Below are 72089 nucleotides of genomic sequence, written 5' to 3'. Positions count from 1 at the left end.
TGGTGGCACTGTTTGGGAAGGATTAGGAGGTGTGACTTTGTTGGAGGAGGTGTGTTCCTGGGGCTTTGAGGTCTCAAAAGCCTCCTGTCATTCCTGGTGGGCTCTCTGCCTCTTCCTTGTGGTTCAGGATGTGAGTTCTCAGCTGTTCCTGCTGCCATGCCTTTTCTCTGCCATGGCGAACTCTAAAACCGTAAGCCCAATTAAATGCCCTTTTTTATGTGCTGTCTTGGTTGTGGTGTTTTGTCACCATAATAGAAAAGTAACTAAGACCCATGTCTAAGTGGCTTTAGCTCTGTCTTTGCTGCCTAGGCCTGCATTTTCTGCAGGGAACCTACCAGAACTCACCAGCAGGTGGCAGGGCTGTACAGCACCTGAAAGCAGAGCCAGACTTTCATTTTCCAGCTCAAGCGACAGGGCACTTGAGCCACAGGAGTCCTTCTGTGTGGAGTGAAGAGAGTCAAAGGGCAAAATGCTTCTGTCCCTGTGTCGGGACTCAGCCATGTCTTTACTGCCCCCTTGTAAGGACCATTGCCCTCTGCCCTGTCACCACTGTTGAGGGTCACAACATGAAATGGAATCTTCTCCACTGTCCTCCTCCTTCCATGACCTAGTGACCCTCCAGCAACATTGCTTCCCTGCTTCCTGTCCCTTCGGCCTGCTGCCCTGTCTGTCCTGCCAGGTTCTCTTCACCGCTGTCTCCTTAAGCAGCCTAGGAACACAAGGCCTCCAGGAAATTACTTTTGCAAATGTCTTCAACTCTCCCACACCAGGTCTCACTTGTAAGCGGTTAAGGATTTCCCACTGTCTTGTCCCTACCCTATACACAGCCTTCAGCCCATGCTTTGTTGTTGTGGAGGCAGGGCCTCATTTAGTGCAGGCTGGCCTTGAACTTGCTATGTAGCCAAGAATGACCTTGAACTCCTGGTGCTCCTGCCTCTATCTCCCAAGTGCTGGAATTATAGGCATGCTCACACCTAACCACTCCATTCCTTGGATTCTTCCCCCCTCCAGTAAATCACTTCCTCTAAGGCAGTGGTTCTCAACCTTCCTAATGCCTTGACCCTTTAATACAGTTCCTCATGCTGTGGTGACCCCAACCATGAAATTATTTTCATTGCTGCTTCATTACTGCAATTTTGCTACTGTTATAAACCCCAATGGCTAGTATAAGACCACCACCACCACAATTTGAACCAAATTTGAAGCTTGATTTTTTTTATTCGGGTGCACCCAAGAGCTGGCCAGCAATTGCCTCCTAAGTCATATTAAAGAGAACATCTCTGAACTCATCTCTTGGGCCCCTTTTAAGTAGTAAAATCACAACTAGTTTTAGAGAAGGGAGACAATGGGGGCAATGATGAAATACAAAACACCTTTTAAAAACATCATGTGACGCCGGGCGGTGGTGGCGCACGCCTTTAATCCCAGCACTGGGAGGCAGAGGCAGGTGGATCTCTGTGAGTTCAAGGCCAGCCTGGTCTCCAAAGTGAGTTCCAGGAAAGGCCCAAAGCTACACAAAGAAACCCTGTCTCGAAAAACCAAAAATAAATAAATAAATAAATAAATAAATAAATAAATAAATAAATAAAATATTTAAAAAAAAATCATGTGATCACCATGTGATTAACAAGGGGTCAAGGAGGGTCAGAGAGGGTCAGGGTATTCTCAAAAACAAATTAAGGTCATGGGTTGGGGTAGGTCAGGTTCCAGGAAACAGAGAGTAACTCCGCTCTCACAGTAATAGAAACTTATTTTTAAAAATACAGCATAATGGCTCCTGCCTTCAAAATGGAGTCAGGCTGGTTCCTCATCCCCCCTTGACTTACGTTTCCATGTCAGATCTTTGATAGGGGGAGGTCTTAATAATATCATCAAGCAGCAATGATTCTAGAATTGTTTATCTGACTGGTGATCAAGTCAGTGACACACAGGGCCTGATCATGATAACTAGTAGAAATGATATTAGAGGGCCAATGAAGGGGAGAACCATTTTAGCCATTTGGGCCTGTCTAAATTTGTTTGAGAGATTTTGTCTATTTCTTTACACATATTATCAAATTGGTTGTCAATAGTATTGGAGAAATCAGAGCTATTAAAATAGCATGTTCCAGTACATTGCTGACAACCAGGATTAGGTTTAACTGACAAGTAACCTACAGTAGCTCTACTTTGAAGAACAGTTGTTCTCAGCTCTCCCGTTTCTTATTTAATTTCTGCTAATGTTTTTGCTGCAATATTAGTAGTTTTTGAAACTAGACAGGCCATTTCAGAAACCTCTCTTTGTAGTCCAACAACAAGGTCTGGGACAGGTAACAGAAAGGCCGTGGTAGCAGCAACTACAGTAGGATCTACTAGATATAGGAAATCATCACAATTTCTAGGAAGAGCTCTTGTGATTCTATTAATAGACTATAAAGATTTGCTGAGTAAAATAGGTGTAAAATACCCCACATATATCCTGCTGGGAGTGCAGAGTAAGTATTATTTTCACAGAAAAAAAAAATCCATCCTAAGGGCAATTGTTTACCAAAGGGGAGGGTGTGATGTTGTGGGATATTATTTTAAGCAGACCAAGATGTGTTCCATTTGTCTATGCTGCAGAGTATTACTTTCACTGTGTGAAGGTGTATTACATTTGTTTCTGCTGCCTTTATTAAGGATGTAAAAATGTGTTACATTTGTTTCTGCTGCACACGTTTAATTGTGTAAAGATGTGTTCCACCTTGCCTGTCTAAGGCACCTAATAAAGAGCTGAACAGCCAATAGCTAGGCATAGAGAAGGATAGGTGGGGATGGCGGGCAGAGAGAATAAATAGGAGGAGAAAGCTAGGCTGGAGAAGAATGGGAGAGAGAAGAAGGAGAACAGAATGAGGAGAAAGAGAGGGACATGCCTGAGGCCCATCTTAAAGCCTGTGTCAGAGCAATTATTTCTGCTCCCTGGGCAGATGTGCCCCTGGGCAAGGCTTGTGCCCAAATGACATCCTGGCCTGTAATCACCACCACCCCTGCATATCTGGTTCCTTGCTGCCATTTGTATAGAGATCTGCAGGGAGATCTGTAGTGAGAGGAACGGGAGACCTGTAGTGAGAGGAACGTCTGTCAGGTCAGGTCGCATATCTTGGATGATGTCCAGCATCCCCAGGAAGTCATAGATGGGCTCCTCGGAGTCATCATCCGGGGCAGGGGGGTGGGATTAATGGCTAAGGATTTATCAAAATTTAGTCTGTCCTTATCTAAAAGTAGGGCTTGGTATTGCATCAGACAGGCATTAGACATCCACCGGTTGGTGGTGTTTCTCAGCAAGACTTCCACAGTGTGTGCAGCTGTTACAGTAGAATCTGTCCTAACGTGAGCTTGTCAGCTTCTTTTACAAGAATTGCAGGGGCGTCAGTGGCTCTTAAACAGGGGGCCATCCAGAGGCTACAGGACCCAGTCTCTTTGAGATGGAAGCTATTGGCCTTGTCCAGGAACCCAGGGTAGAACTCCCCTGACAACGCCCCTTCTTTCATGGACATAGGATGAAAGGGCTCGGAAATACCAGGTAGAGTTACCTCGGGGGCCTGTACAAGGGCCTCTTTTAAGTCCTTAAAGGCTTTTCATGTTCCTCAGTCCATTCCAAAGGGGTATTGCCCCAGTCGTAGCAGAGTACAAGAGTTTGGCTGTAGGGGTGGTTGTCTGTACCCTGAAGCACCAGCCCTAGTAGGCAGCAGGTAACCGCTTGGTACCTGACCCCTGCAGGGTGTGGCCGAGACGGGGACCCCTTAAGACCTGGCATGAGATGTGCTCGCTTTCTCTTGGCTACCTCATGGTCTTGGATGCCAGATGCTGGTGCTGCTGATCAAGCTCTCCAGAGAACTGCGTGGGACCATGCCCTACCCCTCCTGGATCCCGAGACCAACTCCTTTATGCTTGTTATGAGTTAACCCATAAATAAATGCCTTTGATTATCAAATAGACTCCACGGAATTTCCCCATTATTTGGCAATTTCAGCCTACCCAGGTATCCAAAGACGGCAATACCCAAGAGCTCCCAGAAATTCCCTAACTTGTTTCTTGGTTGTTGGAGTTGGGATTTGCAGTACGGCTGCTATGGGGGCCTGGGACAAGAGTCTTTTCCATTCTCTCAGCTCAAACCCCAAGTAAGTAACTTGGGGTGAGCAAGTTTGAGGTTTCGTTTTGTTTTTTGTTTTTTTGAAACTCTATAGCCTAACTGGGCTAGAGTTTCCAGAAGGCCTCTGGTGGCTCTCAGACAGTCCTCCTCATCTTCAGCAGCCAATAATAAACCATCTACATATTGAAGCAAGATTACCTCAGGGTACTTACTACAGAAGAGACTTCAATCCTGGGCGAGTGCTTCATCGAAGATGGTGGGAGAGTTTTCAAACCCTTGAGGCAGTCTGGTCCAGGTTAGTTGTCCTGATATCTCCAGTTCAAGGTCAGCCCATTAAAACGCAAAGATGGCTTAATTTTGACAGAGGGATGGAGAAGAATGCATCTTTTAAGTCCAATACAGTGAGTGTAAGCTTTATGCTTTGGTGGTAATAAACTGAGCAAAGTAGAGGGATTTGGAACAGTTGGGTAAATGAATCCCACTCTTGTTCACGTCCCTGAAGTCTTGTACTGGTCTACAGTCTTGAGTTCCAGGCTTTAGGACAGGCAGCAAAGGAGTATTCCAAGCTGACTAGCAAGCAAAAAGTATGCCTGCTTCAAGGAGGTGCCTGATGGGAATCTTAATCCCGTGCCTGGCTTCTGAACTGATGGGGTACTACTTGACTTGATGGGCATTGCCCGAGATGTTAGTTACACGTTTCTCCAAGCCAGGAGGATTGTCCTCTGCCCAAACTGTAGGAATTTCCTGGATCAGCAGCTTCTTCCATTCCTCTTCCAGGGAGTGGACTGGATTTTGGAGGAGCAGATATTCCTCACTTATTGGGCAGGTCATACTTAAAACCTTAGCAGGGCTTCCCAGTTGCAACCTAGGAGAGTCTCCTGCAAATGGTATTGTTGCCTGGAGCTTGTTCAAGAGGTCCACCCCAGTCAAGGGTAGGGACACTCAGTAAAAGAATGAGCCACAGTTCCTTATCCCAGGTTAACAGTCCAGTCAGTGGTCTATTTATATTCTTTGACATTCCTGTTGCCCCTGTACTTCCATTGTTCGGTTGGTAAGGGGTCCCAGGGGCTCCTGTAATACCGAAGGAGTAACCGCTGTGTCCACTAGAAATTTTACAGGTTGGCTCCCTATGGTGAAGGTTACCATAGGCTCCTGGGGGCTTAGTTCAGAGGAGCCTCAGCCTCCCTAATCCTTCTAGCTAGGATTGGCTTGGGTTTGGAGGGGCCTACCTGCCTGTTTCCAGCGTGGACACTCATTTTTCTGATGACCCATTTCTTTGCAGTAGGTACATTGGTCCTTCTGTAAAGCTCTCCTCTTTTTATCATGGTGTGCATGAGCAGAGTTGAGAGTGGCTGGGGCTTGTAGTGCAGCCATGGTAGAATACCCCATCTTATTAGAAGATCTTTGCTGTCTCTGCCATCAAATACTTTCTGGGCTATCTCTAATAATTCTGACTGTTCTTTCCTGAACACCATCCATCTTTTGTATCTTTCTACATATGTCAGGGGCTGACTGAGTAACAGAGGCCAAGTTAATCACCTTGAGATTTGCCAAGTCCTTTGGGTCTATAGGGGTGTATAACCAATAGGCATCCAGGAGGCGCTTAAGGAAAGATGAAGGTGAGTCTACTGGAATTCCTAGCCACTCCCCCAACTACATGACTGCACATGCGCTGTCCGTCCAGTAGCCGGGCAAGATGCTTAGTCATCCCAGGGCCTTGTGTCCTACATAATCCGTGAGCTGTGTGATCACATAATCTATGCACATGTGTGGCATAGTTACGTAAGCCGTATGCACATGTGCATGGGGGGAGCCTATGAAAGCGGGTTCCGCCTCTTCCTTCCCTCTCTTTCTGCACGGTCATTCCATAGGCCTATGTACACCCCTCTATTCCCTTAACACACTCTTATAGTGAATTTTGTTGTGCCTCGTGTCTTTTCTCGCACGGTAAACAGTACCGCTTAATAACTAACAGATTCATCTGGGCCCTGTTTCACATCTGTTACCTTAGGTAGCTTCCTGGCCCTCAGGCTGCCCATTTCATCCCATCTAGCAGAAGCTGGTGGTACTCACTGATGTCCTTCCTGTCTGTGTTGTAGTCCCACTGGGGTTTCCTCCTTGACAGAGCACGGTCAGTCGCCTCTGCCAGCCACTGAAGCTATTCCAGGGAGTGTTTCAGGTGCTTTCATGAGAATCTGTTCCCTTTCGTCAGCAGTGAAGAGAACAATGGAATCTGTGGACACTCATCCCATGTGGGGAGATGATTGAAAAAGATAGAATCAATTAGAGAAACTAAGGAATTGGGGTTAGTGCTTAAAGGGGGGTTCTGTTTCTTCCAGTTGTAGAGATCTGTGGTGGAGAAAGGGACAACCAGGTAACGATTGTCAGGAAATGACCACAGGGGAGCTAGGACTGAAGGGATGCTGCCCCAGAACCAGACTTGGAGAAGTCAGGAGGGCCATATGGGACTCCCTGGCAGGTGTGGGAGGGGAAAGACAGGGGGAGGTAGAGAAGACGGGGGTGGGGGGGTCAGAAGATAGGTGGAGGTAGGAAGAGCTAGATGGTGGGGTGGGGGGGTGCAGGGGGCAGAGTGAGGCCTTGGTGGTGGGGACTGGGGTGGCGGAGGCTGAGGTCAGGAGGGGAGAAGAGGTTATAAGGAGGGAGGAGGGGGTTTTCCTCCTGTGAGTCCTGCAGAACGGTGTTCAGAGGGGTCTCGATGGTCTCTGCTATAGGCCCTTGAAAGGCCCATCTGCCAACTTCCGGGGCTTGGCCACCTTGCCCATTGTGGACCATACAAACTTTCATCCAGGCTGGTGGATTGGAAGTTGCTTCAGCCCCAGGCAAGATGTATCCAATCTAATCTGGGTGGTCAGGCTTACTGAGGGTGACGTTAACCACTGCCCAGGCCACCTGAGAGTCACAGACTGTTTTGGAGGTGACCCTTGCTGATAGGATAATTACAATCCTTCTGAATTATAGGGAGGTAAAGTTTGTCAAAATTCTTTAGAACACAGGTTAGAGGCCTTTGGGCTTGCTAGTCTTATTACCCATATTGTCTGTCATTTTAGTGGCCCCAAGTCCAAAATAAACCACTTACCACAGAAAGTACATAAGGCAAAAAGAGGACCGTAAAAATGAAGCCAACAAGTCTCACCAAGACAAGACAAACAGGACACAAAACCAGACCAAGAACCTCAGGTGGGCAGCGCAACATCTTGCTTTTTGCCCTGGACGGAGAATATTGGGGTCCCCTCGAACTCCCTCCATGTCCCAGATAGGGACCCCATAAAACAGACTGAAACTCACCAGGAGGCCTCTGTAGATGCTTGTTGCTTTTCTCAGCACAAAAGTTCACCCCAATAGTCCGAGAATTGAAGGCAGCCTCAGAGCCTTGGAATGTCTTCAAGGCACCTGACTCCTGGGGCAGCCTCAGCCGGAATTAGAATTCGGGTGGGTGATCTGAATCTTGTTGGGGCCTCCAGGAAATGTTAATCACAATGGCAAGGATATGACCAGTACCACAGTTTGAGCCAAATTTGAAGCAAGCTTGATTTCTTTTATTGAGGTGCACCCAAGAGCTGGCCAGCAACTGTCTCCCAAGTTGAGTTAAAGAGAGCAGCCCCGAATCCATCTCTTGGGCCTTTTTTAAGTAGTAAAATCACCAGTAATTTTATAGAAGGGAGACAATGGGGCAATAAAAAAAATCTTTAAAAAAAAAGCATCATGTGGTCACCCACCATGTGATTAGGGAGGGACCAGGGAGGGACAAGGTATTTAAAAAAAAAAAAAAAAAAAGGCATGGGTTGGGAAGGTCAGGTTCCAGGAAACAGAGCAGCTCAACTCTCACAGTAAATGGAAACTTATTTAAAAAATACAGCATAATGGCTCCTGCCTTCAAAGTGGAGTCAGGCAGGTTCCTCACTGTCATGAATCATAATGTGAATATTTTTGGAGATAGAGGTGTGTTAAAAGGGATGAGACCCCCAGTTGAGACCCACTGCTCTAAGTCCACCGTCTTACCCTCCTTCTCTAAAGGACATTTTTTAGATGTAACCAAACATCTTATTAAATAAGAAACACAGAACCAATGCAAAGAAGAAAGCCAAGAGATCAGAGCTAAGAGCCTTACCTGCCTGCTGCAGTACCTTTTCAGCCAAGAGACCTCTCCGAAAGAGAGCTACTTCCTGTCTATCTTTATATAGACTTTCTGTTCTGCCTTCTCATTGGTTGTAAACCCAACCACATGATTGCCTTGTCACTGCCTGTATGTACAGCCCTCCAGGTCTTCTATGGTATTGAGATTAAAGGCGTGTGTCTCCAATGCTGGCTGTATCCTTGACCACACAGAGATCTACCTAGCTCTGCCTATCAAGTGCTGGGATTAAAGGCATGCGTCATGAACACCTAGCTCTGCTATGGCTTGCTATTAGCTCTGACCCCTGGGCAACTTTATTTATTAACATACAAATAAAATCGCATTTCAGTACAAATAAAATATCACCATAACACTTCTTTCCTTCAATGGATAATTTAAAATATTACCCATATTTGCCTACTTGCTTATTTAATATGTGTCTTCTACTTGGGACTGTGCATTTAATTAACACAAGCTGAGACAGTATCTGCTTATTCATTCTTCTTTTATGGGAGTAGTAACAAGCATTTGCTAGGTTTGTGGCAGATGTTCATGTTTGAATTAGCCTCTTAAATACCAACCTTGACCCCATCAAGACAAGAGACAAGCATGGTCTTTCTTTTGCTTTGGTTAAAAAAAAAAAAATCAAATGAGTTAAGAACTGACGCCCACATTTTAACCTTCTCTCTTTAACCTGCCTCTCACTAGAACATGTCTACCTCCTGTGTCTTCTCAAGCTTGCGGTGGACAGGACCCAAGAGGCAGGTGTTCCAGTTCCCAAACCAACTCTGCTAGCTGGCTCAGTGTGTGACCCTGAGCAAGTGAGGGTTTCTCTGTGTAGCCCTGGCTGTCCTGGAACTCACTCTGTAGACCAGGCTGGCCTTAAACCCACAGAGCTCTGCCTGCCTCTGCCTCCCGAGTGCTGGGATCAAAGGTGTGCACCACCCTGCTTGGCTGGCACATGGCTTTTCAGCTTTACCATCTCTGTCTTAAAATGTGAGAATAATAATACATAACTGAGGGGGCTGTACAAGATTTTAAAGATATGTGTGTGCACATTTATATACACTTGGTATCTCTAAATGCTTAAAAGATATGTCCTTAAAACTTCACTACTATATAGGAATCCATGCTTAAGTATAACTATACGTATTTTTAGTGTCACTCTGTCTGTTTGAAGCACACCCCATGACCGCTGATCATGAAGCTGGAAGCAGCCAATGAAAGCAAGTTTTTCTTTGTGGAAATCTCGAGATTGTTTCACAAGCTTCTGTAACTCTAGCAATTTGCACAATACCTTCTGGCAACAATGAAATTGTTATTTTCTTGAATTTATCCCTATTCATGAATACTGTTTCCCTTTTAGGAATGAAGAAGAAAAGAAAAGAAAGGTCCTGGAACATGTACTCTTGATGTGATATCCTTCCAGACCTGATTATTAGAAGCAGACTTCTAATCCAGGCATGGTGGTGCACACCTTTACTCCTAGTACTTGGGAGGCAGAGGCAGGCAGAGCTCTGGGAGTTTGAAGTCAGCTTGTTCTACACAGCAAGTTCTAGGCCAGCCAGGTTTATCTAGAAAGATCCTGTCTCAAAAAAACAAAACAAAACAAAACAAAACAAAAACAAACAACAATAAAACCAAAGACCAATTCCCAAATTGATAAAACTTTGGTACTCAAATGCCCTCTGCTCTGGTCTGGATTGCATTTGGTAGCCACGGCAGTTACTCCGGCATGCTCTGATGTGGCTGGCGTCAAGCTGTGTGCTAATATCCACTCCCACAGAGTAGCACTGGAGAGCAGAGAGTGGGTAGCTCAACTGTCTTTATGATGATGTTTATGGGAATTGAAAAAAAAAAGTCATTCGAAAATCTCTATGGCAGGATAAAGTGATAACTTAAACCCTCAAGAGAGAAGTAAGGGCCATACCATTTTATTCAATTTGCTTAATCCTTTAAAAAAATCTTATGTTGTAATATTTTCCTTTCCTGTTGTTACTCACATAAACACACAGAAATTAAACTTGTTAAACATGGAATTACAGATTTGAAGAGTCTTCCTGGAAAATTGATGTCAATGATTAATGGGTTCCAGTTGGTTAGAACGAACCAAAATCTTTGGATTCACTCTGTGTTTGTTGTCTTTTCATTTTTTTATTTATTTGGTTGTTTGCCTCTGCCTCCCGAGTGCTGGGATTAAAGGTGTGTGCCACCACCTGGCTGTTGTCATATTTTAACATCCATTAATGGCTGAAGTTATGAATCTGTAGGATTATGTTATTATTTTATTATTTATGTTGACTGTTGGATTATGTTATTATACATATTGAATCTGTTGTATTATGTTAGTATTTTATTATACATATTGAATCTATTAGATTAGGTTATTATTTCATTATATATATTGACTGTTGGATTATATTATTATTTTATTATATATTGACTGTTGGATTATGTTATTTTATTATACATATTGAATCTGTTGGATTGTGAATCTACAGAAAACTGTTGAAAGTATAAAAAGAGAACTCTCCTTTATTCCACTTTTTATTTTATTTTATTTGTATGAGTGATTTTCCTGCTTGTGTGTCTGTCACCACATGCACCCAAGGAAGCTAGAAGAGGACCCTGGTTGCCCTGGAACTGGAGTTACGGAAGGTTGTGAAGTCCTCTAGGAGAGCAACCAGTGCTCTTAACCACTGGACCATCTCTTCAGCTCCTATTCTCCTTATTTAACAGAGTTTAATGAACTGGTGTCTGTGGAGAACAGAATGGTTTCTGCTCCGATGCCTAAGGATCCAAAGCAACAAGGTCTAGCCTTCCAGCCTCATACCATAAACAACCAAGTTCCTGGTTTCAACAAGTGGATGACTGACTTTGGAGATCGCAGTAAGAAACATGGGCAGTGAGGTGACTTAGCCAACGAGGATGCTGGCCCAAGGCTGATTGATGACTGGGCTCCATCCCTAGAACCGTTGTGGTCATAGGAGCGACTCCTACATCCTCTGACCTCTGCACACATGCACACACACACTAAATAAATAAATGCAATAACGTTTTAAGAGAAAAACAACAGCTACTGTGCTTATGTTCTTTAAAAATCTTTTATTTTATACACTGTAGTTGTTGATGTTGACTGTGAACTTGACAGGATCTAGACTCACCCAGGAAACAAACCTCTGGGCATGTCTGTGATGTCTTGAGTGGGTTGAGGTGGGAAGACCCACTCTGGATGTGGGTGGCACTGTTCCATGAGCTGGGGTCCTGGAGAGAGAGAAGGGTGGGCATTGGCAGTAATGCCTCTGCTTCCTGACTCTGGATGTGGTGTGACCAGCTGCCTGGTCCCTGACACTCTGCTTTCCCCAGCATGACGGAGCCAATGTGAACTCTTCTTGCCTTACCTGGCTAGCATGGTGAGGGAATGAAGAAAAGAGACACACAGACACACAGACAGAAGGTGGGTTCGGGGTGACTGGACCCTGATGGAGAAGCTGCAGGACCCTGGAAACTCAATGTGTTTATTATATGGAGTTGAACAAGGTGGTGGAGCTATTACACACAGATACACAAGGGGGCAGGGTTATTCCACACAGCTGCGTGGAGGAGGCAGGTTTAGCTAACCTCAGAGGGAGCAGTGTCTAGAGAGGAGCAGCAGTCTTCTGGCTGGAAATATCAGGGGAAATAAAGCTATGGCATACACTTTCTGCACACACTATCAACATTTGCACATGGAACAGAGGAAGACCTTGTCGTCTGTCCCTCTGAGACTTGCCCACCCCTAGATGGGTTTACCGTTTTCTCCTGGGTCATGGGCATGTCAACAGCACACATTTGCTCAGGATTTCATTCCTTCGGGGATTCCTCCCTCTTCACATCATGTATTTTATCACAGGGGTGAGAAAAGTAACCAATACTTAGGGAAATAGATCGGCCACGAGTTGAGGATTTAAAACCAGATGGGTGGATAGGGCACATCCCGTTGTTTCCACGACTTGTGAGCCTATTTTCACAAACAATATTGTTCAGCTCACAAATAAATGGCATGAAAAAATGGAGGGAACCATGTAAAGCAATAGAGACGTTAAGAGCTGTGGGGCAGGCTTAAGATGGCTGGAGAGATGGCTTAGGGGTTAAGAGCACTGGCTGCTCTTCCAGAGGTCCTGAGTTCAATTCCCAGCAACCATATAGTGGCTCACAACCATCTGTAATGAGATCTGGTGCCCTCTTCTGGTCTGCAGGGATACATGCAGACAGAACATTGTATACACAATAAATAAATAAATCTTAGGGAAAAAAAAGATGGCAGGAGATTGGGCAGATATTGTTTTAGCTCTTGGGGTCAGTGGAGCTGTTGCCTTACACTTCTGCTTCTTGGGTTTTGTTTGTTTGTTTCGTTAGTTTCTTTGTGTAACAGTCCTGGCTGTCCTGGAACTTCGTTTGTAGATCAGGCTGACCTTGAACTCACTGAGATCCACCTGCCTCTGCCTCCCAAGTGTGCTTCGTGGTTTTAAGTCCACATCGGCTATTCAGAAGGTGGGGTACAGAGTGTACTCTTCAGAACTAGGTTTCTCAGCCTGACAAGGTGACTCGGTGAGTAAAGAAGTTTGCCCTTGCTGCTGTGGGATGTCTTTCTGTATGCTGTGAATATGTGTTGCTCTGACTGGTTGATAAATAAAGCTGTATTGGCCTATGGCAAGGCAGCTTAGAGGCAGGCAGGAAATACAAGTAGATAGACAGGAAGAAGAAAGGCAGCAGGGAAGAGAGGTGAACCAGTGGCCCAAGGAGCAACATGTAAAGGGACACAGGTAAAGCCACGGAACATGTGGTGATACATAGATTAATAGTTATGGGTTAATTTAAGATATAAGAGCTAGCTAGCAAGAGGCCTGCCATAGACTATATAGTTTGTAAATAATATAAGCTTCTATGTTTTTACTTGGGTCTGAGTGGTTGCAGGACCAGGCGGGACACAGGAAAACTTCCAGCTACACATTGCCAGGCACACTCTGGAGGTAGTAGTAAAATAAGGGCCGATGAGATGGTCCAGCCTGCACCCCCGATGACCTGAGTTCCATCACTAGAACTTTCATGGTTAAAGGAAGTAATCCCAGCACTCAGGAGGCAGAGGCAAGCAGACCTCTGTGAATTGAAGGCCAGCCTGGTCTGTATAGTGAGTTCCAGGACAGCCAGGACCACGCTGTGAAAACCTGTCTCAAGGGTGAGGAGGTTCCGCCAGGCCTCACTACCTGAGTTTGATCCCTGGGACCCAAAGATGGAAAGAGAAGACTGACTCCTGAAAGCTTCCCTCCATCCTCTGACATCTGCACATGAGCTGGTGTGTGTACACATGCACGTGTGCGCACACACACACACATAAATAAGTGTAGTAAAATGTTTTTTTAAAAGAATTGTACTTTTTGGGATGTTCCTGTTACTCCCTAGGGATGAGGGACCTGAGGAAGAGTGATAGAGTAGGAGAGAGGGGTACTGAGACGGGAGGGATACAACCAAGTTCAACTCCATAGTGACTGAAGGAGACATCCCAGTGCTAACCTCTGGTTCCTTGCTTGTTTGCAAAAATATGCACACATACATACATGCGCACACACGCGCACACACACACACACACACGCACGCGCGCGCGCACACACGCACGTGCACACACACGCACGCACGCGCACACACACACGCACCCACACACACGCACGCGCGCGCACACGCACGCACGCACGCGCGCGCACACACACGCACACACGCACGCACGCACGCACGCACACACACACACACACGCACACACACGCGCGTGCGCACACACACGCACGCGCGCGCGCACACACACACGCACACACACACACACACACACACGCACGCCCCCACTCACAGAGTTGAGCAGTGCTATTCTTTAAGCATAACAGCCGCCATCTTCATCAAAGCAGCCTATGACTATTTGTGAGAAACCTTTAGATTTGGACCTGTTGACCATTGCCAGCAGGAGTGGCATGGGGAGGGTAATGAGACCCTCATCTGGTCTCATCTCCCAGCCATCTATATATAATTTCACATCGTTAACTGCTCCCCACAGCCAAAGAAGGTTCTCCAACCACAGATGAGAGCAGCACTTATCTATGGTACAGATATAACTATCTAGAAGGCAGTTTGACGCCGTGTGTGTCCATCTGGAAGATGGGAAGCAGTGCGTGAAACCCGGTCTTCTGGATATGATATGGTTGCTGTGCTTCCTAACTCACAGCACCTGCAGTTACCTGTGCAAGACCTGCACAAAGACCAGGTCAGTCAAAACTCCAGCATGGCTTAGTATGTGGTGCACGGAGATCTCGGCAAATTTGAGGCCAGCCTGGTCTATATACTAACTTCCAGGCCATCTTGGGCTACATAGAAAGACCCTGTTTCAAAACAAGTAGATAGATAGATGGTAGATTAGATGATAGATATATAGATATATAGATAGTTGACAGAAAGATAGATAGATAGACAGACAGATGGATGATAGATGGATGGATGATAGATATCTAAGTGGCCAATAAATACAAGGAAGGATACTCAATTTCAATTTTTCCAGTTATTAGGGAGAGCATATTGAATTTACAGTGTGTTAGACTAGAAAATCAGGATGCAATGCATTCCACACTGACCAGAGTGAGCAAAGACAGGAAAGAGCCCGTGTTAGTGGGCCAATGAAACAGACAGAACACTGGTGCACTGTTGGTGTTGAGCAGAGGCACGGAGAAAGGGGCTTTGTAGTTATTTCATTAATATAAAGTACAAAAACAAATCAAAACTAATCTGTGAGTTTGAAATTAGCACAGAGGTTACTCTGTGGGAAAGAATAGTGACTCAAAGGGATAGTAAGGAAGTTTTGAGAGTAGAGTTAATGTACTGTTTCTAGATGGGGTACTCCTGACAGCTGTTCATTTCATGATAATCTACCAAACTCTGCACCTGAACATCGGTTCATGTACTTTCATGTGTGTATAATATACTAGGAAAAAAAACTTTTAGGGCTTGTCTTATGGTTTCTATTGCTGTGAAGAGACACCATGACCACAGCAACTCCTATTTTAAAGGAAACCATTTAATTGGGTGGCTTACAGTTTCAGAGGTTTAGTCCATTATCATCATGGTGGGACATGGTGGCATGCAGGCAGACAAGGTGCCGGAGAAGAAGCTGAGAGTCCTACATCTTGACCCACACACAACAGGAAGTGGTCTGAAACACTGGGCATGGCTTGAGCATATGAGCTCTCAAAGCCCGTCTCCACAGTGACACACTTCCTCCAACAAGGCCACACCTACTCCAACAAAACCACACCTCCTAATAGTGCCACTCCCCATAAGCTTATGGGAGCCAATTACATTCAGACTACCACAGGGCTAGAGACTTGGCTCAGCAGTTCAGAATGTGTACTGCTCTTGCTGAGGACCCACGTTCAGTTCTCAGCACCCACACTGGACAGCTCACAACTGCCAGTAATTCCAGCTTCAGGGGATCTGATCCCCTCCTCTGACTTCCAAGAATAGTGCACAAACCCACATACAGACACACATATACACAGACATAAAAACTAAAAAAATTGCCTGTCAGTGGTGGCATACATGTTTAATCTCAGCACTCAGGAGGCAGAGGCAAGAGGGTCTCCTAGTTCCAGGCCAGCCTGGTCTACAGACCAAGTTCTAGGACAACCAGGGCTACACAGAGAAATCCTGAAATCCTGTCTTGAAAAACCAATAAATAAACAAATAAATAAATAATAAAAATATCTTTTTAAAATAAGTTAAAAAAAAAAACCAGTGTAGTGGGCTATCTTTGGGCCACCAACCAGCTCCCAAATCAAGACACAGAGACTTATTAGTAGTTATGAATTTTTGACCTTATCTTATGCTTGTCCCACTAGCTCTTATAACTTAATTTAACCTATTTCTCTTCATCTACATTTTGCCTTGGGGTTTTTTACCTTTCTTTCATTCTGTATGTCCTACTTTTCCTACCTCTTCCACATCTGGCTGGCTGGTGGCTGCCTGGCTGGCTGCCCCTGGGCATCTCCCTCTCTTTCTCCCCTGTTCTCTTCTCTTTCTCTCAAGCCTAGATTCCTCTTCCTACTTATTCTCTCTACCCACCAGCCCTGCCTATCCCTCTTCTGCCTAGCTACTGGCCATTCAGCTTTTTATTAGACCAATCAGGTGCCTTAGGCAGGCAAAGTAAAACAGCAACACATCTTTACATAATTTAAGTAATGTTCCGCAACATATGTAACAACATCTTTATATAGTTTGTATTTTTTTTTTTTTTTGGTTTTTCAAGACAGGGTTTCTCTGTGTAGTTTTGTGCCTTTCCTGGAACTCACTTTGGAGACCAGGCTGGCCTCGAACTCACAGAGATCTGCCTGCCTCTCCCTCCCAAGTGCTGGGACTAAAGGCGTGCGCCACCACCGCCCGGCTTATATAGTTAAAGTATGTATTCCACAATAACCCAGGGCTGGAGAATTGGCTCAACAGTTAAGAGCACTTGTTCTTGCAGAGGACCTGGGTTCAATTCCCAGAGCCCACATGGCAGTTCAGAGCTGTCTGTAGCTCTAGTCCCAGGGGATCCCATCCCCTCTTTTAACCTCTGTGGGCAAACATGTGGTGCACACACATATATGCAGGCAAAACATTTATACACATAAAATAAAATAAGCAAAGCATGGTGACCCATGCCTTTCATTCCAGCATTTAGGAGACAGAGACAGACAGATCTCTGCGAGTTCAAGGCTAGCCTGGTCTATATAATGAGTTCCTTGACAGCCAAGGCTATGTAGAGAGACCCTATTTCAAACACACACACACACAAATAATAAAATAAATAAATCTTTAAAACTTCCTAAGTAAATAGCATTACATACAATGCTGATCTGGAACTGCAGCTCAGAGGCAAAGTGCCTCCCTAGCATATGATGAGGAGGAAGAGCAGGAGGAGGAAGAAATAATTAGGAGTGTGTGATGGGATGTGTCTGGAGACCAGTGAGGCAGTTCAGTTTCATGGTCTCTGAACATTAAGAATGTATACTTTTTAGAAACTCATCAAGCTGCTCGCTAATGATCTGGTGTGTGTTTGTTGGGGACATAGCCTTGTTCTGTAGCCCTGGCTGGCTCACTGGCTTAGAACTCACTGTTTTTGAATTTTTATTTTTGTTTTTGTTTTTTGAGACAGGGTCTCACTGTGTATCTCTGGCTGACATTCATTCTGTAGACCAGCCTGACCTTGAACTCACTGAGATCTACCTACATCTGCCTCCCAAGTGCTGGGATTAAATGCATGCCAGCACGCCCAAGCTATACTGTGTTCTTTTGAGTATCTACATACTTTGATAAAAATTCACTTTAAAATGCCCCAACCCAGTGCTTGCCTAGCATTTTTGAGGGCCTGGGTGCAATTCCAAGCCATGGGGGGGGGGGGAAGCCTACATGAAAATTCTTAGTTTTGAGATACATATAATCTGTTTCAAATACCACCCAAATGTGATCTTGTCTCTTTGGGTCCCTTTCTTCTTTTTTCTAGTCAGGTCTCTCAGAACGATCATAGTGTTATCCCCACAGCGGAGGTTATCTGCTACGGGAAGCTCTGTGAAGAACATTATGTTCTAGAATGATCTGGTGACACAGCACTGAGCTACCTTATCAGCATGGAACAACTAAGTCCTTCGCAAAAATAAAATAAGATGCATCATGGCAAAGGAACATGGATTTTACCCTGGTTAGATCAATTATTAACCTAGGGACTGTGTTGTACGAAGTATTTCCCTAACCTTGTAAGTGAGGCTACAAAGTAGAGAGGCTATGGCTGCCATGTTTCTGGAGGAGCAGAAATTATTTGATGATGAGTTCCAGTTGTCCTGTGTTCCCGGTCCGGTCATTAAAAAATCTGTACAAGAGCCGGGCGGTGGTGGCACACGCCTTCCACAAACGGGATGGGAGGAGGGGAGTCATTTCTTTTTCTTTCTCTGTAAGATTTTTCTTAATTTTGCGAATATGTGTATGTCTGTGTGTGGGTTTGTGTACATGTGTTTGCCTGCAGAAGCCAGAAGAGGATTGGAGTTAGAGACGGTGATGAGCGGCCTGATGTGGGTGCTGGGAACCAAACTCAGGTCCTTCAGAAGTGCATCAAGTGCTCACCTCCTGAGCCATCTCTCCAGCCCTTAAAATTCTTTCTTTGTTTCTTCCTTTGTTTGTTTGTTTCTTTCTTGTTTGTTTTGTTTGTGTTGGTTTTGGTTTTTCAAGACAGGGTTTCTCTGTGTAGCCTTGGCTGTCCTGGAACTTTCTCTGTAGACCAGACTGGCCTCAGACTCACAGAGATCTGCCTGCCTCTGCTTCCCAAGTGCTGAGATTAAAGGCATGCACCACCACTATCCAACTAAAATCCTTTTTTAAAGGTGTTTTTTTTCTTGTACAGATTTTTTTGTTGTTGTTGTTGTTGTTTTCGAGACAGGGTTTCTCTGTGTAGCTTTGTGCCTTCCACTGTTTGGGTCCCAGGAATCAAACTTGGGCCATCAGGCTTGGCAAGAGGTACCTTTCCCCATTGAACCATCTCACCAGACCTTTAAATTTATGTATTTATTTAGTTTTCTTTTTTTTGACAGGATCTCACTGTAGCTTGAGTTTTCCTGCCTGGCCCACAGTCAGGACAAATTTCTATCACCCGCCAGTCCCACAGCCACTCAGACCCAACCAAGCAAACACAGAGACTTATATTGCTTACAAACTGTATGGCAGTGGCAGGCTTCTTGCTAACTGCTCTTACAGCTTAAATTAATCCATTTCCATTAATCTATGCCTTGCCACATGGCTCATGGCTTACCGGCATCTTCACATGCTGTTTGTCATCGTGGTGGCTGGCAGTGTCTCTCTGACTCAGCCTTCCACTTCCCAGCTCCATTCTCCTCCTTGTCCCGCCTACACTTCCTGCCTAGCCAATGGCCAATCAGTGTTTTATTTATTGACTAATTAGCAACACATTTGCCATACAGAACATCCCACAGCATCTCACTGTGTAGCTCTGAATTCACAGAGAGCCTCCTGCCACTGCTGGAATTGAAGGAATGTGCCACCATGCCCAGTTTAAATTTATTTGTTTGTTTGTTTTGGTTTTTCGAGGCAGGGTTTTGCTGTGGATGGAGCTTTGGAGCCTGTCCTGGAACTCGCTCTATAGACCAGGCTGGCTTCGAACTCATTAAATTTATTTTATAATTGACAAAAGTTCTATTTATGGTATTGTGGCATGATGTTTTGAATATATATTTTAATTAAGCTAATATTTATTATTGTACATACAACTTTTGTGATGAGCACACTTAAAATCCAGTGCTTTTGCATATATAATATGTTTGAAATAGAATCTGTGTGTTATGTGCTGGGATTTCTATCTAATCAGAGTTGCATATCTTTTGGTCAACATCTTGAATCAGTCGCCAGTGCCTCATCCCTGGTAACCATCATTATACTCTCTGCTGCTGAATTCACATTTTCAGATTCTATATAAATAGGGCCATGCAGTATTTGCCTTTCTCTGCCTGACTTCATTTAGCATAATTTCTTCCAGGCCTACCTACATTGCTACAAATTACAAGGTTTCCTTTTTAAAGAGAGAATTACATTCCATTGTATATACCAAATGTCTTTTCATTCATTCACTTATAATAGTAATTTAGGCTGATTCCATGAACTGACCATTGTGAGTAGACTTGCATGAATGTAGGAGTACAGGCATCTCCTCAGCATACTGATTTTTAGTTTTTGAGATGTGTATTTACTGGTAGGTTGCTGAATCATTTGATAGTTCCATCTTTAGTTTTGGGGAGAGTTTCTATACTGTTTTCTGTAGTGGTGATTATAATTTAATTTATATTAGGGGTCTTTAAACTTTTCACTTATGATACACCCTCTGTTAGTCAGGGTTCTCTGTGGAGGCCCACAGAGACCCTGGCTTGTGGCTAGTTTCACTCTTGACTCAAGGTCAGAGAGTCCAAGCTTGTTACCCCCCACCCCAAGGCTGCATAATAGGATGTTTTGGCCAAAGGTGTGGTTAGCAGGTGTCTTTTACTTCAAGTCCTAATTACAGGATGCTTTGCCGTAAGGCGTGGTCACCTGATGCCTTGAGTACTAAGGAGATGTTTACACTTAATTGTGCTTTGTACTGTGATGTCCTTCAAAGGGGGAGGTCTTTTTGCCCCCCTTGCTTTGGATATTTAAAGGCTGTGAGTGATAAACTTGGGTCTGCAGTACTGACCCAGAACCCTCCTGAAGCTATCCTGTGTTTTGACTTTCTTCATCTAAGTCTATATTTTATAGTTGTCATTACCCAATTCTACACTCCCTCCTTCAGAACCGTTGGACAGGTCAAGCGGGCGGGACTCGACAGTTCTCTAGAGTAACAGAACTTAGAGAATGAATCTCTGTTTATAGAAGGGGGATTTGTTAGAATAAATTACAGGCTGTGTTATAGCTAATTCAACAATGGCTGCCTTCCAGTTCAAAAATCCAGTAGCTGTTCAGTCCATGAGGTTGGATGTATCAGCTAGAATCCTGAAGAAGTAGGCTCTAATGCCAGTGAAGGAATGAACTTGTTAGTGAGGGGAGAGCAAGAGGCAAAGAATAAAGCTTCCTTCTTCCACACCCTTGTTGTAGACCTTCCAGCAGAAGGTGTGGCCCAGATTAAAAATGTCTTTTCCCACCTCAAGATCGGGATTAGACCAGCACTTGGGAGTCAGAGGCAGGCGGATCTCTGTGAGTTCGAGGCCAGTCTGGTCTCCAAAGCGAGTTCCAGGAAAGGCACAAAGCTACACAGAGAAACCCTGTCTCGAAAACAACAACAACAACAACAAAAAAATCTGTACAAGAAAAAAAACACCTTTAAAAAAGGATTTTAGTTGGATAGTGGTGGTGCATGCCTTTAATCTCAGCACTTGGGAAGCAGAGGCAGGCAGATCTCTGTGAGTCTGAGGCCAGTCTGGTCTACAGAGAAAGTTCCAGGACAGCCAAGGCTACACAGAGAAACCCTGTCTTGAAAAACCAAAACCAACACAAACAAAACAAACAAGAAAGAAACAAACAAACAAAGGAAGAAACAAAGAAAGAATTTTAAGGGCTGGAGAGATGGCTCAGGAGGTGAGCACTTGATGCACTTCTGAAGGACCTGAGTTTGGTTCCCAGCACCCACATCAGGCCGCTCATCACCGTCTCTAACTCCAATCCTCTTCTGGCTTCTGCAGGCAAACACATGTACACAAACCCACACACAGACATACACATATTCGCAAAATTAAGAAAAATCTTACAGAGAAAGAAAAAGAAATGACTCCCCTCCTCCCATCCCGTTCCCTTAATAATGCCATAAGCACGTTTCAGGGCCGTTGAAATGAGCTATCGGCTCAGCTACCAAATGTTGAAAGATAGTCTAGTGAAAGTGCAGTCCTGAGCCAGGCGAGGTGGCAGAGGCCTTTGAACCCAGCACTGAGTCAGAGTATCTCCGAGTTCAAGGCCAGCCTGGTCTACAGAGTGAATTCCAGGATAGTCAGGGATACAGAAACGCTGTCTCATAACACAAACAAACACATAAAAAAAAACCAAAACAAAAAAAGTCTGGCCTCACCTTTCTTCAAAACGTGCCCCTACCTACCACCATCGCCATGGCCAGGGACAGAAATCTTTACCCGAGTCTGCTTTTTTGGGCAGCTGTGAGTAATTAAGTGGGTGATTTAGTCATAAGCGCTCTCCGCTGGAAACAGGCAAGCTGAACCAGAAACACAAGCTTTGTCTTGTTTCTAGTACATTTGTGGCTACATCTAACCTCAGCACGAACTCTGTTCAAGAACTTCAATTTAAGGTCTATGAGATGAAGTCTGTGGGTCCGTGTGCTTGCTGCCAAGCCTGAGTGCCCAGTCCCAGGACCAACATGGTAGGAGAAAACCATCACCTACAAGTTATCCTGTGACTTCCACACCTGTACCATGGCGTGTGCACCACACACACACACACACACACACACAAAAATTAATAAATTAGTTACTTTTTTTTTTAAAGTTTTTTTTGAGACAGAGTGTGTTAGCCCTGGCTGTCCTGGAACTCGCTCTGTAGACCAGGCTGGCCTTGAACTTACAGATCCACCTTGTTGTTTTTTAGCGGCGCTCTTACCCTGCAAGGAAAAGCCATGAAACACAACAGAATCCACTAACAAGAGTTTTATTAAGATGAGGAGAGAAGGATAGACCTGATCAGGCCTGCTGAAAGGACACGTGTGAAGGGGCCGGGGAACATGGGGGCTGGCTTTTAAAGGACAAGCCGCACCTGCGCACACAGGCCCATGTGCATATTCCACGCATGCACATAAATCATGTGGTTGCTCTGCTCTCTTTACAACCACGCAACCACGGGGTCATGGGTCACTCAGGACATATGACCAGGAAATGACTAGGCGGAAATGACTAAGTGTCCCGCAGGGCATGTGCTACCGTGGGGGCGTGGTGGGAATTCCTATCACACCTGCCTCTGAGTGCTGGGATTAAAGGTGTGTGCCACCACCGCCTGGTTTAAATTTTTTTCTTAACAAAAAAAGAATTCAAGCTTTGCTCGAAGGGACTTTCAGCTTAAGGATAATGGTGATGTTGGTCCTTGCTGGGAAGCGCTGAAATCAGGCTCGGCGTACTGCAGCAGTGGGACCTAGGAGCAGTGACAATATTTGTCCCCTTCTCCTCCAGATCCTGGCTGTAGTCAGAGTACATTGCACTGCCGGGCGATTGGGGGTGGGGAGGGGGACGGGGTGGGGGTCGGGAAGGGGGACAGGGAGGGGGCCGGGGTGGGGGACAGGAAGGGGGATGGGGTGGGGGACAGGGACTGGGAGGGGGTGGCGGACGGGGAGGGGGTGGGGGACGGGAAGGGGCCGGGGTGGGGGCCGGGAAGGGAGACGGGGTGGGGGACAGGAAGGGGGCCGGGGTGGGGGACAGGAAGGGGGATGGGGTGGGGGACAGGGACTGGGAGGGGGTGGGGGCCGGGGAGGGGGACGGGGTGGGGGCCGGGGTGGGGGCCGGGGAGGGGGCCCGGGGTGGGGGTCGGGAGCGGGCTAAGAGAACAAAGTAAGAAAGTTTAACACCAGGCACTATTTCTTTTGTGTTCTGTTGGATTCTGGGTCCTAAGGCCTCGACCTTGCTAGATGAAACAAAAACAAAGCAAAATAAAAAAACCTAACCACAGAACTACAGCCCTAGCCCCTGGTTTTTTGTTTATCTTGAGACAGCCTGGAACTTTTTATACAGCTCAGGCTAGCCTTGAACTTGTGATCGTCCTGCTTCAGACTCCTGTGTGGCGTCACAGGCTTGGGCCACTATGCCTGGCTGCTCTCAGCTAGTCTTCACACTAATTCCTAAGTCATGCATCACATGGAAAGATACAAGAATATTTTTTGAGGACTACATTGGAAAAAACAAATCATAGATTTAATTTTTTTTTTGTTCCTTTTTTTTGAGACAGGGTCTCATGTAGTCCAGGCTGGCTTCAAATTTGCCATGTGCCAGGATTTTCTTGAACTCATGATCTGTCTTCTTAGTGCTGGGTTGCACTCCTGTGCTACCACACCCAGCCTTAAATGTGTTTTGTACTGTTCATCCTGGGCTGGAGATTGAACCTAGGGTCTTATGTATACTTAGGCAAGTGCTATATCCCCAGCTCTAAACAAAACAAAAATAAACAAACAAAAAATCACTTCATCCTATTTTATATTTTAAAATAGCTTTTTAAAAAGTTGACTTCGCCGGGCGGTGGTGGCGCACGCCTTTAATCCCAGCACTAGGGAGGCAGAGCCAGGCGGATCTCTGTGAGTTCGAGGCCAGCCTGGACTACCAAGTGAGTCCCAGGAAAGGCGCAAAGCTACACAGAGAAACCCTGTCTCAAAAAACCAAAAAAAAAAAAAAAAAAAAAAAAAAAAGCTGACTTCTTGCGAATGGGCTTGCTGCTGCACTTGCCTTTATGAGTTAGTTGTATTATGTCAGCTTTTCCTGGGGAAACAAGAATAAACACCTATTCACTCCAGAGAGAACTAAGAAAGGATCCCACTCATGCCAAGCCGGTTGGACACCATGAGTTCCCTGCGGCTACTCATGGGAGCAGGAGTGAGTCCAAAGCAACCACATCACCAGGAAGCCCACCCTGGCATGGATGACAGCTCACGAAAGCTGTCCCCCTGGAGGTTCCCACACAGCCTGCAGCCAGCGCCACCCGGAGGCTGTCTTCTGCTTTCCATGGTTCTGCTTTCCATGGGTCTTTGGAAGCCTGGGACTCTCTGGGCTAGAGACTGAAGGTTTGTTAGCACCTCCCTCTCCGCCCAGGAAAGAGTGTGCTCATTGGAGGAAATAGCTACACAATGTGTATTTATGTTTCTTTCTCATCAACTGTACAGAGAAAGTTGGAAGTCCAAACAGCCTCCAACTGTAGATGTAACCAACCGTCTTATTAAATAAGAAACACAGAACCAATGCAAAGAAGAAAGCCAAGAGATCAGAGCTAAGAGCCTTACCCGCCTGCTGCAGCTAGCCTCTTAAGCCAAGAGACCTCTCCGAAAAAGAGAGCTACTTCCTGTCTGTTTGTCTTTATATAGACTTTTTGTTCTGCCTTCTCATTGGTTGTAAACCCAACCACGTGACTGCCTCGTCACATCCTGTCTGTACAGACCTCCAGACACACATTGGAGCGTGTGTCTCCAATGCTGGCTGTATCCTTGACCACACAGAGATCTACCTAGCTCTGCCTACCAAGTGCTGGGATTAAAGACATGCACCAGGAACGCCCAGCTCTGCTATGGCTTGCTATTAGCTCTGACCCCCGGGCAACTTTATTTATTAACATACAATTAAAATTACATTTCATTACAAATAAAATACCACCATATCCAACTTATCTTCCAATCTCGTCTAAATATGAAGGATAAAATGCTGAAAGAAAATATGCAACTGGGTGGTGGTGGCAGCGGTGAATGATGTTAATCCCAGCACTTGGGAGGCAGAGGCAGAGGCAGGTGGAGCACTGTGAGTTCAAGGCTGGCCTGGACTACAGAGTGAGTTCCAGGACAGCCAGAGCTGTTACACAGAGAAACCCTGTCTCAAAAGAGAGAGGGGGGAGGGAGAGAGAGAGAGAGAGAGAGAGAGAGAGAGAGAGAGAGAGAGAGAATATGCATAATTGTGAAGACAGGGAGATTCTACTCAAGACAGAAAACCCAAACAAGTTGTGAAGTATAAAGTATGAAAAATATTTTTTATTCTCTCTCTCTCTCTCTCTCTCTCTCTCTCTCTCTCTCTCTCTCTCTCTAAGTGAAAATCACCATGAAAGCCAAACACAGTGGAACACACCTGTGATTTTAGCACTTTGGAGACATGGGCAGGAGGATCAGAAGTCCCGGGCCAGCATGGGTCATGCAAGACTCTGTCTCAAAAACCAACCAACCAACCAACCAACCAACCAACCAATCGAACAAACAAACAGAGCATAGTAGCTGAGGGGACTAGGTGGTGAACAGGGGAGGGCAGTTAACGGGACGACAGGGATGCGAAGGCAAAAGGAGCTTCGAGCTTAATTTAATGCTCCATTTCTTTCTTTAAAACGGAGGGGGTAGGGCTGGAGAGATGGTTTAGTGTTAAGAGACTTCTTTTCTAGAGGACCCAGGTTCAGTTCCTAACACCCACATGGTTACTCACAGCAATTCGTGACTCTAGTTCCAGGGGATCTGATGCCTTCTTCTGACCTCCAAGGGTACCGGGTATGCACATAGTTCACAGACATACAGGGCAAGCGAAGCACCAGACATATATGTGGTGGTTTGAAATAAAAATGGCCCCATAGGCTCATATGGTTGACTGCTTAGTCATCAGAGAGTGGCACTACTTGGGAGGTATTAGGAGGTGTGGCTTTGTTGGAGGAAGTGTGTCACTAGGGGGTGGGCTTTGAGGTTTCAAAAAGCCCAGGACAGTCCCAGTGTTTCTCTCTTCCTGCTGCCTTTGGATCTGGATGTAGAACCCTCAGCTACTTCTCCAGACCACGTCTTCCTATGTGTGGTCATGCTCTCTGCCATGATGATAATGGACTAAACCTCTGAAATTGTAAGCCAGCCCCAATTAAATGCTTTCTTTTGTAAGAGTTTCAGTGGTCATGGTGTCTCTTCACAGCAATAGAACACTGACTAAGACAGAAGTTGGTACCAGGAGTGGGATTTTGCTGTGACAGGCCTGACCATGCTGCTTGTTGGCAGAATGTGGACTTTGGGACTTTGGACTAGAAAAGCAGTTGAACACTTTAAGTGGTGGCTTAATGGGCCACACTAGTAGGAGCATGGAAGACAGTGGTGCTGAGAGCAATGTAGATTATGATAGCTTGGCTCAAAAGATTTCAGAGGGGAAGAATATTAGTAAGTGGCCTAGAGACAGTCCTTGTAATATTTTGGCAAAGAATGTGGCTGCTTTCTGCCCTCATCTAAAAAAATCTACCTGAGGCTAAATTGAAGAGCTTTGGTTTAGTGGCATTGGCAGAGGAGATTGTGTCATGTGATTACGAGTAATCGCTCTTTTTTTTTTTTCAAAACTTATTTATTTATTTATTATGTATACAGTGCTCTGTCTACATGGCCAGAAGAGGGCACCAGATTTCATTACAGATGGTTGTGAACCACCATGTGGTTGCTGGGAATTGAACTCAGAACCTCTGGAAGAACAGCCAGTGCTCTTAACCTCTGAGCCATCTCTCCAGCCCCGAGAAATCACTCTTACGTAGATTGAAAATGAAAGGGAGCAAGCTGAGCAAGGAAAAGTACAAAATGTACAGTTTAAAGAGAAAAGGGGCCAGGCGGTGGTGGCACATGCCTTTAATCCCAACACTCTGGAGGCAGAGGCAGGTGGATCTCTGTGAGTTCGAGGCCAGCCTGGTCTGCAGAGCTAGTCCAGGACAGGCTCCAAAGCTACAGAGAAATCCTGTCTCGAAAAACCAAAGAGAGAGAGAGAGAGAGAGAGAGAGAGAGAGAGAGAGAGAGAGAGAGAGAGAAGGGGCACCAGGAAGTGTAATAGAGCTAAGTCCAGTGCTTAATGAGATTAAAAAGTTTAAAGAAAAACCTGATGCTAAATGGAACAAAGGGAGTGGTGACCTCAGAGCAAGACCCCAAACCCAGCCAAGCTTCCAAACTGTAAAAAGAAATTAAATAAAGCTTAGGAAGTGAATGAAACCATCATAAACAGAAAGCTAGTGAAAACTTACTTGAATGAGGGCTCCATGTTCAGCTCCAGTAAGCAGAAGAACCCGGCAGCTTCAGCCACGTGGTTCTGACTAGAGTCAAGGACACAGGAAAGGGGTTGTAGAATCTCCCTCTGTAGCTGAGGACAGCTGTTGAGGCCAGGTGTGTGTCAAGGCCTAGAGAGGCCATTGTGTGAACCTGTGACGTTGAAGCCTGGATTGTGTTGGAGATCCCAAGATGTTGGAGATTCCACAGTGGTAGGATACTTGCCAAGGAGAGCTGCTAACAGGGAGTGAAACCAGCCCAGTAGAGAAAAGTGTGCTGCAGTCAACAAAGCTAAAAGGAGTTGAAGATTCGAAGAGCATTTTGACATCAGACATGGAGATGCAGAGTTTAGAGTTTGCCCAGCTGGTCTTTGGTCTTGCTTTAGTCCAGTATTTGGAATGGTAATGCATATTCTGTGCCATTGTATGTTAGAAGTATGTGGTCTGCTTTTCTCTCTCTCTCTCTCTCTCTCTCTCTCTCTCTCTCTCTCTCTCTTTTTATTGAACAGTACAGAGAACATCCCATGGGGAAGGAAAGAATAAGGGACACTTTACAGAAATCTTTAATAGAGGTTTACAAGGGATTGTCAGTAATCCAGCTGGCCCAGGTAACAAAAATATTACAAATATTATTGTTTGTCAAGCAATGTCCATATATTGATTTCAACATTCATGGTGCATATTCCTACATTTGTTCTTTCCAGCAAATGATTATCATAACCAATATGTAAACATCCATGCATTATTTGTGGGTCAGGGGCATAGACCAGTACATAATTTGAGATTTCAGTTATGCATTAGCTTAGGTTGTAAAAATTGACATGGAAATACAAGCCAACTGAGGCTGAACTTCTATTTTTCTCTTAAAGACAGTTTAAACAGACAGGCTAAGTACACAGTAGGATAGCAGGCTTTTTATTTATTTTTTTTCTATCATCAGGTTAATACAGTATAAATTCTTATCCTAATAGTGAAATGTTTCACTGATGCTTGCCCAGTGATTGAGTAAAACCAAAACTTATTATGACCCACAGTCATCCTAGGGTTCCCTAGCCTCCCTGGATCTGTGGGTTGCAGTCTGATTGTTCTTTGCTTTATTTCTAGTATCCACTTATGAGTGAGTACATACCATATTTGTCCTTCTGGGTCTGGGTTACCTCACTCAGGATGATATTTTCTAGTTCCATCCGTTTACCTGCAAATTTCATGCTGTCATTGTTTTTCTCTGCTGAGTAGCACTCCACTGTGTATATGTACCATATTTTCTTAATTCATTCTTTAGTTGACGGGAATCTAGGTTGTTTCCAGTTTCTGGCTATTACGAATAATGCTGCTATGAACATAGTTGAGCATGTATCTTTGTAGTATGATTGAGCATTCCTTGGGTATATGCCCAAGAGTGGTATGGCTGGGTCTTGTGGTAGATTTCCAATTTTCTGAGAAACCACCATACTGATTTCCACAGTGGTTGTACAAGTTTGCACTCCCACCAACAGTGGAGGAGTGTTCCCCTTGCTCCACATCCTCTCCAACATAGACTGTCATTAGAGTTTTTGATCATAGCCATTCTGACAGGTGTAAGGTGGTATCTCAGAGTCATTTTGATTTGCATTTCTCTAACGACTAAGGATGTTGGGTATTTCCTGAAATGTCTTTCAGCCATTTGAGATTCTTCTTTTGAGAATTCTCTGTTTAGCTCTTTAGCCCATTTTTTAAATTGGATTGTTCAGTATTTTGATGTCTAGTTACTTGAGTTCTTTATATACTTTGGAGATCAGTCCTCTGTCATATGTGGGGTTGGTGAAGGTCTTTTCCCATTCCATAGGCTGGGTTTTTTTTTTTTCTTATTGACCATGTCTTTTGCCCTACAAAAGTTTCTCAGTTTCAAGAGGTCCCATTTATTAATTGTTGCTCTCAGTGTCTATGCCACTGGTGTTATATTTAGGAAGTGATCTCCTGTGTCAATGTGTTCAAGAGTACTTCCTACTTTCTCTTCTATCAAGTTCAGTGTAACAGGATTTATGTTGAGGTCTTTGATCCACTTGGACTTGAGTTTTGTGCATGGTGACAGATATGGATCTATTTGCAATCTTCTACATGTTGACATCCAGTTATTTCAGCACCATTTGTTGAAGATACTTTCTTTTTTCCATTGTATAGTTTTGGCTTCTTTGTCAAAAATTAGGTGTTCATATGTGTATGGATTAATGTCAGGGTCTTCAATTCGATTCTATTGGTCCGTATGTCGGTTTTTATGCCAGTACCAGGCTATTTTTATTACTATAGCTCTATAGTAGAGCTTGATGTCAGGGATGGTGATGCCTCCACAGGTTGCTTTATTATACAGGATTCTTTTAGCTATCCTGGGTTTTTTGTTTTTCCATACAAAGTTGAGTATTGTTTTTTTCCAGGTCTGTGAAGAATTGTGTTGGGATTTTGATGGGGATTGCATTGAATCTGTAGATTGCTTTTGGTAAGGTTGCCATTTTTACTATGTTAATCTTGCCTATCCATGAGCATGGGATGCTTTTTGCTTTTGACTTTACAAAGGTTACAGTTAAGAGATTGCCTTGAGTCTCAGAAGGAACTTTGAACTTTGGACTTCTAAACAGTTTTGAGTGAGACTGTGATGTAGCTTGAGTTTTCCTGCCTGGTCCACAGTCAGGACAAATCTCTCTTACCTGCCAGTCCCACAGCTGCTCAAACCCGACCAAGTAAACACAGAGACTTATATTGGTTACAAACTGTATGGCCGTGGCAGGCTTCTTGCTAACTGTTCTTACAGCTTAAATTAATCCATTTCTATTAATCTATTCCTTGCCACATGGCTCGTGGCTTACCAGGATCTTCACAGGCTGTTTCTCATCGTGGAGGCTGGCAGTGTCTCTCTGACTCAGCCTTCCACTTCCCAGCTTTATTCTCCTCCTTGTCCTGCCTAGACTTCCTGCCTAGCCAATGGCCAATCAGTGTTCTATTTATTGACTAATCAGCAACGCATTTGCCATACAGAACATCCCACAGCACTGTGATAGACTATGGGGACTTTGAAGTTGGATTAAATGCATTTTTTTTTGCATTATTATGTGGCTACAAGCCTATGGGGGCCATGGAATGTAATGTGGTGGTTTGAATAAGAATGGCCCCCATAGGCTCATATGTTTGAATATTTAGTCATCAGGGAGTGGCAGTACTTTGGAGAGATTAGGGGGTGTTTCCAGTTCCACCTAGGGTATGATTGCCAAGTCACAGGGTATGTATATGTTCTTGTAATGAACAAATACCCTAAACCTGTTAATCCAGAGAAATCAGAAACTCTTCAGTGATAGATTGAGATGCTCAGTCAGGAAATGCTGCCCAGGTTGATGGGGAAAGACCAGGAGGGTGGAGCCCATGCCATTCCCAGCATAGCACATGTCTTTGCAAGGATTCTCCTGAAGTGGATGTGTGGGTTTTTACAAGTCACAGGCATTTCCCATCTACGCTGTAAGCTTTGCTACCAGGGAAGAGCTTGAGAAAAAGGAACCGTCTCCATCGCAACCCCAACAAGGTGGCCTCACCAGAAGGCTAAAACCTACTCTGGGAAAGAACAGCACATATCACAGAGTTAGTCCTTATTCCAGCAGTCATCCAGAATAAGCACGTGCCTGTCAATACAGCACCTAAAGCTAGCCAGCTCCTGGGCCAGGTCCTCTTCTGGCTGGGTACCTCTGTTTCAGAGGAAGCATTAGGTTGAGGAGAGTGAGTACCTTCTGAGTCCACATGTTTTCTGTATGTTTTTGTGTGTGCGTGCATGCTCAAATGTATGTAGGCATATGTGGACATGTATAGAAGCCCACGGTTGACATCGGGTGTCTTCCTCAAAACCTTTCCACCTCATTTATTGAGGAAGAGTCTCTCATTGAACTTGGGGCTTGCTGTTTTGGCTAGTCTGGTTAGCCAACTTGATCTTAGGGCTTCCTGTCTCAGGTGCCCCTTGCCAAGATTAAAGGCAGGCTGCCACACCCACCACGTTTGTGGGTTTTGGAGATCCCGACTCTGCTGCTCACGCTTTACACACTGGGTCATGTCCTGAGTCAACTTTTTTATTTTATTTTATTCATTTATTTGGTGCTCCAGACTGAAGGCAGCCCTTGTACCGGCTAACAAAATGTTATGCCTTTGGGCTATATCCTCTGCCTGCTTTTCTGAGACAGGGCTGCAGCCTTGAGCTTTTGATTTTCCTACCTCAGTCTCCTAGAATCTGGATGACAGGCCTGAGGCGTCAAGTCTAGCTCGACACTGACGTGGTCTCCCTCTCCATCCTCTTCTGTTTTCAGAGTCACCCTCTCTGCCTTCTGCTCCCAGGTTCGTGAAAGGATGAATGGCACTGGTTGGTCGTCGGAAGAGTCACGGCAGAACCCAGTATTAGTTTTTAGAGCTTTAATGGAGGGAAAGGGGGCGGAAGGAGCGGGCCTGGCGGGGGAGGGGAGCAGAGAGCAGAGCAGAGAGGAAACAGAAAAGGGAGGGTGGGGGTCCGCGTCCAGCTTTTTAAGGCTGATACGTAGTCGCCCTCTGATGACGTAAGACGTTAAGCCCAGAAGAGTGAGAGCAGGATCCTAACCCTTCTCCCAGCTGCTTCTCTCACCGTCTATTGCCACACCTTCCTCCCAACTGTGAGGATAATTTTCCACCTCCATGCACGGAGGTAAATCCCTCTAACCCTAGTACTTGGGGGGCTGAGGCCAGAGGATTACAAGCTTGAGTCCAGCCTGAGCCACACAGTGAGCTGCATAGTCTCCAAAAGTCAAAGCAAGTAAATCAAAACAAATGAAACACAGCCATGCCAAGCAGTTGGCTTCTTCTAGGTTGAGTTTTTCCAGAGTCCAGATGGAGTTAGAGCAGGATTGGAAAAAAGCGAAGAGGTTCCTGGTGAACCTGGGCGGCGGTGGTGTTGGCGGTGGGTGTCCCTGAACAAAACACAACATACGCAGTCTCCCAAGACAGGCAGCAAAAGGAAGTTAGTGTCAAAAGCAGCAGCAACTCTGCAAAGGTTCGTCCCGCCTCTGAGGTCATGCCTCTCTACAGCTTCCTGCTTCTGCACAGGCTGTAGACCCCCCCCCCCTTACATAACTGAGCCCATCTGGCGTCCTTCCAGCAAGATGCATCCCTTGGCAGGCCTCCTGAAATAGAGGAAGCAGCTCACTTTAAAATCAGCCTTCCTTTCCTCCTGTCCTGAGACACTTAGGGTGCACTGTGCTAAGGGAAAACAGTCCTCGGAGTCAGTCCCCATTTTCCCTCTTCTCTCTGCTCCTTTCTTCTCTTTTTATTGTCTTTTCCTGCTCACTTATAAGATCCCTCCCTATTCGCTCAGAATGGAGCTGATCCTGTCCTGGACTTGACATTGGTCGAAAATAAGAAAAATCTGGGGTGGGGCGGAGTAATTTCTAGGGTGTGGGGTTAGTTTTGGTTTTGAACTCTATGTTTGGCTTCAAAGCAAGAAAGGAGATCCCCATGGGGCATGGAGCAAGGTGAAGGGCCAAGCTGACTGTAGGGAAGGCTTACAGACATTCACCATGCTAATTAGGTCTCTTACTGTGTTTTGTTTTCATTTTTCCGGTGAGAGTCTCATTGTGCGCCTGGCTTGCCTCCTGTCTCAGCCTCCCCAGCAATGGGATCATGGGAGCATGCGTAAGAAAGAACAGATTCTCTCCCAGAGCTGCCCCTATGCAGAAGTGGCTAGATTCAGCTTTTCTCAGACTCGAAGCAAAACCACACTCTACGTGAGCCAGACCCCCCTCCCTGGCCTTCTCTGGGGAGATTCTCACCTTTGGGTATCTGGCTGTAGCAAGGTGCCTGTCTGAGTTTGGTTCCACATATGTTTTGCTCTGTATGTTATTTCCTGAGTCATGAAGGGAGGTGTTCCTGTGTTCAGAAAGCTCAAGACTGGATGAGACTGGCTTGACTGCCTAGCAACCTCCAGTTTAAAAATTAATCCCAAACTGGGTATGCTGGAGCATGTCTGTAATCCGGCACTTGGCAGGTTGAGGCAGAAGGATGCGAAGTTCAAAAGTAGCTCAGTCTACCCAGTGAGATTCTTTTTCAACAATTAATCTTCCCGAGTTTGGTCCAAGGACTAGACACAGGGTGAGAACTTTCTCAGAAGCTGTAGATAACCAGTTTAGCTCAGTTAGACCAGAAAGAATATTTTTTTTTTTAATTTATTTATTTATTATGTATACAGTGTTCTGTTTGTATGTGTGTCTGCACACCAGAAGAGGGCACCAGATCTCATTACAGATGGTTGTGAGCCACCATGTGGGAGCTGGGAATTGAACTCGGGACCTCTAGAAGAGCAGTCAGTGCTCTTAACCTCTGAGCCATCTCTCCAGCCCGAATATTTCTTGATGCAGGAAATATTTTTAGTTTTTAATCACAGTTTATTTTGTGTAGGCAGTTACCACCTTTTTAAAAAGAGTCAGCTTTGCAATTGAAAAAAATCAAAATTGCCATTCAACTTTTTGATTTCCTCAATTAGCCTGGGAGCTTAGTGTTGTTTGTGAGTTGTTTGGAAAATGGAATTGATGTTATTCTCCCGCAATTCAGACAGTAATGCTGTGACTCACCCCCCACCCCCCTTCTTTACAGAATTCGTGGCTCTGCTCACTGGGTTAATCATCTCAAACAAAGGGCCCAGGTATGATGATGCCTATCTGTAATCACCGCACTCCAGAGGAGATGGGGAGGCAATGGAGTGGACATAGATCGGTGATAAACTACGTGTCTGCATGGACAGTACTAAAACCCAAAACAGGGATCGAGAGAGAGATAAGTTGTGTGGTCTACACAGCTGGTTCTAGGATGGCCGGGGCCACACAGAGAAATCCTGTCTCAAAAAAAGCAAGAGAGAGAGACAGAGAGACAGAGAGACAGAGAGACAGAGACAGAGAGAGACAGGGAGAGAGGTAAGTTGGTAAGTTGTTGGCCATGCAACCATAAGGACCTGGGTTCGATCCCCAGAACCATATAAAAATATGCCTTTAAAGCCAGGCGGTGGTGGCACATGCCTTTAATCCCAGCACTTGGGAGGCAGAGCCAGGTGGATCTCTGTGAGTTTGAGGCCAGCCTGGTCTACAGAGCGAGATCTAGGACAGCCTCCAAAGCTACACAGAGAAACCCTGTCTCGAAAAACAAAACAAAAAAAAAAACAAAAAAAAAATGCCTTTAATCCCAGGGCTGGGGAAGGGGAGATGGAGACAGGCAGATCTCTGGGGATCACTGGCCAGCCAGTCTAGACAAATCGGTTAGTACTAGGCCAAGTGAGAGACCTTGTCTCAAAAGCAGAAGGTGCACAGCGCACACACACAGCCTATACTCTAAACTAAACAACATACACCCTAAGCACCAGCTGTTCAAGGCAGTCTGTGCTACATAGTAAATTCTAGGCTAACCTAGACTGCAGTATGAGGCTCTGTTGGTTTATTTTACTTTTATTGATTGTTTGTGGATTTTACACCAGGCATTCTGACCCTACTCATCTCCCTGTCTCCTCCTGTCCTACCTCTGCCCTTGCAACCCCCACCTAAACAAAACCAAATTTAAAAGAAAAACCAAAAACCAAACAAATAAACAAAACAAAACAAAAAGAAAAAAAAAAGATGAATCTTGTCATGGAGGCTGTAGTGTGGCCCATTGAGACACATAGTTTACCTTTTACTCCGTTCATCTTTACTTTCCAGTGTTCATTGGCTCCAGGCCTCTGCTTTCTGCTACACCACAGATAATGGGCTCTCATGGGGCTCCTCTTGGATATCCTGTTGTTCTGTATCGTGGAGATCCTGCAGTTTTGGATCTGTAGGTTCGTCCCCTTCACCTGCTCCAACAGTTCACAGCTGAGGTGGATGTTGGGGTGGCCAACTCATGGTCCTGGGTGGTAGCTGGGTTGGTCAGCTTGCTGGCTTTCCCTCATCGTCACTGTCTTGGCTAGCTCACCCATTGAAGCCTACAGCAAGGGTAGGGGCAGTGGTCCTGCTCTCGGGCCCTCAGATCCAGGTTCCCCTCACTCATATCGCCAGGGCCAGCTCTCCTGTTTTGCCCAGGCAAGGTGCAGGGCCCTCTCTCCCAGTTGCTGTAGGGAGCATATGAGTTGGGGGTGGGGGTTCAGCTCTCCTGCTCTCATGTCCTCAGGGCTGGCTCACCTAGGACCCTGACAATAGGGTCTAGCGTGCTGCCCAGAAGGAGTGCAGAGCCTGCTCTCCTGCATGCTGTAGCTAGTGTAGAGCAGGGCTGGTACTCTCAGTGTCATGACCCCAGGGCCAGCTCTCTCTCTCACCAGCCACAAGTAGCAAGGGGTGGAGAGAGGAGGGCGTCTTTCCCTCACCCATGGCAGACAGAGAGGGGTGGGAGACCCTGTTTTAAAAAACAAAGCAGCAAGCCAAGTGTGGTGGCACATGCCTTTAATTCCAGTACTCAGGAGGCAGAAACAGGAGGATCTCTGTGAGTTCAAGGCCAGCCTGGTCAACACGGAGAGTTCTGGACCAGTCAAGGCTACATAGTGAGATCCTGCCTCAGAAACAAACAAAAACTAACAAAAACAAAACAATCAAAGGAGGAAGTCTTCGTTTATAAAATTACCCATGTTTTCTCTTTTCTATTTAAACCCAGGGCCTTGGACACTTAGGCAAGCACTATATGCCAAGCTACTGTCCCAGTTCTTGTGTCCTAGCCTCAAGAACAAAGAAAAAGCTAAATAATCTGTTCTGTAAGTGTGAAGGAGAAACTTTGAAGTCAGAAGGACAATTTGCATAACTACCTTGTATCTGTCTCTTCATATTTTGATCAAGTTAAGCAATCAACACTATCATGTTGGCGTTACTAAACCCGCCCTCTTGGTCCCCCGCCCCACTAATGCTTGCTCCTCTTGTGACTTTAGATTCCATTCAGGAATTTTGGAGTAGTCAAGAATGACTAACAAGGCCCATTGAGATGCTTCAGTGGGTAAAATGCTTGCCACCCACGCTGATGGCCTGAGTTTGATCCTCCAAACTCGAGGTGTAAAGAGAGAGCTGACTCCCGAAAGCTGTTCCCTGCCCTCTGTGATATTCACACACCCACACTCCCAGACACATCACACACACACCTACAAAAATAATAGACAAAGTAAGAGCAAAAGAAGGGCATTCAAGGTGGCTCAGAGGCTAGTGTGATAACTAAAGAAATGCCACTTTGTGTGAGGCAACCATCTCAGTACCTGATAGCCATTTGTCTCTGACTTCAAGTTCCTGGAAGATAAATTCCCAGAAACCCTGACTCTTCGACTCCCGCCCAGAAATGTGCGGCTGTGACCACGGCTTGCTATGCTATGACTAACTGCTGATTTTGGCTTCTGTAACTTGCTTATGCAGACATTCAAGGACTATGTTGAGGTCACCTTGCCCATCTAATCTTGGCAGAGCAGATTGTGGGTTTTGCCTTTAAAAGCCTTTTCTTCACCTGCCTCTGAGTGACAGATCTCTCACTCAGGTTAGAGACTGTGAGCCTGCTAGCAGCTTTAATAAATATGGCTAATTTTAATCTGAATTGAGTCTGAGGAGTTTTTCCCAGTGGTCTTGAACTCCGTAATAATTAAGAGTGCTTGCTGCTCTTACAGAGGATATAGATTTGGTTTCCAGCATGTACATGGTGTCTCACAACCACCTGTAACTCTACTTCCAAGGGATCTTCTGGCTTTAGTGGGCACTAGCCATGCACATGGTGAATGTACATACATCAGGCAAAGTACTCATGTTAGGGTTTGGAGGCAGAAAGAAGAGTACCTTGGCAGATTGGTCCATCAGGAGGGTAGGGAATGCTGCAAAAATCACCCCACCCAAAAGATCTCTTGCAAGATATTTATGGGGTGGGGGCAGGCCTGTCCTGGAACCAGGACAAGGGTGACAAAGACAGACAGAGAAACAGAGAGAGACAGAATGTCAGAGAGGAGAAGGCGGGGACCTTTTAAAGGGGTATAGCAAATGTGCATAGGCAGACTATGAGATTCCTGGTGACAGTGGAAATGTGTCCCATTTGGTGGTGGTGATAATGTGTCTATTGGTGCTGCGTCTCTGAAGGCTGCTGGGGGGAGCACATAGTCTCTAACAACTCCTATGCATAAAATAAAAATATATGAAAAGTAATAAATGAATAAATAAAAGAAGACAGGTCAGGAGACACGGTTTGGAAGTTTTGAGTATATGGATAATATTAATTTATTTTAATTAATTTTTTTTTTTGAGACAGGGTTTCTCTGTGTAGCTTTGCTCCTTTCCTGGATCTCGCTCTGTAGACCAGGCTGGCCTCGAACTCACAAAGATCTGCCTGGCTCTGCCTCCCGAGTGCTGGGATTAAAGGTGTGCGCCACTACCGCCCGGCTATTTTTTTTTTTTAAAGTCATTGCTCTGCATGGAGCTACACGGTCTTACTCAGTTACCTAGGCTGCTGTTGAAGCTCAGACAAACTTTGAATTTACAGTCTTCCTGCCTCAGCTTCCTGAGCAGTTGGGATTACAAGCTGTGTCACAGACCTGGCTCCTGTTTCTATTCTTACGGTCAGATCCCAAAGAAACCCTGGGATGATAGCTAACTGTGGTGCCTCTCGGCATCCATCTCAGCCCAAGGGCTTCGATTCCCCTCCCCCAGCTTTTGATTGCTCTATACACCTGCCGTTCGGGGCTCCCGTTCTCTGGGCTCCCATTCTCTGGGCTCCCATTCTCTGGGCTCCTCTCCTGGAGTGTGGCAGTGATCTCTCCTCCCCACCGGTCTTCCTGTGTTTCCTTTCTGTGTTGTGCCCTTCTGTTTATTCTCAGTAAAGAAGCAAGAGAGACTCTTAATGTGTAAAATGAAATGGGGTGCCAGCTCCCGGGACGCAGAGGCAGGCGGATCTCTGTGAGTCGACGCCAGCTTGGTCTACAGAGTGAGTTCCTACAGCCAGGGCTACGTAGAGAAACCCTGTCTCAAAAACACAAAACAACAACAACAACAACAATAAAAAAAAAAGGTAAAATAAATTCCTTCTCTGTCCCAAAACAAGGCTGTCAAGTTAGAGGGAAAAGAAGAAGAAACCCTTCTACAGCCACTCCCCCCCACTCCCCCCACTCCCCCCACTCCCCCCACTCCTCTCACTCCTCTCACTCCCCCCACTCCCCCCACTCTCCTCACTCCCCCCCTCCATTCCTCCTCCTACCCGCCCCCTCCACACTCTGTCCCAATCCCTCTTCCTTTCCGGCCTGGCGCTCTGTGCCATTCACTCTGGCCCCTCTGTATTTCTGGAATCAGCAAAGCTGTTCCTGTTTTCTTGGGACTCGGTACCAGTTGCTACCCCTTCCTGGAATGCTCTTCTCACAAACATTTGCTTTTTTTTTTAAGATACTGTCCAGCTTGGTATGTAGCCAGAGAAGACCGTGAATTCCTCATCCTCCCGCACCACCTCGGGGGTGCTGGTATGACAGCCGTGTGTCTTCATGTATACCTAAATATTCATATATTTTTTCAAATCTCCTCTCAGTCTCTTTCCAGAATTTTAAAAAATTAATTAACTTATTTTAAAATTTTTAGGCTTATTTTTTTCCTATTATGTGTATGAGTGTTCTGCCTGCATGTACATACGGGCACCTCATGGGTGCCCGGTGCTCATGGCAGTTGGAAGAGGGTGCCAGATCATTTAGAACTGGAGTCACAGATGGCTGTGAGCCACCATGGTGGTGTTGGGAATTGAACCTGGGTCCTCTGCGAGAGCCAGCAGGTTCTCTAACCTGCAGAGCCAGCTCTCTGGCCCCTAATTATTTGTTTTTGAGATGGGGGTCTTGCTGTGTTGCTTCGGCCGGTCTCAAATGACTATACTCAAGTGATCTTCCCGCCTTCAGCCGAGGCATCAGAATGTGTCGGAGTGCCTGGCTTCAAGTTCCTTCACAATGAAGCCTGCCCTAGAGACTGCAGCCTTCTTCACGGGTCTGCTCCCCCTAACCTCCCCTTTCTTCCCACTGTTCCTGCCACCTTCTAACACAGGACCTAACTTCCTTCACATGAGTTCATATCTGTCTTCCTTCCTTGAGCATCAGCAAAGACGATGGGATGCTCTACTTCCTGTTACGTGCTCTGTGCTTGCCTGTGTGCCTCGCTGGGGCAGTAAATATTTGTGGAATGAATTGAATGGTGACACTAGTTCCACACAACCCCCCCCCCCATCTTTTTGTTGCAGTACTGAGGATTGAATGTACAACCTCACACACCAAGCAAGTGCTCTATCCCTGAACTATGCCCTCAGCATGGTTATTTTTTTTTTTAATTACTGACTTATTTAGTACATGCCAGTGAGCATGTGGGATGTTAGCAACAGAACTGACTGCTTGTAGCATGAATCTTAGAGAGTCTTATTAATAAACTCAAACCCGAGGCCAGTTATTGGGGTCAATGCTGGTAGATCAGAGAGACAGAACAAGCCACAGCTATCTCACCTTGCCAGTTCCTCAGCTGGTCCTGTTTCCTCAGACTGGAAGCCTCTGAGTCCTCATCCAGAATGAATCTCAGCTGAACTGCTGCTAGAAGACTGAAAGCTTAACCAGCCAAATGCTTATAACCAGCTAAATGCTTAACCAGCCAAATGCTTCTAGTTTCTGGTCCTCATGCCTTATATATCTTTCTGCTTTCTGCCTCACTCCCTGGGATTAAAGACTCACTTTCTGGGATTAAAGGTGAGTCACCATGCTTGGCTGTATTCTTGAACACATGGATTTCTGCCTCTGGAATGCCAGGATTAAAGGCGTGTGCTACCACTGCCTAACTTCTATGTTTAATATTGTGGTTGTTCTGTCTCTGACCCCAGATAAGTTTATTAGGGTTCACAATATTTTGGGGAACACAATACCACCACAACTGCTTACTTATTTTGAGACAAGATTTTATAAAGTTGCCCAGGCTGGCTTTGAACTTACTTGGTAGCCAAGATGAAAAGAACTTGCTATCCTCCTGCCTCAACCTCCTAAGTAGCTGACATTCCAGGCTTCCAAACCAGGTCTGACTGAATGGTGTTTCTTTAGCAAAATAATCTACAATGTGAACCTTTTTTTTTTTTTTTTTGGTTTTTCGAGACAGGGTTTCTCTGTGTAGCTTTGCGCCTTTCCTGGAACTCACTTGGTAGCCTAGGCTGGCCTCAAACTCACAGAGATCCGCCTGGCTCTGCCTCCCGAGTGCTGGGATTAAAGGCGTGCGCCACCACCGCCTGGCTGATCTTGAATTCTTAATCCCCCTGCCTCTACTTCCTGAATGATGAGTTTCCAAGGGTATACTACCTTGCCTGGTTTAAGCAGTGCTGGGGAAGTGTAGCTACCACCCATTCACCATGTCTGAGCCAGGGGCTGAGGATTAAAACAGAGACAAGACAGCGGGTCATTCCTCTCAGTAGAATGCCCAGCAGGGAATTAGCATAGGGAGGACGGAGGACATCTGATCAAGGTCAGCAAGCAAGGCAACAGCTACCCAAAGAATGGAGGTCAGGGCCGAACAGGGAAGAAATTCAGGATTTATGCATGTTGGGCAAGTTCTCTACCAGCTGACCCGTAGCCCGGTCCTATAGTGTGATTGTGACAGACCATAAACTGAACTTAATTTTTAAAAAAAATTTTGAGGCAGGTCTCATTATGCAGCCTTGATTGGCTTAGTTAGAAATTGTTACACATAGCCGGGCATGGTGATGCAGGCCTTTAATCCCAGCACACGGGAGGCAGAGGCAGGTGGATCTTTGTGAGTTCTAGGACAGCCTGGTCTACAGAGTGTATTCCAAGACAGTCAGAGCTACATAGTGAGACCCTGTATGGGAAAAACAAACAAACAAACAAACGAAACAAAACAAAAAATTAAAAAGAAAGAAATTGTTACATAGACCACACTGGCCTTGAATTTCTAGGCATCCTCCTGCCTCTGAATGCCTCTTCCTGAGTATGAGACACAGGCACATGACACCTTGCCGGGCTCCAAAACTCTTTTTAAATGTGAAGTCCATGGTGGCTTGCTGCTGGGGGATGTCTTTCTGTACACTGTGAATATATGTTTTTCCTGTTGGTTAATGAATAACCTGCTTTGGCCTATGGCAAGGCAGCTTAGAGGCAGATGGGAAATGCAAGGAGAGAGACAGGAAAGAGAAAGGCGGAGTCTGGAGAGACGCCAGCCTGCCGGTCAAGGAGCAACATGCCAGCAGACTGGTGATGCCACAGCCATAGATAATAGAAATGGGTTGATTTAAGATGATAGAGCTGGCTAGGAAGAAAGTTAAGCCATGGGCCATACAGTTTGTAATTAATAAAAGCCTCTGAGTAATTATTTCATAAGTGGCTGTGAGACCGAGGGGCTGGGTGGGACTGGAGAAACTTTCAACTGCAGTCTGCTACGCGCTTCAAGCGATGTTTGCTAATTTTAGGTGTGTAATGTGCCAGTGTGGAAACTGCCTGCTGTGTCTGTCCAACGTGACAGCCTGTGCCATAGATTCGACGTTTTAGCACATAGAAAACCCAGAGCTGTCCTCCCTCACTCCAGGTTTTGATTTCTTACTGAGCAGCACTGGACTGTGGAGAGCCTCTTCTGTGAATGATTGCACTGTGCTTTTCTCTCTCCACTTCGTATGTTGCAACTCTCAGACTTCGTATCAATTCTGCTGCTTCGGTGATTTCACTTACCACTTCCTCAGCGGGAAAGAATATGACAAAGTTTATGAGAATCAGCGTGGGTTAACGTTAATCATCTCCTTTTCAACTGTCCGGTGGTGGGGGTCAGGGCCACCATTTGTGAGAGTTGCTCACACTTCAGTGTATAACCCCACACTGATTTGCATATGGGCAGTGCTCATTGGGAGGGAGATATGCTGGATGACCCTGGGGGACCTGGAGGGAGGGAGTGGGAGGCAGTTTTAACCAATATACTTTGTATACAAGTTTGAAATTTTCGAAGAATTTTTTTTTTTAGGTCTAATCCAGCCAGGTATGGTGGTGTGTGCCTATAATCCCAGCACTTGGGAAGTGAGGGTATTCTTGGAAACTCTGGGGAGCCCTACATTAGGAACCAGGTTACCAGAGGAAAATGGGGCTCGTAATTTTGAATTATTAATCTCCTTAATCAAATAATTTAAAAACTGACTGAAGAGAAAGCTTAAAAGCAGTTTTATTACAATTTAAGAGAAAAGAGCACAGGCAGGCTCGAGGCAACAAGACAAAAGGAGAGCTGTAGAGAGGATGCCAGACATCCACGCCTGGCCTCTCTGTGCTCACTCACAGACTTGCACACTCACGTGCATACACACACACACACACACACACACACACACACACACACACACTTGCTCTGGTAGAGGATTCAATTCAATTCCCAGAAACCACATGGTGGCTCACAATCATCCTTAACTCCAGTTCCAGGGGATCTGACACCCTCTTTCGGCCTCCATAGGCACCGAGATGTGCATTTGGTACACAAACACATGGAAGCGAAACATTCATGTCTACGTAAAAGAAGGAAATCTTTTAAAAATTGCCAGATATTGGCCAGGTTGTGGTGGTGCATGCCCTTAATCCCAGCACTCAGGAGGCAGAGACAGACGGATCTCTGGGTTCAAGGCCAGCCTGGTCTATATTGCAAGATCCAGGCCAGCCAGGGCTGCATAGTAAAACCTTATCTCAAAAATAAAAATTAAAAATAGATTTAAAAAAAATAATTGGTGAGGGGGCTGGAGAGATGGCTCAGTGGTTACGAGCACTTGTTGCTCTTGCAGAGGACCTGGGTTTGGTTTCCAGTGCCCACAAGGTGGTTCAAAACTATAGGTAACTCCAGGTCTAGGGGATCAGATATTCTCTTCTGACCTCAAAGACAGTAAGCATACACATGGTGCATATACATTCATGCAGTCAAAACACTCATAAAATAAAATGAAAAAATGTAACCAAAAAACTTAAATAAATGAATTAGCCATAAAATTGTGCTGCCAAAGTAGGAAAGATTGCAGAACCTGGGATATAATTCTGTTTGCAGTACAGTTCCCCCAAGTCTACTGTGGGGTAGGATGCAGGTTCCCATTCAATATGATGACAGTGTTTGTGGACCAGGGACGTCACCAGAGGGTCAACAAGAGGCATGCCAACCTGTGTCTAAATCACCCAGCAAGCCTCCCAGTTAATGTGACCATCCTCTTCCCTCAGGCGCTCTGAAGAACTTCTGTGAGGATGTGGAGGACCCCACAGTAGGTTTCTGATTGAAGAGAGCTCATCCCTAGGTCAGTGATGACAGGATTTAGAGAATCATGGTAATTAGCTAGGTTAATGAAAACAGGAGTCTGCATTAAGTCTGGGCCAGACTCCAAAGGCAGGACCTGTAACGGCCAGAGGGCCTATGTAGGATCTTTAATTCCATTTTGTATGTGTCCGTGTGGTGGTTTGAATGAAAATGGCCCCCATAGACTCATAAGGAGTAGCATTGTTGGAGGTGTGGCCTTGTTGGAGTAGGCGTGGCCTTGTCAGAGGAAGTGTGTCACTGGTGGTGCACTTTGAGGTTTCAGAAGCTCAAGCCAGGCCCAGTGTCACTCTCTCTTCCTGCTGCCTGCTGACCCAGATGAAGAACTCTTGGCTCCTTCTCCAGCACCATGTCTGCCTACACTCCACCATGTTTTCTGACTCAATGATAATGGACTAATGTAGGGGTGTAGGGAAGGTTGTCTGTGTTTTATTCCTGAAGGACCTCCCCTAGTAGGCAGCAGGTAACTGCTAGATACTCCCCTCCTCCCAGATGGGGACCCCTTAAGGCTTGGGATGAATGCATGCTCATTCTCTCTTGGCAACCTTGTGGTCTTGGATGCTGGTGTTGTGGATCAAGGCAGAGTTCTCCAGAGAACCATGTTAGACTGAATCCCATCCCTCCTGGATCCTATAGCCAACTCCTTTATGCTTGTTATGAGTTAACCCAGAATAAATCCCTTTGATTATCAGATAGACTTTATGGAATTTCCTCATTATCTGGTGCCCAAAGTCTGGGGCCTCTGCCCTTAGTCTCCATGGCTACTGTGGCACACTTTCCACGCTTCTGTCTCTTTTAAAATTCCTGCCCCTCCTGGGGACCCAGCGCTTACCTGTTCAGCTCACAACTCCTCAGATACTGCCCCCTCCCCGCCTCCCAGCTCATCCATATCAGTTCCCTATTTGAGCTATAGCCCTGCTGGGTCTGGTATAGCTGCTGACTGGAGGGGTGGTCAAGCGACCGGTAGGCACAGGGCCCAGCCGGGAGCCTCAGCCCCGGCCTCTCGCTGGGACTGGGCAGGGCATGGGTGCAGCCTCCGGTGGGCCCTTGAGGAGACAGGGACACAGGGCCAGGCCGATGACTGTGGCGCCCCTACAATAGATGCCCTAGAAGGAGAGAGCTTTGCGCTGTCCTTCTCTTCTGCCTCTGATGCAGAATTTGATGCTGTGGTTGGATGTTTAGAGAACGTTATTATGGATGACGAGTTCCAGTTACTGCAGAGGAACTTCATGGACAAGTACTACCAGGAGTTTGAAGACACAGAAGAGAATAAACTCATATATACCCTCATTTTTAATGAATATGTTTCCCTGGTAGAGAAGTACATTGAAGAACAGCTGCTGGAACGTATCCCAGGCTTCAACATGGCGGTTTTCACAACAACGTTGCAGCACCAGCATCCAAGACCATGAGGTAGCCAAGAGAGACCATGAAGTAGCCAAGAGAGAGCGAGCACATACCCATCTCAAGTCTTAAGGGGTCCCCGTCTCTGCCACACCCTGGGGTGGGGGCAGGTAAGTTACCTGCTGCTTACTAGGGGTGGTGCTTCAGGGGTAAAACACAGACACCACCCCTGCATCTCCCCCTTTTGTCTAAGGAAGAAAGTTCTAACCTAACATAAAACTATATACAATAGGAATAATTATCAAGGAGAAATAAAGGGTGATGACATAAACAAATGGAACTACAACCAACAAGAGCAATATCAACAGAAGACACATACTAACATCCAGAGAAGTCTGGAGCATAGGTAAATGGCACGTTACAGAGATCATTCCAAACAAGGTTCTATCCTGAAGAACCTGAATCTAATACTTAATATGTTCTACCTAAGATATGAGAAGATTGTTAAGTGTAACCGTTAGTCTTCAATCCTATCAAACACCTGAGAAGAAAATATAATAATACCTGAGAAAATGGGAGATGGATGCAAGCAATTTTTAGGAGTTGACAGAGAGTAGAACAGCCTGAACAGTCACCTAAAGTTTCTCAGCATCATTGGTGCATTCAAATTGGTTACAGGCCTAGTGTATCTGACAGATCATTTTCAGAAGCAGAAATTTTGAAAGACCATCTTACCCTGTTTTGGCAGAGTTCAGTAGTCGCTTTTCCTTGTGTCCTGCTTATCCAGAAGGGGCAGCAGACTGAATCTCTGAACTGTAAGCCAGCCCCAATTAAGTGTTTCCCTTTATAAGAGTTGCTGTGGTCTTGGTGTCTCTTCACAACAGTGGAAAACCTAACTAAGATAGTACAGAATACCTCTTTCCATTTGTATAATCTGGTATGAAAAGACAAAATAACAACAAATGTGGTTTTCAGATCTTATTAGTGATTCTGGAACAAGGCAGCCAATGTAGACACAGTATTTAGACTGTTTCACCCCATCATAGGGGCAGGTGGTGTTAACAGCCAGAAGAAAAAAAATGTGACATAGCAGAAGAGATATGAGGGGCTAAGAGATAGCTCAGTTGTGATAGGGATTATCATAGGAGTCAAAGTAACAAGTTCTTCAGTGTAAGGGTCTATCATCATCATTAACTTGACCAGATTTAGAGTCACCTAGGAGACAAAGGAGGTGTCTTTGGGAGTATCTGTGAAGCTTTTCCAAAGGACTAATTGGGGTGGAGAAGGTAGGGTTGGAGGGACTGACCCTGAGTGTTGATGGCACCACCCTGTGGACTGAGCGTCTAGGTGGATTAAAAGAGGCAAAAAGAGCAAAGTAAGAGAGAGCAGGTGCGTTCCTTGCCTCCCCCTCCTCCCGCCATGGCCCCATCCACCCCTTTACCTCTATCATGCATTTTGGTTGCAACCACCAATAAGTAATGCATACTTATTGGTTTTTGTGAAACCACTGTACTCTCATAAAAAAGAGTCACTTACCCACTTCTTCCAGAGTGAGCCTGTGTCACTATCAGGAGCAACAAAAGGCAAAGTGTCACAAGTGCCCATCATGATACCACATTGCATCCTCTCCAGATTGCTCCCTTTGGAACACATCCCGGGCTCCCCCCCCCCAGCTGTAAGGCTCTCCAGCTGTGGTCTCTGAGTACTCCCATTGATTCCAGGGCTCACAGGAACAGAAGCCTCTAACTCATGCGATGAGCTCAAACAGTTCAATGAATGAGGAGAGCATTGGGGTCCCTTCCACCTCCTCCATTCTCCAAGTCCTTACTCAGCCCCAACTAATTCTCTTTTCCCCAGATATTCTCTCTCCCATCTCGGTTGCAATATAAGTGCTGCTTCTGCACAGATGAGTCCATGCTGACTCACTCTGGTCTGGTTTAGCTTGCATGGTGCCAGACGGGTTTCTGAACTGTCCACAGCAATCAGACAGCAAATGCTCTTGTTCATTTTTATTGCTAATATTTCATATCACCCAGGACAATTCCTTTTCAACTTTTAATTTAGTTGCATAGTATAATTGTCCAATGCACTTTACGAGGGACAGGTGTTGCTTTTACCTTGCATTCCCAGGGATGAGAAACATTAATTCCTAGGTGTTTGTGATGGCACATACTTGTAGTTCCAGCACTTGGAAGGTGGTGGCAGAAGGATCAGAGGTCATCCTCCACCACACAGCAAGTGTAAGACTGTATTAGTTTGCTTTTTACTTAGGAGATAAACACCTTGACCCAAAGCAACTCAGAGAGAAAGGTATTTATTTCACCTTACAGCTTACAGTCCATCATCCAGAGAATCAGGGCAGGAACTGAAGCACAGGCCATGGAGGGGAGCTGCTCACTGGCTTGCTCCTGGTGGCTTGCTCAGCCTGCTTTCTTATAGAACCAGGACCTGCCCAGGGGTGCCTCCATCCACAGTGGGCTGGGCCCTCCCCCATCAACCATTAATCAAGGTTTGCCCACAGGCAGTCTGATGGAGGCAGTTCCTCAGTTAAGGTCCCCTTCCCCAGATGACTCTAACTTGCGTCAAGTTGAGGAAACAAAAACAAACAAACAAACCAGTATATAAGACAACCTGAGACACATGAAAACCTGTCTCCAAAAATAAACAAAGACTTGAATAAACGCCTTGTCTATGATCTGGGTGATTTAAAGTTTTAACTATTTGTGGTATGTCTGATGATGATGCCTATGTGAGTGTGGGTGTGCCCATTCCACTCGGTGGGTGTGGAAACCAAAGGACAACTTTAGGAAGTCAGTTTTCTCATGGGTCCCCAGTCTTACCAATGAGCCATCTTATTAGTGGACCTGAGTGAGCTTTGAGGCTAATGAACTGAATTCAAGGTTGGGACTCTGAGAAGAAAATAGTAGAGAGAGCCAAGCTGTTTTATGAACAATGTGAGAGTGAGCTCAGTGAGTGCATACAGGACCTGTTGACCTCAGCAGTACGAGCACAGGGAAGTGGTTTCATTGGCCACATTGCAGTCCAGGAAGGCATCTGTGAACTACTCAACCGAATTCCTAGGAGCTGTAGGTGTGTCCAGGAATATCACAGAGTCAGAGGAAAGAGAGTGTGTATTTATTTTTTGTTTCTGAGACAAGGTTTCACTGTGTATAGCTCTGGCTGGCCTGGAACTCACTACGTAGATCGGGCTGGCTTTGAACTCACGATGATCTGTTTGCCTCTAATTAAATGCAGGTCCCACAATGCCCAGCAAAAGAGGTTTTGTGTTGCTGTCATTGCTGTGGCCTAAACTGAGAAACGTGCTAGATGAACACTGAAGTTCTGAATGTTTTTTCATGCTGGGAGTAGAGGTGTGTGCAGCCTTGACTGGTAAGGGTACATTTTTGATTCATAGAGTGCTTCCCAGTTATCTAAACACTTTGAATTAACTTTTATTTTGTGTGTGTTCTGCTTTCATGTATATCCACGCACCTCATTCTTGCTTGGTGCCCTCAGAGGCCAAAAGAGGGCATTAGATCCAGTGGAAATGGAGTTACAGATGGTTGTAAGCCTCAGGTGGGTGCTGAGGATTGAACCTGAGTCCTCTGGAAGGGCAACCAGTGCTCTTAACCACTGAGCCATCTCTTGAGCCCCTGAAATTAACTTTTGCATTAATTCAAAGAAAATTCAAAATAACTTGAATAAAATTTCTAAAATAATATATAGTGATTATAAATAAAGAAAAATAAATTTGAACATTATAATCATAAAATAAATACAAGAAGCCAGGTATAATACATACCTATAAAATCCCAGTACTCAGAAGCAGACCAAGGGAGCTTGCTGTAAGTTTGAGGCTAGCCTGGTCTACATAGTGAGTTCCAGACTAAGCTAGAGTTACGTAACAAGACCCTGTCTCAAAAAGCTAAGAAACTCAGCACTTTGGAGGTAGAAGCAGGTGGATCTCTTCAAGTTCAAGGCCAGCCTAGTTTACATAGTGAATTCCAAGCCAGCTAGAGCTACACAGTGAGACCCTGTCTAAAGTTTTTTTTAAATATATATATTTTTTGAGACAGGGTTTCTTTGTGTAGCTTTGCGCCTTTCCTGGAACTCACTCTGTAGTCCAGGTGGGCCTCGAACTCACTCTCGAGTGCTGGGATTAAAGGCGTGCGACACCACCGCCCAGCTTAATCTATATTATTTTAAAACATAATTTTTTATTGGTTCTTTGGGAATATCACACCATATACTCCAATCCTGTCACCTCCCTGTCCCTCTATATCCACTGCTCACCACTGCAGCATTCCCCCAAAGGAAAGCTCCTCCAAAATTAATTAAAATTAAAACAAAGCAAACAAACAAACAAACAAAAAACAGCTCACTCCTCCGTCTTTCCTCTCGTTCCAGCACCTCTTCATTCATCCTAGTGGCATCGGGAGCTGCGGTGTGTCACCCAGAATACACTTTTGTCCAATCAGCGCCCCACAAATATTCATTGCAATGAGTCATTGGTCTGGTTCAAGGCCTCTGGCACTCCATCACCTCTGGACCCTCATGGAAACTCCTCTCAGGTGTCCTGCTGTTGCCCCCAGCCATGGAGATCCTGCAGCTGTTGTTCCACAGGACCAGTCCCTTCATGAGCTCCAACAGGTCCTAGAAGGGGCAGATGTTAGGGTGGGCCACCCAAGGCCCAGGATGTGGATCTGGGTGGCAGCTGCTGAGCTGGTCAGTCCGGGCCACGGAGACTGCCCCTCCTCAGATAAGGTGTGGAGGTAGCTCTCGTAGGCCCATGCCCTGGGGCCACATCTCCCATGCCTGAGGTGAGAGGTGGGTGCAGCTCTCCTGTTGCAGTGTCCAGTGAGGGGCAGGGCCAGCTATCCCAAGGCCAGTGAAGAGTGGGGCCAGCTCAGCACAGCCCTTGGATTTTAACACACATGGTTCCTATTATTATTATTCCAACACTTTTGGAGTCACATGACCACAAATGCACTGTCAGCAGTCAGGCAAAATGCTTAGTCCCTCCAGGGCCTTATGTCCTATGTAATCCGTGCACAGCGTGGTCACGTAATCTATTAGCATGTGTGGAATTGCTATGTAAACCCATATACACGTGCTCAAGGTGACCTACAAAAGCAGGCTCTCCCCACTCCTTGCTCTCTCTCCCTCTCTCCAAAGGTAGAATGCACCTCTCTCTCTCTCCCCCTCTCCCTCCCTCCCCCGGCACCTTTCTTTTTGATATGTCTACCCACCTCCACCATTTCCCTTCCCTAATGAAAACTGTTATAGTGGATTCCGTCGTACCTTGTGTTTTCTCGAACCCGGTAAATAACATGGCCAAATAAATAACATCAGCACCATGATCAAACAGGCTCTCCTGGCCCCCTGCACAGGGATCCTGAACTGAGGCTGGTTCGTCCGCAACTACTCACTTTCCATCTGCCTGGCTGCCGGATCACTTCACACAACACCGGCTACTTCAGTGGTAAGTTTTCCCTTAACCAGACAGCGTAAACACTTCCCTGGACCCGTGGGAATGACTGTTGATCGTCTGGTGTCCCTCTGGTGTCCTTGGAACTGGGGGTACCCCCATCCACAGTCTTAGCGGGTATGGTCGGCCCTCACCACTGACTGTCACCCCCAGCCATTCCCCACGACTTTGGTCTGAGGCCTCATTTTCTTCATTTCTCATCTCTGGGACCCTCGTCCTCGGGCTACTACCCCGGCCCCCGCTCTTTGCTTGACAGAACACCGAGTGACTTGTGCCATTAATCAATCCTCGCTTAATCTCTGGGACGCCTGAGATATTAAAGCTGTTAGTTCTCGTTTATTTTTTTTTTTTATTTTATTTTTTGTCTTTTTTCTCTCTGTCGCAGCCATGGGAAACAAGGGCTCCAATCCCATAAGCCCCACATTTCCTCCCGGATGCCTTTTGGAAATCTTCAGATCTCTAAACTTAATGCCCTACTCACAGACTTCTGAGCTTCTCCACCTCTGCACTAAAAAATGGTCTAAATATCCTTCAGATAACAATAAAAAATGGTCACCTAATGGCTCGCTGGACCCCGATATTTTACGGGAGTGATCTAACGTCTACCAGCAAACGGGCAAATGGAAAGAGTTACTTTATATCCAAACTTTTCTCTGTCTCAGCTCCAAACCTTGATTCCTACTCACCTGCCCACGTGCTCCTAGTTATGCGACCTGACCCAGAGGAACCTCTCACCACTACTCTAGACCTGCTAATAAACCCTCGTCTTTCTGACCTCCTGCTCCTTCTCTTCCAGCAACTGTTCCTTCGGCTCCTCCAGCCCCTTCCTCCTCTCTGCTACCAGGCCACTCCAACCACCTGACTCTGGCTCCCACCCTTACTCCTCCTGTCATGTGTCCTCAAGCTGCTAAGGAACCCCACCCCAGTCAAACCAACCTGGCACCCATCCTCCCTTTGTGAGAGGTAGCAGGGTGGATGGACTGGTTAAGGTACATGTCCCTTTCTCACTGGCAGAACTCTCTCAGATAGAAAAGAAACTGGGTTTTGTAGTGGGTAGCCATTCCAGCTTTGATCTGGAAGTTCCAACCCCCACTGAGGCTTCGGTAACTGTCACGCCTACAAGGTGGGGCCGAGAGAGGACCCTGAAGACCCGAGATCCGGATGTGCTGTCTCTTGGTTCCTGGACCCTGGACGCTGGAGGTAGACCGTCCAGAGAACACCACCAGACTGCGCCACACCTTTCCCAGACCTTGTTACCTATCCCTTCACTTGTAAGTTACCCCACAAAGTAAACCTCCCTTTTAACTACTGGCCTTAATAATTTCGCCAATAGGTTCTTATATGTCCAACTCTACCTCTTTTATTAAACAATTCCAATATATCACCCAATCCTATAGTCTCATCTTTCAGGATATATACATGACCTTTGCTAACAACCTACTTCCTGAGGAGCACAGACGAGTCTGGGAACACGCTAGGAGACATGCAGATGAGGTCCACCAGACTAATGCAGCACATCCTCCCAGAGCTGAGGCAGTTCCCAATCAGGATCCATGGTGCGATTATAACACCCCAGGTGGCTCTCTAGCTAAGGTTCAGTTTACGGCCCGCCTCCTAGCAGGTCTTCATAAGGCTGCCCTCAAACCAGTAAACTATGAAAGCTTCAAGACATAGTTCAGGACAAGAAAATCTGTCTCAGTCTCTAGAAGGATTTACAAAGGCCCTCTTACAGTTTACTAATCTAGATCCCGAGAGCCCAGAGGGCAGACAGCTCCTCATGACCCATTTCTTTTTGCAGAGCTTCCCCAACATTAGGGCCAAACTTAAATATCTGGAGAGAGGGCCCCTGACCCCACAAGCAGAAGTCTAAGTGCTGGCATTTCAGGTGTACCATGGAGAGATGAGAAAGTCTGTAAACAGGAATACCAAATGCTGGCCAAGGCCATCTGACCAGCCGCCTGAGGGCCCCCAGGTCTTTGTTTTAAATGTGGTTGAGAAGGCCACTGGGCTCATGCTTGCCCTGCACCACATGGGCTACTGGGGTCATGTCCAAAGTGCCACCAAGAGGGACAGCTGACTGCCCCTGTGTACCCGCTGGCATGGGGACATCAAACGCCGAACACCCTCCAGCCAGCCTTCTAGGATTGGCCATGGATGACTGAAGATGCCCAGGCTCTGGCCCGACTATCATCCCTCACAGGGAGCCTCGGGTAGCCGTTACAGTATCAAGGTGGTCCATTTCCTTCCTCGTGGACACCAGGGCCACTTACTTGGTCCTGAAGGAGTTTTGGGGACCCACCTCTCCTTCTCATCTCCTTATTATTGGGGTAGGAGGACAGCCTTATCTACCTTATCAGACCCCACCACTTAATTGTATTTTCAGGGGTATTCCTCTTATTTTTTAGCCAAGGTAGGAGCTTCCATTTCATTTTTCTCCCCCCATTTGCCTGACCCCAGACTCGCTAGCAGCAGCTCTCCTCCTCCTCCTAGCCTTTTACCCCACCGCCAATCCAGAGGAATTCCTCCTCATACATGGTAACACAAACAGGTTCCTGCTTTCTTAAGTTCCAGAGGACACTGAGATCAACTGCTTTGTCTCCAGTTCCAGAAGAATGAGGTTTCATCCCACAACCGTACACAATCCCACTGGATTGGGAACACCATATATTTTTTTTCTTGATTCCCCCTCCACATTCTCCTGTCTCTACCAACCACATTCTGCTTCATCAGTTTCCCTCTGTGTCTCTAATAACATACTCAAATTTCTAATTAACTACTCAGCTAACTGTTACAGGACCACCATCAGCCATAGAGCTGGAGGCACAAGGACCATCAAATATACCCAGGCAGTAAGAAACAGTAACACTCCAGAGGTATTCATACCCCTAGACTCAAAAGGGTCTGGACTCTGCAAAAACAGACTTTAATATAACAGTTTATTACTATTAAATGCCCTCAGCAATCAATCACCTGTGTCTCCTGGATGTTGAAGTGATACCGAGACAATGAAAGGAAACAGGCACCTTAACGTTTGTCTCACGTGAAGATAGGAAGCCTAATTGATAATTGTGGTGATATTGTGTTCCCCAAAATATTGTGCACCCTAATAAACTTATCTGGGGTCAGAGAACAGAACAGCCACTAGATACAGAGGCCAGAAAATGGTGGCACACACGCCTTTAATCCTAGCATTCCAGAGGCAGAGATCTGTCTGAATCTCTGTGAGTTCAAAGCCACACTGGAAACAGCCAGGCATGGTGACACACACCTTTAATCCCAGAAAGTGATGACAGAAAGCAGAAAGGTATATAAGGCATGAGGACCAGGAACTAGAGCCTGGTTAAGCTTTTAGGCTTCTGAGCAGCAGTTCAGCTGAGATCCATTCTAGATGAGGACACAGAGGCTCCCAGTTTGAGGAAACGAGATCAGCTGAGGAATTGACAAGGCGAGATGGCTGTGGCTTGTTCTGCTTCTCTGATCTTTCAGCATTCACCCCAATACCTGGCTCCAGGTTTGTTTTTAATTAATAAGACCTTTTAAGATTCTTGTTACAGATAATAACAGAAAAAAAAGAAAGCATGTTTCTGATTTCTCTCTCTCTGTCTCTTGCTATATGACTCCATAACTTTAACACTAGCCAACAAAATTCTGATAGCAGAGTACTAAACATTATAATATCATAGCTACCAGCGCAGGATTTTAAATTCCCTATGGTTGCTTCTTAATATGTCTAAAATCTGTCTCCTTTGTAACTTAAAAATTCTTCTGAGCTCCAGGGAGTCGGCTTGGGCCTACCCGGACAGGTCAGATCCACTTCAGCTTGTCAGGTCCAACCTGTCAGATCCAAGCAGTGCTGGACAATTCCACAGGGCTCAAAACATTGGAGATAATCAGCTACCTCAGAACATCTGGCTACCTCAAGAAAAGCCCCTCCCCACCCTCCAAAAAAATTAATCAGTGCCCACCAATTCAGCTGGAAGCAGTTCCAAAAGACATGGTGCCCCATTCCCATTTACCCCATACCCCTAAACCCTTACTTTTCATAATAACAAAAAGGGTGGAATGTTATTATTCCTAGCCACTTCTGGAGTCACACGACCATGTGTGCACTGTCAGCAGTCAGACAAAATGCTTAGTCCCTCCAGGGCCTTATTATCCCATTATTGCATGCAGTGTGATCAGGTAACCTATGTGCATGTGTGGTATAGCTATGTAAGCCCATATACACATGTGTGAGGTGACCTCTAAAAGCAGGCTCTACCCGCTACCCACTCTCTCTCCCTCTCGCCAGAGGTAGCTTGCACCTCTCCCTCTTCCTCTCTCTCCCCCCACATCTTTCTTTTCGGTAGGCCTACCCACCTCCACCCCTTCCCTTCCCTAATAAAAACTCTTATAGTGGGTTCTGCTGTACCTCGTGTTTTCTTGCGCCTGGTAAATAATGTTGCCAAATAAATAACATCTATGACCCCCTGTTGTAACACAGGCCATGGACTTGAACATAGACCCCAGCTGCAGCAAGACCACAGACCCAGACATGGCCTTTGGCCAAAGCCCTGGCCTGGACAACCCCCTGGCCCTCAGTGATAGTGCAGGCCTCCCAGATCAGTATGGCTCTGGTCACAGCAAGGCCCTTGAACACCAGCATTGTCTCAGATGGCTCACCAGACCCTGGGCATCTGCACACCCCTCAGTGCTAACAGGACCACGGACATCAACTCAGACCCTGGCTGTGGTAGAGCCATGAAAAGATTTTTTTTTAATAAAAAAAAAAAAAAAAAAAAATCAAGACAGGCAGTGGTGGCACATACCTTTAATCCAAGCCCTTGAAGTCAGAGGCAGGCAGATCTTTGTGAGTTCAAGGCCATCCTGGTCTACAGAGTGAGTTCCAGGACAGCCAGGGCTACACAGAGAAACCCTGTTTCAAAAAACCAAAACAACAACAGAAAGATCAGTGTTGGGCTTGGTTGTGTACACTGGCAGTCACAGGATGCTGGGGGTGGAAGCAGGCAAATCAGATCAACCTTTATCCTTCACGGTAATATCAAATTTGAAGCCAGCCTGGGTTGAATGAAATGCTGTCTCAAAAAAAAAAAAAAAAACAAAAAGCAAACCAAAAAATCAGTCCAAGAAGCCCTGAACTGAAAGAACAAATCAGAATGTATTCAACTCAGAACAAAGTTGGTATTTCAATTTTTATTTATTTATTTTTTGAGACAGGATTTCTCTGTGTATTCCTAGCTATCCTGGTTCTCGACACATAGATCAGGCTGGCCTTGAACTCACAGAAATCCACCTGCTTCTGCCTAAGAGTTCTTGGCATTTGAAGCCATGCCTGTACTTCCAGCACCTTGAAGCTGAGGCGGGATTGCCCTGAGTTCAAAGCCCTGTCTGGAACAGATAAACACAACATAACCAGAACTGGAGTGTGAAAACAGTTGGCAACAGTGATGCTAACAATGCCCTTGTTCCGGGGACTGGAGGATGGCTCAGCAGTTAGGAGCACTGGCTGCTCTCCCAGAGGACGTGGGTTCGATTCCCTATGCCTACATTGTGGCTCACAACTGTCTATGACCCCAGTCACAGGATATCTAATGTCCTCTTCTGGCTTTCAGGGGGCACTGCACACACTTGGTGCACAGATACACGTGCAGGCAAACACCCATACATAAAATAAAAGTAAATAAAACCTCAATGTCCTTGTTCCTGGACTTCATCCCTTACATCCCCCTTTCTCTTCTTCCTGTTTTAATAGGAAAGAAACTTCCCTACTCATTTTGGAGTTGCATCTTTTTTTTTGTTTCTGTTTTTGCTTTTGTTTTTCAAGGCAAGTGTGTGGTCCTGGCTGCCCTGGAACATGCTCTGTAGACCAGCCTGGTCTTAACTCAGAGATCCAGCTGCCTTTGCCTCCCAAGTGCTGGGATTAAAGGTGTGCACCATGACTGCCTGGCTGGAGTTACATATTTAAAGTGTGTAAAGGTTAGGCAGCCAGGAACCAGTCCTACCACCTTGGCAGTAGAAAATATTGACCACGGGCCGAGAATTCCCATGGGGGCAGTTTTCACCGTTGACTCTGCTCCGGCTTCATTGGTGATCAGTTCACTGCTGATTGTTACATTTGGACTGGTTGGTGCCCCAGTCAAATTGTTGGGTGTTTTTGGAAACAGGGTCTCACTACACAGCCCTGGTTGGCCTCAAACTCCCTGATAGCTGTCTGCTCTGTTTTCCCGGTGCTGGTATTAGAGGTGTGGACCACCATGCCAGGCCCTATTTCCAAGCCAAATGTTTGTTTGGGGTATCAGGTAATTAGAGGGGAGGGAGGAGAGAACAAAGGCCATTATGTCCTTGAATTTTATCTCCAAGCAGTTAAACCCTTTTGTAGTCACAGGAGAGCAGATTATGAAGGCAAAGAAAAATAAATAATTGGGTCATCTTCACTGGGATCCATGTGAATTCTTTTGGGACAAGATTTAATGACTTCATAAATTGCCTGCTTGTTGTGTTATACGTCGAGATCCTTTGTGCCTCATTAAACCCCCAATGCCATGTGAAACTGAGTCCTCCTTTGCCAGCCCGACTGCATCTTGTCTTTGGAGTTGTGTCTTGGGCACCAGGCACCAGGCACATCTGGTTCGGTGTTGGGCAGGTGCCAGGTCTCTAGAGCCGTGACATCAGCTGCTCAGATAATTTTGATAATCCATGCTCTAGATTAACTATACGACCTAATTGATCAGTTAATAAAAATTACCCCGTCGGAAAAAGAGCTTGGCTTCTGAGATTTGAGACAGTCCATTTTACTCTCTGCATAAGACACCTAATTTAACCCCAAACCACGTAAATATATTGTCTTAGGATGAGCCAATCTTTTCTGATGGAGTAATAGAGAATGAATCATAGCAGACAGATGGCTTTCTTTCAATACTAAATAATGGATTAAGTGTTAGGTCCCAGAGGAACTCAGGACAAATGACTAACTGTGGCACCTATTAACATATCAAAGTGGACTCTGGCCACCCGGATCTCTGAGCGTTACAAATACCTGTTAGAGTCCTGGCTCCTGTCAGCACTACTCACCTCTGCCCCCTACCCTAAACCTCTCCAGCCCGAGCTTCCCTTCCCTTCCCCCAGCTTCTGATCCCTACATAACCTAGCCACATGGCCACGCAGTCTCTGGATCCCTTTCTCCTCTCTTGGTCTGCTTGCTCTCTCTCCTTTTCTTTCCCTCACCTCCTCCTCTCTCTCTCCTCTCATGGCCCGATCTATTCTGCTGGCCATGTTCAGTCTGGACTCTTCCAGACGCCTCTGGCTGTCCTCTCCCTCATATCTACAGTAAAAACTCCCTCCTCAACCATACCCAAGGGCAGTCACATCCTCATCTCCATTCAATAAGGAATTCCCCCCTTTCCATAGCTGTCATTTACAAAACACCCAGGTAATAAGATGCTTGTTTTCCTCAGAGCCTCACAGGACAGCACTGCTCAATGGATCCACTACCTACCCCCATCCAACAAGCTATAACCCATCCCTGACTGTAAAGGCACAGAAATTGACAGTACCCATCTGGGAAGCTCTATAGCAATTCAACCATGTGATTATTTTTTCTAGCACTTTCTTTTCATTTCATTCAGCAAAAGTTGATAGTTCCTGTTGGATCGGAAGTGAAAGAAGCTGCCCTTGGCTGAGCTAGTTGAAGCCGGCCGCTGTGGTGAGTCACAGCGTCCTGTCTTCTGGTCTGGTGTTGTAGCAGATGTTTGGAGCAGTAGCTGGTGATGCTGTGCTTGGTTGCTCTGCTTCTAAGTGTCAGGACACACAGAGCTGCTCGGCCGGACTTCCCTCTGCCCCATCAGTGTCCTCCCCTGTGTTTAGAAGGGGTCTAAGGAGCATCTTCCTTTTCCTGCGTTTCCACATTCCTGTCTCCCATCCCTGGCCACGGTGTGCTATTATCACTCTTGCATCAGAGGTGAGTCAGGTTAGTCGAGATATGATAGGAGGTTACCTTCCTGCTTCACGGTAAGGTGGAGTACTAACCCAGACGCCTTCCTGACCTCTTGGATAAGGCCCTTGGTCCTCAGGCCCTCCTCCATCCTGACAGGCACTCAGGAGTGCCTTTCACTCCTCCAGGGCTCCTCTAGCCAGAGGCACAGATCTGAATAATTGATTGGTTTAGAGTCCTTTTGTTTAAAGACATTTGTCCATTTGGGGGTAGTATTTACAAAATTTCAAGCCCAGGCCAGACACATAACAAATGCCTTTAATCCTAGCTCTCTGGAGATTGAGTGGAACTGATCTCCAAGCATTTGAGGCCAGCCTGGACTGCATAATGAATTCAAGGTCAACCTGGGATATAGCATGAAAACCTATCTCAAAACAAAAATTCAAGGCCATAATCTACAAATGCTGGCTTTCTCTCTCTCTCTTTCCTTGAATGGAAAGAATTGGCACTTGGGGACATTACTGGCCTCGTGTGTCTGAGGCCCCAGGTCTGATCTCCAGGATCAAAACAAGCAGCAATACTCCATCTTTGCTTTACCTTTACCGTAAGGGCAGGAACAGTCCCTGCTGTTTTCAGCTTAACGATACTTAGAGGTAGAGTGTAGCTCGGCCTCAGAGTGCTCACCTAGCATGCACAAAGAAAGCCCTTGCCTGTCATCCCAGCATCTGGGGAGGCGGAGGCAGGAGGATCAGGAATTTAAGGCTGGTCTGGGCTACATGTGACCCCATCTCAATTGAAAATAAACAGATAAAGTCCATTTCTCTTTCTCTTGAATTGGGGAAGACCCTGTGACTGCTCTGACCAATGGAAGGGCGGAAGCTCCTTCAGACCTTTCTGCTGGCTGGCAACTTCCTCTCCTGTCTCTTGGAATGCTCACTTTTGGCCGCTTCCTCTCTGGCGTCCAACGTGGTGGCAAGAGTTTCCACCTAAAAACTGAGAAAAAAGATTCTAAAACGAGCTAAAAACAGCTTCCTAATTGTCTCTCTCAAATGAGCGGCAGCTGCTGGTTTGAGCTCCTTGTGGGTTTCTGGTGTGCGCGCTCGACCTGCAGTATGGCGGAACGAGGCCTCTGCAAGTGGCTCATTAAGCTGCATGGTGGATTTAGCCTTTGCTAGTACAAAACAAAAAAAAGAGGTTTCTGGGCTACACGTTGCTTGGATAAAAGTATAGACCCACGATAGCTCCCAGAGTCAGTGGTAAAGTACCATGGCCATGTTGGGAAGCTGAGGTGGGCAGAGCCAGCAGCCACAGCTGCTGCAATTTAAGGCAATAGATTCACAATAAGACAGATTCAGATGTAATAGTTTACAATGTGTGTAAAATATACGTAGGCTTGAAAGAGACAAAAAAGGTGATATATAAAGTTATATAAACAAATACATAGTTTAAAAAAATAAAGTCTTTAAAGAGACAGTAAAATTAATATAGAAAATAAGCCACGTAAAGATGAATATTACACAGAGAATCTGGATTGTGTTGTCTTTGGGATTCTTAACTGCAGAGAGATATTTGATTGCAAAGGAAGCTGAGTTAAACCAATATGTATACTTTAAAGATACCTTGACTTCAAAATTTGGATATAAGGATATGTTGCTTTGGAAAAGAGTCTCTTTTGTTTCCACAGAAAGCCACAGGCTATGGATTTGTTCCAGATTAAGATACATCAGGTTTGACCAGCCAAGACCCCCTGAAGGTCTCCGATGACACCATGGCCCAGATGATCCAACATCCAGAACCGTTTCAAGGCAACTGGCTCAGACGATATACCCTCACGGACTACTCCATAATCCTAAAATTTTCTTTGTATCCCCATAAGATACAGCGCCCCCCTCCAGCAGGAAGTAGTAAGAGAAGCTACGCCCAAATTCCCAAATTGTATGTAATTTTACTTTGTTAAGGTTAAAACCTTCCTTTTTGAAAAAAAAAAAAAAGAAAAAGGGAAGTGCTGTGGGATGTTCTGTATGGCAAATGTGTTGCTAATTAGTCAATAAATAAAACATTGATTGGCCATTGGCTAGGCAGGAAGTGTAGGCGGGACAAGGAGGAGAATAAAGCTGGGAAGTGGAAGGCTGAGTCAGAGAGACACTGCCAGCCGCCACAATGACAAACAGCATGTGAAGATGCCAGTAAGCCACGAGCCATGTGGCAAAGTATAGATTAATGGAAATGGATTAATTTAAGCTGTAAGAACAGTTAGCAAGAAGCCTGCCATGGCCATACAGTTTGTAAGCAATATAAGTCTCTGTGTTTACTTGGTCGGGTCTGAGCGTCTATGGGACTGGCGGGTGAGAGAGATTTGTCCTGGCTGTGGGCCAGGCAGGAAAACTCCAGCTACACCTCTCCAAATTCAGCTTGCTTGTGGAAAAGCCCAGACTACATAAAGACGTCAAACCCCAGTACCTCTGTGCCCTTGACTCCCATTCAGCATGGACTGCCATGGCTCTGCAAGCCTTCTGTGATGTCTGACTCCGTGGAGTCTTCCATCAACTACAGTCCCAGCCAGCATATAACTGATGTCGCATTACATGTGCCAAGCAAGGGCCTCTGGTTGATCTCAGGAAGCCCCCGGAGCCATGAGAAGGAATAAAGTATTGTTTTACATGACTATTCTGGGGTGGCTTTTTACATGATCATAGACAGTCTGTACAAAGAAGCCCGTGAGTGGGCTTGGAAGAGCACTTGCCACTTTGAGAGAAGCAGAGTTCTGTTCCCAGCATCCATAGCAGGCAGGTCAGGACTGCTTGTAACTCCAGCTCCAGGGGGGCTGATGCCCTCATCTAGCCTCCTCAGGTACCTGCACACAGATGGCATTCACACACACAGACATACACAGACACACACACAGACACACACACAGACACACACACAGACACACACAGACACACACACACACACACACACACACACACACACACACACACTAAACAAATAGCCAGTCATGCTGGTGCACACCTTTAACTCCAGCACTTGGGAGTTGTCAGGTCCCAAAGAGAGCCAGGGCAAATGGCTAACTGTGGTGTCTATTAGCACACCAAAGCACATGTGTCCCGGTCGCTCCTCTCAGTACTTCTCACCCTGCCCCCTATCCTAAACCTCCCCAGTCCAGGGGCTTCCCTGCTCTCCCCCCAGCTTCTCTTTCCTGTATAACCCTGCCATTTCCGCCACATGGTCTCTCGGTTATTCTCGTCTGTTTGTCCTCTACTCTTGGCTTCTGGCCCCCTCTCTGGCCCCTCTCTCCCCTCTTCCTCTCTCGCTCCTCCCCACAAACCTCTCATGGACTCATCTTTCCTGCTGGCCATGTTCAATTCACTACTGTCTCTCTTCGCTCTGGACTCTTCTGGATGTTTCTGGCTGAATTCTCCCTCACATCTACAGTAAAAACCTCCTCAACCACATGTCCTCACTTCCACTCGTCTGGTCTTAAAACCAGGACAGGTATATCTGAGCCCCTTCCAAGGGACTCTGAACCACAGATTTGACTCTGCTAAGGCATGTGCGGCTCATTCGTTTCTGCCATCCACCAAGTCTGACTCCAAATTCTAGGGTCTGTCTCTTTGGCCATTTCTTCCCTCCACCTGCTCTAACTAGTCATCTCTCCTGGTCTACTGGGTAAGTGTCTCTCTGGCTCCTGGAGCCTGGCACACCCTCCTGGGGCACCTGTCACCTGGGCATCTCTCCTCCTCTATGGTCTGCTATGCCCTCCACATGGCATCTCTCTGCTGAGACACTTTACTCCTCCCCCGCATTGGAACCCCCCCTTTTCCCAGAAGCCTCTCTCAGTCACCTCTTCAGCTGTTTTCTCCTCTACCTGCATTAACCACTGGTTTCTCCTCCTCTACTGGGTGTCACCCCGGAACTGCCTGCTGCACCACAAAAGCCACACCGGTGTGCCAGAAGCTCCTTTGGCCCTACTGGGCACCTGTCGTGTGTAAGGGGGTGGCTATACTCTGTGATTTGGGACATTTCTCTTAGACAAGTCTCTCAGTCTCTTGGGGATGTCCCAAATTGAAATTCTCGCCACCAGGATATTCACCCTTCTCTCTCACCCTCCCTGCCTTTCCGTGTGTTCTCAGCTCCCTCCTGGAGTTTCCTCACCTCCCCAGGCAGCAGCCTGTGAAGTCCCACAGCTTCCTTACCCCCTCCCGGGCCTCTTTGATACTGGAACCCTCCCTCAGGCAGAGCTCTTATCGGTGACCCCCTCCCTTTGTCTCTCAGCTCCCTCCTGGAAGTCCCACTGCTTCCTCACGCCCTCCTGGGCCTTATGTGACCCTTTCTGGCTTCCTCCTCAGACTCGGAGACTTAATTAAAGCCTTGCTGTCTCACTGCAAATGGCCCGGCTTTGGTACAGCTCAACCAGACTCTCTCATATGTTACAGCTTCTGCCACTGCACACACGAATGATTCCAAAATCTCTTACGTCTGAACTTTCTCTGCTCTGAACTTCCAAAAGTCTCTAATCTCCAAGGTTTTTCCACTTTCCACTCTTAAAAATCTTTTATCTTCACTATTTCTTTGACTCTGCTCTTGAAGGAAACAAAAGTCTCTTAAGACTATGCAGTAATAGTTAATACTCTGGTCCACCCCTTGAAATCCCACCCCTGGGCCCTGCCCTGCCTACTGACCTAAAAGCCTCCTTCTAAGGAAAACCTCTTCCTTTCCTCTCTCTCTTCTGCTTTTCCCTCCCACGAGGTGCGCACCCTCTCCCTCTCCCTCTCCCTCTCCCTCTCCCTCTCCCTCTCCCTCTCCCTCTCCCTTTCCCTTTCCCTCTCCCTCTCTCTCTGTCTCTCTCTGTCTCTGTTTCTCTCTGTCTCTGTCTCTGTCTCTGTCTCTCTCTCTCTCTCTCTCTCTCTCTCTCTCTCTTTCCTATCTTTCTCTTCATCTCTCTGTTATAATGAACTCTCCATGTGGATGCAGCATCTGGGTTGTGATTACTGGCCACCACCACTGCACCACACCAGACCCACATGGTGTGTGACTGCCCAGCCCGCCACTGCATCTGCCCAGCATGTGTTCCTGACCCTTGGGGCTTCCCCGTGCAATAATTCATAACAGTAATCTGTCCCAGGATTTGTAAGTTCATTCAGAATAGCTAAAAATCTGTGACAGAAAATTAGCTTAAACCAGGCAGTGGTGGCACACGCCTTTAATCCCAGCACTCGGGAGGCAGAGGCAGGCAGATCTCTGTGAGTTCCAGGCCAGCCTGGTCTACAGAAAGAGTTCCAGGATAGCCAGAGCTGTTACACAGGGAAACCCTGTCTCAACAAAACAAAACAAAACAACAACAACAAATTAGCTTAAAACTCATAACAAAAGGCTTATAGTTAAAATCTATATATAGGTAATTTCAATCTGTTACATATCATACTATATAAATACATATATTACTTGAATTCAACTCTTTTTTAAAAAAATAGATCTACTTACTGCATATGTAACTTGGATTCAGTTCTTATTAGAAAAATAGATGTTTTTAAATAGCAACCATGTGGTTCACCTCCATCTCAGCTGATGACTTCATCAGGACGTTAGCAACCCTGTGGCTGGCAGGCATCTTTACTAAGGTTAAAAGTGTTTGCCACGTAACTTCACCCCATCTTGATTAGATGGCCACGTGGGATAAACCAACAAAGGCAAGCACCCACCAAACTTCTTAGTCTTACTGAGTCCTCTGCTTCTCATCGTGTCTACTTTTTAGACTAGGGAGGCAACAGCAGGTCTCCCAAAATACTTGGATTAGGATGGCAGTTTTTGTATGATAAATTCCTGAGGTTGTGAAGGTGTACTCAGGTAAACAGAAACTGACTTAGAGGTGTATGTCTAACTACTTAAGTCTTTGCTAACTGTGTTCAACCACCCAGGCTTCTAGAAAATTTAAATAAAGAAAATATATATTTGATAAATAAAATATGCTTAATAAATAAAGGTTTAAAAATTTGTAAGGTTATCAAAGTATACTCTGTTTAACAAAAACTGACTTAGAGATGTATGTCTAACTATTTATGATTTTGCTAACTGTATTCAACACCAGGCTTCTAAGAAATTAAATAAAAGCAATATATATTTAATAAATAATGCATATTTAATAAATAAGCTTTTTAAATTCCTAAGGTCTACTCAGATTAACAGTAACTGACTTAAAGGTAAATGTCCTAGCCTCTTGGTCCTTGAAAACTTTGATAAGCTTTAACTATTTGGATAAACTGAATTATACAAAAAAACTGAGATATTCTATAATGGTGCACTATGAAAGGACCAGGGAACTGAGGTTGCCAGTCTCTCTGAGGGCTGTATTTATGGTTTAGTATTTATTTTGATGCTAAAGAATCTTCAATTAAATTTTCAACTCAAATTTTTAAAGCTCAAACTCAACAGAATAAAATTGTGAAATCATAATCTTACAGAAGCTACTAACATGTGAACTGCTGAAGGTAATTAAGACATGCAAGTTAATTCTCAGTCACTTTATAAAATGACCAAATTCTTTAATACGTGCAGGAACTGTGTTTGTAGTCGAGCTAAGTACAAATGTAGTTCATTTACAGGGACAAGCTTTATTGAGCCCCCTGTATGTGTTTTCAAGGTTGAGCATAAAGCAAGTAACTAAAACAAGTAAAGTTTGTTAAAAATCAGGTATACTTAATAGATGGTCCTCAAGTTCCTTAGGGATCTGTTGACTATGGCATTTAAAATGTTTAATTTAAGGGCTGGAGAGATGGCTTCAGAGGTTAAGAGCACTGGCCTGTTCTTCCAGAAGGTCCTGAGTTAAATTCCCAGCACCCACATGGTGGCTCACAACCATCTGTAATGAGATCTGGTACCCTCTTCTGGCCTGCAGGAATACATGAAGACAGATGTAGATGTAACTGTCTTTTAAATAAGAAACACAGAGCCGATTCAGAGATGAAAGCCAAGAGGTCAGAGCAATAGCTAAGAGCTGAGATTAAAAACCTTACCCTTCACTGCCGGCTGCTGTCCTACCTCTCCGCAAGAGACCTACTTCCTGTGTGTTTGTGCTTTCTATTTGACTTTCTATTCTGCCTTCTCATTGGTTGTAAACCCAACCACATGACCTCCTCGTCACTGCCCGTCTGTACAGACCTCCAGGTCTTCTATGGTTGGTATTGAGATTAAAGGTGTGTGGTCTCCATGCTGGCTGTATCCTTGAACATACAGAGATCCGCCTAGCTCTGCCATCCCAAGAGCTGGGATTAAAGGCATGCACCACCACCGTCCAGTTTCTGCTGTGGCTTGCTATTTAGCTCTGACCCCCAGGAAACTTTATTTATTAACATACAAATAAAATCACATTTCAGTACAATTAAAATATCACCATAGACAGAACGCTGTATACATAACAAATAAATAAATCTTTAAATGTTTAATTTAAAAAGCTTTTTGTTATAGACAGAAATGCTGGCTCCTAGCAGCATCTCTAAGATCTCTGAAGAAGGTGATGGGACATAGACAACTCCACCTGGATTGTGGTGACACTAACCACTGGGTAAAACTGCCCCATGCCTCAGCTGCCGCCAGGGCCCTGCCAAATCATGGGCACTGTTGGGTTGATTGCCTACTTTGCCCTGCCACAGGAGGTCAGTTTTTCCCAAGTTCCTCATCCACAGGAAAATTTCTCAGACCTTCTGGGTCTGGAGGTCAGAGGCCATTGCTTGCCACTGTGCAGCTGCTAAAGATGTAACGCTGTCCTGTGTGACAGTGGAAACCCAACCTCTGCCCCCAGTGAAGCCGTCTAGGAACCTAGGGTAACAGTCCCAGGTAGCAGCAAGTGTCTGTCATGTTATGTGACACATCGGTCACATGGGTTATACTTCTTACTGTAACTTCTCGGCTCTCTGATGGTGCTGATGGCTAACTGTCAGCACGGCTAAAGCCGGCACCCAGCCCCTCCCACCGGGCACTGCAGCTGCCTGGTCAGTTCATTTCATATGTAAAATCAGGCCTCCTGTCTCTAGAGCTACCAGGTCTCCTGCTGAGAAAGGCAGACACAGGCACAGGTTACCTTGCTGACTGACTTCACACTGAAAGACACAAACTCACAAAATTGATTTCAATGTAACGTTTTACTATTCCTTTATTTAAAGGAAATGGCCTTGCAGTGACCACTCTCCGTAATCAACTATCTGTGTCTCATGGTAAACGATTATGACAGAAAAAAGAAAAGCTACGTGATATATATTTTGAATCCCTGGCAGTGGGTTTCAACGTGGTTGTAGTGAGCCAAATCGAGCTGAATGAAAAGGTGAAGGACCAGGTTTAATCTGAGCAAAGTACTCCAGGTGATCTTGGGGGAAGGGAGGAGGAGAAATCACATGGCAGGTCTATGGACCAGAGCTTAAATACCCTGTAGACGTGGTCCTGAGCAGCTCCGGAGAGGATCTGCCACTTGGTGGCTTTCTGAAGGGGGTGGGGTTTGGAGAGGGAGGGGTGGGGGGCATGGGTGAGGGGGCTGAGGCAGAGTCTCCAAAGAAACAGTTTGAAGTTACTGTTGTAAGGCCTAGGGCAGCTTGGCTACACTGTTGCCATGACAAGCTCAACAGAAACCAGTCAGAGAGTAGGCCTAAGTTTGGGGTTACTGTTAAGTCAACACCCAGTTCAGGAAAACCACAATTGCCAATACCCAGGGACAAGCCAATCAGCATCCAGAGGGAAAATACCTAACATTCCAAACCTAAAGGGAAGGTAGCTGACACTCCAAACATTTCTGACTATTATAGATAAGATTGTTAAACAAATGTCAGCCGATCAGGGTCCTGAACCCTGGAAAACCTCCTCACCCCAACCTCTGCTATGATAAAACATCTACCCCGACCAGGCTCAGGTCTCTCTGCTCTCACTGCTGCATCTGACAGACTGAGGGCCCAAGCTCGAGCTTGAATAAAGGCTCTTTGCATTTGTATATGGATTAAGTCTCCATGGTTGTCTTTGAGGGGTCTCTGAGATCTGGGCATAACACTGCAAGTCGTGAAGGTTTAAGAAAGTAATTTAGAATATGTAAATGCAAGTTGTGAAGTCTGAGGATGTGAAGGTTTAAGTAAGTAATGAGGGTCTAAAAAGTGATTTAAGGTATGTAAATAAAAAGGTGAATTAAGATAGCAAGTGAGGGGAATAAGGGCGCTGAATTCTTGATACTGCTTCCTGCTGTGTGGGAGACTGGGAGTCCAGCTCTGACCTGCTCCCACCTTTTGAAGGATTCTTAGGTGGAGGAAAGAGGGATAAAAAAAATATTAGGTAGAAAGATAGACCTAGATGACAAAAAGAAAGACAGAAACACAGGATAGCTTCAGGAGGTCCTGGGTCAATATCCAACAGCCTCGAAGTTTATTCAAAAGGGCTTTATATAATATGCCAAGGGGAGAGGCAAAAGATCTCCCTGTTGCAAGATCAAAGCACACCATATAGCCAAGTGCAGATCCTTCCAAACACCTGGTAAACATGCCTGTAGTCAAATCATCCCCTTATGCAGCCCTGCTCAGATTCTCAGACACTGAGTAATTTGAGCCTCTACAAGTTCCTCCTTCTTAACATTTTTAAAGGGCCCCTTAGACCCGTCAGATAGATTGTGTCTGTCTTAGGCCATCCTTCTTCACTAATTAGCCTTACTCATCGTGGAGATACACTTTCTGTCAAGTGTACTCTGTCTTAGGTTGGCAGCTAGCAAGAAGGACTTACCTGTCTCTGACTACCTGCCTCTGGCAGGGGGAAGTACAGAGCTTTACTCTATGCTGCTCTGACTCAGGTCCCTAACTGAGGTCCCTACTAAGAACTTGCAAGTAGCTGGAACAACTACAGCAATCCCTAAGTAAAGGAGTAGAGGATGACCAAGATAGAATGTCCTTTTTGAGTGGGTCTAAGATGTCTATGGCAGCCTCAGCTGCACCATGCCCTTTTTAAAATCAAACTCTTGATGCAACTGCATCAAATCTAAAGACTCCCTTAGCTTCACCAAACCATGGTTCATTAATATCAACAGGTTAACATAATTCTAGCATGAATATTACTATACACAATTACAATTCTTACAAACTTACATCCAAAAGCCAACTCTCAATAGGACTATTTACACTTTACCAAACTTTAGTAAACATCCAAAAGTGATCTCTTAACAGAACTATTTACATTTTCTTCTAACAAGACAGAGGGCACATGAATCGTGAGTTACAATAGTTAAAATTGTAGGTGAAATCAAAATTGTTCCATTTCTGAGGTTGCAAAGTTCAAAAAGTCACCAGGTGGTAGTGGCACTTAGGAGGTAGAGGAGGTGGTAGAGACAAACTCTGTGAATTTGAGGTCAGTCTGGTCTACAGAGTGAGTTTCAGGACAAGCTTCAAAGCTACACAGAAAAAACCCTGTCTCAAAAAAACAAAACAAAAACAAAAAAGTTCAAAAAATCAGTTCTAATAACCAGTCTTAAAGTTCCATTGACAACCCAAGATAGGGCCTGGCTCATTGGCCACCCTAAAGTCCCTTTTAGCCAGCTAAGTCATAATGACTCTTAGGCAAAACAGTTCCAAATATGAGGAGTCCCATTACCCAGAATTTGTTGCAGCTCCCCTGCATGCAACAACTCAACTCAGATCAAATAAGTGTCTCTGAAGCTTCATTCTCAGCCACAGAGGCACTTTCAATTAGCTTTCCCCTAGAAGAGCTGCCCTAGGGTTAAGGTGGAATTACTGCACTGAGATGCTGTAAAACTCTTTGAAAAGCTTTCTGCTCTGCTAATAGGAATCAGGAACCATGTCTCAAAGGAACCATGCATTGGTTTGCCACTAGCAACCAGAAGCAGTGTGGCTCTGGGCTTCATTTCCTTTTAGCTTTCACAGTCTCAATATTATCCTGGCATCTGGCTGTTCAGGTATGGAAAACATTTGAAATCCTTGCACCTCCTTCCCTCTGCTAGCTGCTTCTCTACTACTGGCTTGAAGGGGAGATGCAGGACTAGCAGCAAGAGTCTGCCATGCTCCAGGAGGCTTTTGCGACAGAGCAATTATGGCAACTTTTCCATTCTGATAGATAACCCTTCAGGTGAGTCTAATTCTGCCACTACAGAAGGAAGATGAGTACCGTTCTGAGAAGGAGAGACCTGAAGAGCCTCCAATTTTTGAGAAAGAGAAATTACTAAGTCTCTCAAGCCCTTCAGTTCCTTCCTTGACTCACCCTGAGACTTCTGTTCCTTAAACTTGGCTTCATGGCCAAGAGGGGACTAACCCTGATTGAATGATTTTGTAAAAAGGGTCCCACCTAGTGGCAACTCTGGTGGAGTGGAAGGTTTTGTTTCTCCCATGTGTGCCTCAGGGACAATTCTCCCCTGTTCCTTAGGACTCAGATCCAAACTGTCCTGAATTAGTGCCCACAGGCCAAAAGCTTCCAAAGGGATCTTTCTGGCCCATGCTCCAATGTTGCATTTTGACTCTGATTCTCCCCCATGAGTCTGTGTCCAGAGTCCCATAGTTGGAAAACAGAGGACACAGCTGCTCTAAAAACTCTAAGAACATCTGTACTTGTTGCTGCTTTCCTTTAACTCCCCTAGTTTTCAATCTTTCTACAAGTGAATATACAAACATCTGCCTATTATTTCCCTGCCCCATATCGGCTTTTCTTTTGCAGACTGCTAAGTCCACAATGGCTACTCATTCCTGGACACTATTTTCTCTGTGCCAGGTGTAGCATTAGGGAAATTCTACTCTTACCCTAAGTTTCTTCCTACCAATATCCTTATACCTAAACCCTATATTTTTACCTAATTTAGTAGATAGAAATTGAGAGAGAAAGAGAAAAACCTAGACAGAGAGAGATACTAGCTACAGCCTAAATTTTACTACTTGCTTCAGCTTAATATTTAGTTGATCTGCTTTATCAATATACAGTTTTACTTCCAAAGAATAGAATACCACTGCCTAATCCTTAATTCATAACCAGACATGTCCAAGTGTTTCCACAGTGCCCCCTACTCTTTCTTACTTATTTCCTCTGCATCCAAGTCCCAAGTTCTGTACCATCTGTGGGAGGCCAGCTCCTGCCTTTTCACGGGTTCTTATGAGGAGGAGAGAGGGATAAGAAAATATTAGGTAGAAAGATAGCGAAAAAGAGAAAGACAGAAAACAGGATAGCTTTGGGAGGACCTGGGTCAATGCCCAATGGCCTTTTTTGTTTATGAAAAAGGGTTTTTTTTTTTTATAACAATACCAAGGGGCAAGGCAAAAGACCTCCCCCTTACTAGATCAAACCACACCACACAGCCAAGTGTAGACCCTTCCAAACACCCGGTAATCACACTTGTGGTCAAATCATCCCCTTATGTAGCTCTACTGGGTAAAGCAAGCTCAGATTCTTGGACCCTGAGTTATTTGCGCCTCCACACCACAAGTGCATGCTGTCTGGCCACAGGTAAATGCAAGCTGGTGACTTCTGAGAGGGAGGAAGAGGATGGTATTGAGAAGGTAGCACAAGACTTTTCATAGCAGAGTCTAGGAAGCAAGCCCCTGCTAAAGGCCTGCCAGTGTCTCTGGGCCCCCCATTCTTATGAGTACACACAAGGCCATAGAGGAGCGCCAGGCTGAGACCAGAGCCTGCAGGGGCCTGCGAGGCTCTGACCTCAACCCCCTAGAGCAATGCCTGCTGCATAGTAGAGCTTTCCTGGTCCAGGGTGGTGGGGAGGCGCACTGAGCCTATGCCGCTGACACCACCCCGATTCCCCTGCCCCCCCCCCAGACAGACAGCCCATGCTTGAGCCATGGACAGGAAGTGACTTTCAGCTGTCCTTAGTAAAGATGGCATAATAAAGCCATATGACCTCTCTGTCTTTGACCTTAGCCAAGATGGTGCCTGCCTGACCACATGATGACCCTCTGGTGCCTGACCATGTGTTCACATGTTTTTTTTTCTTTCTTTCTAGACATACAGAACTCATATGGGACACATAAACTCAAGCATTCAAAAGTCAGTCAGAAATACATTCATGTGGCCACATCAATCATACATTTTCATCTGCACATACAAAATAAACTTTTTTAACAGAATGATGGACAAAACTTCCCAGGAAATTGTCAGCTGACCAATTTAAACAGCCAGAGGTAAGAATTCACAGGACTGCAGGTGTAGACTGAGAGATAACGTGGTAGGAGAAAGCTGTGAAGGAGCAGAAGATAAGGGGGGCATCCTGGGTCTCCAGTGGCAGTGGCAGCGGCAGAGGGAGGGCAAGCTTAGGGGTTTAGGGGGGAACAGGCTCCACGTGGCTCACCCCCAGTGGTGGCAGCAGGAGGAGGGAGAAGAATGGGAAACAGGGAGCAGACAGAGACAGAACAGTACAAGACAGTTTGAGTGAAAGTATGAGGGAGCAGGCCGTAAGGAAGGAATCCAAGGGATAGAAGAGGCAACAGGACAGGGCTCACTGGCAGAAGTTATGAAGATAGAGGTTTGGTGGGAGG

General features: G+C 45.7%; 3 long non-coding RNA genes across 3 annotated transcripts in view; all 3 read left to right on the top strand.

Annotated features, from left to right (window-relative positions):
* The window catches only part of LOC131920900 (uncharacterized), a 15549-nt gene extending 4228 nt beyond the window's left edge, over nt 1-11321 (top strand). The window contains exon 2 of the long non-coding RNA XR_009381792.1: nt 10986-11321. This is a non-coding gene — a long non-coding RNA (uncharacterized LOC131920900). The remainder of the gene's footprint in view (nt 1-10985) is intronic.
* A 20795-nt stretch (nt 11322-32116) lies between these two features.
* LOC131920682 (uncharacterized) lies at nt 32117-49651 on the top strand. The gene is made up of 3 exons (XR_009381749.1): nt 32117-32229; nt 34170-34218; nt 49577-49651. It is a non-coding gene; the product is annotated as an uncharacterized LOC131920682 (long non-coding RNA).
* A 9-nt stretch (nt 49652-49660) lies between these two features.
* On the top strand, nt 49661-51799 carry LOC131920681 (uncharacterized). Its single transcript, XR_009381748.1, has 3 exons — nt 49661-49740; nt 50538-50651; nt 51043-51799. It is a non-coding gene; the product is annotated as an uncharacterized LOC131920681 (long non-coding RNA).
* Nucleotides 51800-72089: the final 20290 nt, after the last annotated feature.

The sequence above is a fragment of the Peromyscus eremicus genome, chromosome 10 (genome assembly GCF_949786415.1).
Source record: "Peromyscus eremicus chromosome 10, PerEre_H2_v1, whole genome shotgun sequence".
NCBI classification, from domain to species: Eukaryota; Metazoa; Chordata; class Mammalia; order Rodentia; family Cricetidae; genus Peromyscus; species Peromyscus eremicus.
Note: the sequence above shows the minus strand (reverse complement) of the source record. Positions and strands in the feature narration are given on the sequence as shown.